Source organism: Lepisma saccharinum, chromosome 18 (assembly GCF_977018435.1).
Source record: "Lepisma saccharinum chromosome 18, izLepSacc3.1, whole genome shotgun sequence".
Taxonomy (NCBI): Eukaryota; Metazoa; Arthropoda; class Insecta; order Zygentoma; family Lepismatidae; genus Lepisma; species Lepisma saccharinum.
The window spans coordinates 28002452-28074540 of NC_139246.1; the positions used below are offsets into that span (position 1 = coordinate 28002452).

Sequence of the window (72089 nt, forward strand, 5' to 3'; positions counted from 1 at the left end):
AGATGTTTATCAAGATATGTCCCAGCCTGAATTGTTTAAATACTTTGATAGCAGTGAACATTCAAAAATTCAACACCACAACAAAAAGGTGCCTGGCAAGTTAAAAGATGAGACACTTGGTGATGTTATTGTAGCATTTGCTGGGTTAAGTGCCAAGATGTACAGTTTTGAAACATGTAGTGGTGTTGTTGCCAAAAAAGCCAAGGGCATTGGCAGAGTGACTGTAGACAAAGAGCTTGAATTTGAAGATTACAAAAATTGCCTCAAATCATGTAGCACAATCAGAACATCAGAATCCAGAATTCAGATTGTGGATCACTTGTTGACTAGCAATATTGTAAGAAAAGTGGCTCTGGACCCACATGATGATAAGAGATGCATTTTATCATGTGGCATACATACTTTACCATGGGGTCATTGTGATTTGAAAAATGGTAATCAATGCCCAATTACAGAGCATGATTTGAAATAAATAAACATGCCTATAAACTTATTTGGGTTTAAAAAACAGGCTATTATGGACCTGCCAACACCACAACCCTCTTCTGATATAATATCTAAACTAAGTGCTTTGTTAATTATTCATCTGAACAGCATACTTACAGATGTTGATGATGAAACAGGTAAAACATTGTACATATTTAACAATAATTTAAATCATTACCAATTGCCTGTAGGTGGTCAATTACAATTTATTACAACCCCTGAGGGTAATGTCAAGATTTCAATAGGGAGAAATATTTACAGGATGAAGCACTCAAACATGATTTCTGTCACTGTTTATACTGTTTCTGCTGGTGACTGCTTATATATTGAGGTCCCTGGATCCTATGACAAGCTTATATCTTTTTTTATAGAATTAAGAATCAGGTATTCAATAATAAATAACCACTAAAACAAAATGCCTAATGATATATTTGGCCATACAAGGCATGAAGATCACAGTGATGAGTTTCTGATGCTTGATGTCAGAGTCAAGAAATTAAGAAGTGATTTACAAGCTTTACAAACCACACTCAATGCCAGTCTTCAATTAGAAATTACAAATTTACAATCACAAAGCATGGACCCTCTTCTTAAAATTGACTCAGAACTCAAATTATTGCTTCAAAAATATACTGATTTGGCCACATTGGATAATTTTCAAAGTTTAGATGAGGCTGTAGCAGCTCTTCAAGCCAAATTTAAGACCCAGGCCACGAACTCTGAGCAATTGAAACAACAATTGGAAGAGCAGATAAATAATGTCCAGGCACAGCTCCAAACAATTGTCAAAAGCATAAAATCACAAGAAGATTTTGATCTAGTGATTTCCACTCTAAAAAAACAGATTCAGTCACTCCAGATACCAAATCTGGGCCCTCTGAACAATGCCATAGCCGAGGATAAAGAAAAAATTGAGACACTTGAAAATTTTATGAACAACTTGCCATCTTCTGATGCTTTGAGTGCAATAACTCGGAGTGTTGCCAATATTAAGCTGCAACTTGAAACATATGAAGATTTTGGAAAAATTCAAAGTACCATAACCCATCTTGAAGGTACAATGGCAGCAGTGCAAAGTGATTTGACAAATGTACAAGAATCTCTAGAATCCCGCCTGCCTGGTATTGTAGATACCCTTGCCAGTGTCCAGCAACAGATCACAAAGCTTGAAAACCTCAACACTGAATCTGAGCTATCTCATTTTCATCACTTGATCGATGATATCCAAACAAAGCTTGAAATTTTACAACAATCAACACCTACTCAGGCAGATATAGCCCTGCTCCAAGATGCTATGCGTGGTGTGGTTGATGCTTCTGAATTAAATGATGTGAAATTGGCACTTGAATCTTTGCAGAATACTGTGTCAAATCTGCCTACATCACAGGAACTTAAAAATATTAAGAGAGCTGTGAATCGCATATTGAAATCAGAAGATATCAAGAATATCCAGACAGAGATCAAACAACTTACTCAGACAGTGGCCACTTTACCAACCAATCAACATATTAATGAACTGCATGCCCTGTTTGAGGATATCAGAAGACAGGTCCATGATCTTACTGCTCAAAATTCAAAATTGGCAATTGTTGAAAATTTACAGCAAATTGTAGCTAATATCAAGCAACAGCTAGGGACCATGGAATCCAATCAAGCAAATGCTTTGTCTGTTTTTGCCACCCAGCTACAAGAGATTGTGCAACAATACAAGAAACTTGTTGTGGACATAAAAATCAAGCCAGGCCATGATGATGTTGTTAGGACTATCAATGAGCACCTTGAATCTGTAACAAGTAGATTGGTCACAGCAGAAAAAGAAATAACCGGCATAATTGAAAATCCCAAACATACAGTAATTCTTGAATTGTACAGCATCCCCAACAAAGAATATGATTCACCATTTACACCAGGTGGCAAAATATATATGCTGTCCCCTGCACAATTTTATTACCAGTTTTTTGTTGGGGGCACACTTAGACCAATCAAGATCAAATATTGGCTACAACCACAGGCACACCACCACCCTACCTTATCAATAACAAATGCTGATAACAAAGTGAAAATCACCAGTGTAGAGTTAGAGGATTTTACAGATCCCAATACATTAGAAACATCTTATGCTGAAGATGATGGCTCTCTGGAATTTAATATACAAATAGGAGACAAATTATATTTAGAAAATCCTGTAGTATCAGCTGCTGAACACCCTATAGTTGCAATATTCTTGTTTACATATTATGTCTAGACAAATTATTGTTGATGAATTACACAGACAAGCCAGACATAATTATAAGAGACTGCCAGTAGTCACAAAAGTCATAGACGATTTATGGCAGAGCGACTTGGTGGAAATGGCAAGTGGACAGCTGAAAAACTTAGACAAGATCAACAGGGGGTATAAATATCTACTTACTGTCATAGATACATTTTCAAAATTTGCCTGGGCTTTGCCACTCAAATCCAAGACTGGAACATGTGTTACAGAAGCCTTCAGGACAATCATCAATCAGAGTGGAAGATCACCGCGCTATTTGCAAACAGATAACGGCAAAGAATTTTATAATTCTGTGTTCCAACAATTTATTAAAAGCCAGTCAATACAACATTACTCGAGTTACAGTGATCTAAGGCCTCAATTGTAGAGAGATTCAACAAAACCCTAAAAAATCATATGTATAAACAATTCACACTTCAAGGTAATTATAAATGGCTTAATATTCTTCCAGAACTTCTACATAAATATAACAACTCGGTCCATTCCACAATCAACATGAAACCCTCTGAGGTAACTTCATCTGATGAGCAAAAATTGATCAGCACTGTTTATTATCCTAGATACCAGCCAACAACAAGAAAAGCCAAATACAAGGTGGGTGATCAAGTAAGAATCAGCAAATATTAGCACTTATTCAAAAGAGGCTTTACAAGAAACTGGAGCACTGAATTATTTACAGTGGTTCAAATTAAACCTGGGACCCGATACACATATATAATAAAAGATCACCGAGGAGAAATTCTCAAAGGCAGGTTCTATGAAGAAGAACTCAGCAAAACTAAGCAGCCTGACACATATCTCATAGAAAAAATCATTCGCAGAAAAGGCAACAAGTTATTTGTCAAATGGTTAGGACTTCCAGAACACAGCTGGATCGATGCAGACGACGTGATAATATGAGCACCTGGGATGTTATAAAAAGGCTGCCAGAACCTGAGCAGCAGATTAAGAGAAATGGCAAGTTGCTACCTGATAATATTAGATGTCTTATTGTTGGGCCATCGGCTTGTGGTAAAAGTACACTAATGATTGATAATTTTTTATTGGCACCCAACTGATTAGACTGGAAAAACAGGCACTTGTATGTCTTCTCTAAGAGCTTAGAACAATTAAAATATCAGCAGCTGATGAAGCTATATGATGGACTGGATATAGCCACTTTTGAACCAGATGTTAAGCCACTCCATGAATGTCTTGATAACTCTGTTGTTGTGTTTGATGACATTATACTGGATAATCAAAACAAGGTTAGAATTTTTTTTACACAGGGGCGACACAAAAACATTGATTGCTTCTACCTGGCACAGACGTTTTCTAAAATACCCAAGCAACTGATCCGAGACAACAGCAATTTTATATGTGTGTTTCATCAAGACCATACCAACCTCAAACACATACATGATGAATATGTAGGTGGGGACTTGAGCTACAATGATTTTTCCAAGTTTTGCAGTGGATGCTGGAACCAGGACAGTTATGGGTTTGTCACAATTGATATGACAAGAAAACCCAATAGTAGCAAATACAGAAATAAAATCAACAATTTTCTAGATATTGAAACATATATATATAAACATGAAAAGGCCAATCATTGATGATCTTAAATTAAGAGATTATCTTGTAAAAAGATTTAAGGGATGGAAATCAGAGAACCGAGGTTTTTATGAGCAACACAAGCGCACAGAACAGCCTATTATTGATGCTATTAGTGAATTAGGTAAAAATATCAAAACTGTTACAGAGCAAAATCAAAATTTGATCACAGAGCTTGTACCTGTAGCTGCTAGGAACATATTAGATTATCCAATCACCCCACTTTCTAGTATTCATACACCTAGTCCTGTTGGTCCTCGAAGAATTGAAGCTACTCAGGATCCTATTGAATTGGGTCTTCTTGCTCAAAAATATTTAAGCACACCTAAAGACAACAAAGATGAGGTTTTTGGCTTATATGCTGACACAGAGCGTGATGGTAGCATCATACATAGAATTGGCAATTTCAGAGTAACATTTATGGGAGATGATCTGATTGTATATTCAGAATCTCATCTTGGAGAAAAAGGTGGTTTTGTTAAATATCCTGGAACACCTGGATTGTGGGAACTGATGACTAGGAAAAGGCCTGGCAGCTATACAGATCAAGATTATGAGGATTACAAAGAAATATTAATAAAATCAGATGCTCTATACCAGAACAATGATCCCACACAAAAAAGAGTCAAGTCTAGCAGTGGAGCAAAATACAACAACTTAATCAAGCCCATATGGTCACAGATCAAGACAGGTAGTGGGATCAAACAATACAACACCCTGCCTAAAGAATTTGTGTGGGTTGATGATTTCAGGAAACTTGTAGATAGGTTGCTGGTGATAGCTGGGGAGGAAAATGCTGGCCACCACAATTTTTACAATGAAAAGGTTGGAATTATGGACATGATAAGCACCAAATTGTCTAATTTTATAGTAAATGACACTAAGGGCATTGGATATCTTATAAAAATTATTAATACCCTACCACCTAAATTTTGGAATATCTCTGAGGGTCGGGGGTTGGTTAATGACATTATAAACAAGCTGCCATTTGAACTACACATTCCAGGCTATCAGTATTGTGGTCCCGGTACAAAATTGAATCATAGATTAAACAGAGGTGATCCTGGTGTTAATCCCCTAGATGCTGCTTGTAGAGACCATGACATAGCATACAACACACATTCTGATCTTGACAAGAGACATGTTGCAGACAAGAAATTAGAAGAGGCTGCATTTGGTAGATTTGTAAGCAAAGATGCTTCTTTAAGTGAAAGAATAGCAGCATTGGGGACCACCATAGCTATGAACACCAAACAAAAACTGGGGTGGGGGTGGTGAATATATATATAATAAACCTAGGATGAAGGCCAAGGGTGTTATGTATCAGATACCTTATGCAGGTCTTAAATCTCTTAAAACTATTGATAGTCTTTTAACCAAAAAGCAGCGCAAGAAAAAAAATTCTTGTATTGCCAAGGGCCATGGTATGAAATTGTTACTTAGTACCCCTCAATTAAAAAAATTACAGCAATCTAGAAAAAAATGCATACAGGGGGCTTCATATTTACTATCCCGGCCATCTTAGCAGCACTTGGGGCTGTTGGGAGCTTGGCTGGGGGATCAGCTGCCATAGCAAAAACAGTAATAGATGCCAAGAAGAATAGGGCAGAATTAGATGAATTGAAGCGCCATAACCTGGCCATTGAGAAACAAGGGAAAGGTGTTAAGAGAGCCATGAATAAGTTTAAGAAAAACAAGAGCCGCTTACAAACCAAGATATTGAAGCTTTAATCAAGCCACTGGGCATCAAAAATTTTAGAGGTGTGTACATGTCTGATTCTTTACCAGAACAACCACTCAACAAAGAGTGTGGCATAGTTAATTTGTATAAGTACAAAAATCAGGGCACTCACTGGATCTGTTATCTTAAATATTTAAAAGATGAGGCATTTGTGTTTGATTCATTTGGAGGTGTTCCACCTGAAAATTTAGTAAAATATCTAAAATCAACTAATCTTTATTACAATAATGCCCGTGTTCAAAATTTCAAAGATGTTAATTGTGGACATTTGTGTTTATCTGTTCTTAGATATATGTCTCAAATAAATAAACCATCAATTGATAATTTTCAAAAGGCCCTGTGGTATCTGAAACATCATTGGGGTATTCCATCTCACCAGCCAAAATTCAATATTGAAACTCAAATTACATGATGAGATAGTGTATCCCAAAACAATAGCTCTCAGAGCATTTTATGGCATGTACTTGATCCCTAATATTACACACCACAACAACACAATTGCAGTTGGGGATCAAAAAATTGTCATCACTCCAGGGCAATATAATCTATCTACTCTAAATGCTCAGTTACCCAGAGGTGTAGTGTTAACTCAAAATTCTGTCACTCACAGAGTAGAGATTGTATCTGCTACAGAAACAGTGGATCTGGGTACTATAGGAGAGCTGTTAGGCTTTGAGAACAACACAAAACTTGAACCAGCCATCAAACACACTGCTATTAATATACCTAAATTCTTAGCCATAGAGACTCTAAATATTCACTGCAATGTGGCCGAGGGTATGATTACCAAATCAAATGGCATAGGCACTCACAAACAAACTGGCATCATTGCAACATTCAAACCTAATTCTGAATTTATGGAGCCAATCATCTACAATACATCCCCAACATTATATTTTCCTGTGTGCCATAACAGAATAGATTACATTGAGTTGATGGTCACTAATGAAAAAGAAGAATTAGTTGATTTTGCTGGAGCCACAACAACTGCAATCATAGAGATTAATATTTAAATAAAAATACATACAAAAAAATGGAAAATATTGAGAGTTACGAGCTACAATCATTCCCCCAAACAGGAGGACCTTTGCAAATTTAAATCAACCCAACACAGAAATTGAGGTTGATCTTGATGTAGGGGATGGCTTTATACACCCCCACAGAGCAGATCTATACATCAAATTTGATGTTGTAAAGCTCGATGGTACAGATTATCCGGCAAATTCAAATATAAGATTGGTAGATAATTTTGTGCCACATCTGTTCTCTGAAATTGAGATCAGAAAACATGGTGTTGTTATAAACAGAGTAGATTAACCCGGCATTACCTCCACAGCTTTGGCCACACTAAAATTATCCAAAACCGAGGCTTCTTACTACAAAATAGGTGGATTTGAGGCTGGTGATAAAATAATATCTAAGAGCCACACAGTGCTGTTCCCCATGCGCCTGTTGCCAGGATTCTTCTCAGATTACAAAGATATTATGTGGAAGGGTGGTTTAAGAATTACATTTAGAAGAGCTGCCAATGATAATAATGCTTTGATGAGGTACAGTGCATTAAACTCTACAGGGGAAGCTCTGCCTAATACCCTACCTGATGAAGGCAAATGCATTATTCAGACTATGGAGCTAAGAATCCCGGTTGTTGAATATGAGGCCAGTTATGCTCTTAAATACAAAGCAGATATAATAAAAAATCCACAGATTCCTTTACAATTTTATACATATCAATGTGTACAGAAACCTGCCACTGGTACCTATTATGAGTTTGATGCTACAAATTCATTCTCCAGTATACAATATGACATGCCAGATTTTGTGGTGGTACTGTTTCAGACTGGAAGACACAATAATCAGGAAAAAAAATCAAGTAAATTTGATAACTGCAACATCAAGAACATATATCTTAAAAATGGCAGAAATGAGGTATTTCCTAGAGAAAATTATAATTTAGACATGTCCAAGGATGATTTCCTTAAATTATATGAAGCATTTACAGCATATAAAAGGGTCACTACTGGCAATACTGACATGTATTACACACCAGATGAATTCAAAGCACAGAGACCCATGTTTGTCATCAATACTTCAAAAAGGAAACAAGTTGTGGTTAATGACAGGACAAACATTAAAATTATCTGTGAATTCCATGATACACTCCCTGATGACACCATATGTAGTGTTATTCATATAGGTGAAAAATCATATGTTTATGATGTAAGAAATGAGAGAGTCACAGAGCAATTCTAGAAAATCTCTGCATATTACATTGTCTTAGTACTAGATATGCAAGTTGAGCCTGGTGTATAATTAAACTTAAACCGGAAGTAAATATGGGTGGGTGTGGGTGGGTGTGGGTGGGTGTGTGTGTGTGTGTGTGTGGCTTTTTAGCTTAATTTTAAGTGTAGCAAAAACAATATCAAAAGGAGCATATTTTTGACAGGATTATGGACAAAAATCTCGCAGGTGTGGCTTTTGTAAGTGTAGCCAAATCAATCTGAGGGGGCTCATCATTTCACGGGAAATTCCCGAGGGCATTTTTACAAAAATCTTGGATTAGACAGAGTACCACACTTGAGAAAAAAGCTCATATGGGCATGTTGAGCTAGTTTTAAGTGTAGGCAAATCTGCCTGAGGGGGGCCCATCATTTCTCGAGTTTATAATATGGCCTTTTACACTACTAGTTGCCCCCTCTTTTTGCCACTTTCACCCCCGCCCTATAGCCTATTAACGCTAATCCTTGTCTGCAAGAGGAAGTAAATTGTCCTTGTACCCCAGTCTTGGTACCCAACCGCCGACACTGTCGCTGAATAAAGGTATTTTACCTATCAAGATGTTCTAATTTGCAATTCGTGTTTGTTACAATTAAGGTTGTGAACATAAAACTTATCATCGGATATATTTTTTGTAAACTGTGTTTAATAATAACTTCTTTTCAGGGATGCCTTGGTTTCCATTCTGGGGATAAGTACAATGAATGTATAATCCTGAGGAGAAGATCATAGGACAAAGCAGAGCTTCTTCATCTTTGTAAATTATAAAATGATTTTTAAACGAAGTAGAATAAATAACACAGAGCTATGTATGTAATTTTCGTGCACATATAAATCACCATGCAATTTATGTATGTTATTTTATTTGTTTGAAATCTATATTTGACCTTGGTAACATAAATGTCACAGTGGTCTATAGTTGGTAAGGCTTCTGGCTAAATTACGCGTAACACTGAGTCGTTCCGTTTTCTTTTCTGCTTTTCTGCTTTTCGAATAACGTATGTGAGTCAAAGGTAGCAGTGTTCCCAAGGTGTCCCATTTTACGAAAAGCATATTAGAATTTAACACTAACGTGCTGACAAGCTTCTCAGCTATGCGAAGTATACGCATACATTTGTATTTACTTCTGTAGCACCTCAGTTCTCATTTCATAGCTCTCACTATCATCGTAGTTACATGACTCTAAGCCGGCACCCGTGGCGGAGTGGTTAGCATATCGCGCTTTCACGCCAGGGATCCCGGGTTCGAATCCTGGTCTGAGCATGGATGTTAGTGTGTGTCCATTCATTCATCAATTTCGTGCTGTGGTAGCTTTGTCGTCTTGAAATCAAGCGGTCCGGGGTTGATACCCGGTGGATGCACATAGTGGTTCGGATCCCACTTTAAACTGTAGGTTCAGTCCCAAATAGCCTTACTGTGCATAAAGTGGACTTAAAACACCAACACAATCAATCCATCTAGGAGGGTAAGTTATCTACTGCGTGGAAAGACTTTACCACGTAACTTGCCTCCCACATAGACAAGGGTGTATTTAAAGACGTTCCAAGGGGAACACTAAGTACAAATATTAAATAATGAAAATAACGAAATAATAAATTGAACTAAAATTAAATAACAAACATATAGTTGTTTAATCGAGGTTATTTATTTGCTTTAAACTTATTGGAAGGCAAGGATTATATTGTGATCATACAACTTTGCTTGACAGTGGAAAGTATATGTATGCAACATTTATTACTACTTACAACTTAACACTCATGAAATATCACCAGGAACTTTACTTTTCGTTAACTGGATCTAACATCCTTTTTAATATTCAATTTTTTATCTATTTGATATTAATTTCCTTGCCAGAGAATATTTTTTTGTTGCAAATTTTGCCTTCCTTAACTATACTTTACCAAGATAATGAATGCGTAACGCAACTCCCATGCTGCGTTTGGGATCGAACCAAGAACCTCTAGATTGAATTGGGTGCTGTAGTTATTTGTCATTCATCTCTCAGATGGTTATCACTCGCTTGGCCTAAATGTGATAAATGCAAGAGGTTACTTTTTAAAGGAATGGCGATAGAAATTAACTTAGATTAGATATGGGTTTTATACTCTCCATGACTGAACCGTTATGGATTGGTTAAGAAAAGGATATTACTTGCCTTACAAATATATGAAGATTGTTTCCACGCTTGTCCTCTCGACTATCACTTCTCTGACCTCACTGTCAGACATCGAATCTATCACACACCATCGTCCAATAATCGTTCTCCACTTTGCTTCTCTCTCACCATCCGCAGACCTTACTCTCTCTCCTATACTCGCCAACTGCTCACACCTCCTGAGTCACTCCCCTAACGTTTGCCTAATTACTTATTCTGCATTCCTTTCTCTGCTTCCTGCTATGCTAAGACTTTATACTTCTTACCCAATACCTTGCGTACGATACGCTCCTTTACCCCCTAATGAAAATCTTTTGATTTTCACCTAAAGATGAAAGATTTAAAGTTTTATTCCATATCGATCCTTTCTATGGAGAGATTTTTTTATTATAGTCCCAAAATTATTGAATTAACATACCATAACGGAATGCGTGTCGTTATATCACCATTTTCATACCGTTCTTTTACCTATTCATGTAATAAAATTAAAACATCAATTAATTTAAACACATTAATTAATACTATTTTAATTAATGTAGTACAAATATTTTAGTTTAAACATCGGTAACTTACGTGTGCAAGTTACAAGATTTCGTGCTAAATTATCGTTGCCATTGAAATAACTAAATTCTTTCGTTTGTATTTGTGTGAGGGGGGAAGGTGCACGATGGTATAAAGATTTACTCATAATTAGAGCCTGGACTTTTAGGTGCTGCACCTGCAAAAAAATAATGTTGGGTGCTTTTACATATGGAGTCTCGCATCATATATATAGCCATATAGACCCATTTCGTGCTACAATATTCCCCCTAATTTTCACCTAAAACACTTCTCTGCACATAAACATGCATCTTGCACCTATTCTGCCCTTAAAATATGGTTGCAGTGAGCGAATTAAGGAAATAATGTACGATTCTATATGACGTTCTGTAAATCGAGTGAATTTTGTGTTCACTCCTTTAAACTAATTTGTGATCCATAAAGCAACTGGAGGAAGGAGGACTTCCAGTCTCTGAACAGTGGTGGATCTTCACAGAAACCAAGGAGAGTCTTCAAAGACTTGCTCTTCACAAACTGGAAGAGAGTGTGGACAAAATTCCTAACATATTACGAGTTGTAAGTGGTAACGGATTATCATTACAGGACAGGATTTTACTGAAGTTTTATACGTACATCAAACCAAATAATGCCTCGCGCATTGATAGAATTTATGTATTTAATAATATTAAGCACCATGTTTCCAATGTGCAAACTTTCCCAATTTGCTTTCACACGATTTTGCATATATCGTTAGGATCAAAATAGATTCAGATAATATTTGTAGAGGACCAGGTTTCTGGTAGTTAAATAATGCATTGATTCAAGACAAGGATTTCGTAGTACGTTTTCAAGAAAAATGGATTACTTGCTCAACAAAAACTACTTATAAGACAAATCTTGTTCAGTGGTGAGATAGTTGCTTTAAAGTAGAATTCCAAGAACTTTGTAAAAATTATAGAAAACAAAAATATCAAGACAGAAATAGTATGTACAATTTTTACTATAGTTTTTGCATGAATTAAAATATCAGGTATTGCAAGGTAAGTCAGTACAAGATAAAATTAAGCATGTTCAGGCGATATTTTTAGGATTCCATAGAAATAAAATAAGAGGTATTCAAATAAGAAATAAGTTACAGCCCTTTGATCACGGAGAAACAACCACATTATATCATATAAAACAAGAACAAAATAGAGGTCAGAAAAAAATATAAACAAAATTAAAAACAAACATGAAAAAGAAATTAGAATGCAATCTGAAATTCAACAACTAATAAAGGAACATTTTCAACAAAAAATTGAAACCGAAACGATCGACATCGCAACATAATAATAAATCATGTACCCACAATACTTCAGGATGAAGGTTATAAAAAGATATGGCCTATTATAGGACCCACAGTAACTAAGTGGGTTCAAGAGATAGTTCACAAAATTAAGATAGGAGGAAATTGTAGTACTGGAGTGATTTTTTTAATACCTAAGGTAAAGAAACCGCTAACAATTAATGACTACAAACTAATTAATCTAATGAATGTTGAGTATAAAACCTTAACAAAAATAATATCAAATAGGTTAAAACCATATATGTCATTGTTAGTAGGTAACACACAATATGGAATGCCAAGTGTTGGCACCATACACCAAGCATTAATGATAACTAGAGATATCATAGCAGCATATGAAGAGAAGAATGACACTGGCACAGCTAATTTCACGCTTGACTTTGCATCTGCATATGATTAAGTTAGCCATAAATACTTAAAATTAGTTTTACAAGAACATGGGTTTGGTGACAAATTTATTAGTTGGGTACAACTATTAACTAGACATATATATATTAAGGTACTTGTTAACAGGTTCCTAACCGACAATACAGGTGAAAAGAGGAGTCTTACAAGGATCCCTGTTAAGTTCATATCTGTTCGTGTTATCGTTATCACCTTTTCTGAACGTGGTTCAAACAAAATTGTCATCTCTGAGATATTGTGACAGTAGCTTACATGTATGTGAGTATATTTATGGACGATGTAACAGCCTTCATTAACTCGAAGACTGATTATGAGGAAGTTATAGTCTGTCTAAATGAATACATGCAAATATCAGGTGCAAATTAATTATAAAAATCGTATTTGTTGCCACTGGGAATGCAAACAAACTTAACACATGGACATAAAATTGTAACTAAAGATAAAGTAAGAATATTGGGTATAGTTTTTCAGGATAAATTACAATCGACGATAAATGTAAATTTTGAAACAATTATAAAAAACATACAAGGTTTGATTAAAACCAATGTGCTACGAAATTTATCGCTTATATCAAGAGTGCATTATTTAAACAGATACATATTCACAAAATTTTTGTTTATTGCAGCACTGTTCCCTTTGTCAAGAATTTTTGCAACACGTTTATGATCGCTAGCTACGTATTTCTTGAGGCAAGGTCAGGTTTTCAGAGTTCCTTATAACACTGCAGTGCAACACCGAACGGCAGGTTGTTTGGGACTAATGCACGTGGAATGGAAAGCAGCGGCATTGTTCAACACCCGTAATCTACAAGATGCTTATACAACAACCAGAAAGCTACACAGCTATAGTGCTACGATCGATCCACAATATAATTCCCTTTACATTGCCAATGCACACAGTAGCTATCACGAAAAATTTTGCTTATCTTTTACCATCTATTGCAAAATGGGTGTACAGACTGGGAGCAGGTAGTACGATAAAGAACTACAAGTCAATGACTTGTATCGCCAGGAACTTGACCTAAATACGCAGTTAACGAAAGTAGAGCAACAAACTCCCAATAAGGAATGGAAACTAGTATGGACGAATGTTTGGGCGAAACATTTAACTAACAAGCTTCAATCCTTATGGTACTTATTAGTACATGATAAATATGATACCAAAAGTAAAAGACATCGACTTCAATTCAGTGACACGTCATTATGTAATGTGTGCAATGAAGAAGTTACAATAGAACACAGCATATCTAAATGTCGTCACGCAAGTACCATGTGATAACAATTACGAAACATGTTAAGTAGAATATGTCGTACATAAACAGCTAATTATACGACACAGACTGTAATAGTACCAGATTTTAAGTATTATCCTAAAACCAAATGTAATGCAGTACAATGGCTTATTAACAATTCTATTTACTATACATTAAACTACACAAATATTAAGTACGCACGTAATTTTAAAGATTTCTTACAACAAGAATTAATTCACAACACTATTGTTTTGTAACAGAAACAATTATGCAAATTTCCTAAAGGTTGCAAATGAATAAGAAAAAAGAAGGTATCATATTTTTAACAATGTTCATATAAAATGTAATTTGTAATAATAGTAATAATTTTTTTTAAAAAAAAAGTCGATAACGCGTCTGACTATCATGCTAAAGGTCCCGGGTTCGATGCCCGGCCGGTTCAAATCCGGGAATTTTTCTAACGTTGGAAGCTGCCCCGAACCCCACCCAGCGTCGAATGACAAGGGTACCTGGGGGAAACCTTAGGGGGTAAAGGCGGTAAGGGGAGTGGTGCTGATCACATCACCCCCACTCACGACCGGATCAAGAATGTGGGGGCCGTTACCCCCACACACCCTATAAACCTTCATGGCGTAGTGCTAAGCACAGGGGATCACTTTACTTTATTATGGTATCCATAAAACTTCACAAAGTATAATCATTTTTATACATCAATTCGGACTTTCTTGTGATCTAGAAATTCGGAAAGTAATTTCTGAAATGGGATTGGAAATTTTTGGATTGAATTTTTTTTTCAAAAATCCAGTAGCAACCTTTGTTTTTAGCATACTTCTCCAAGGAACCACGTTAGCTCAAACTTCCTTCAGATTTTCTGTTTCTCCATCTAATTTGAAGTTATGTCATGCCCAAAATATAAACATTTGTCATTTCTTTCAAATTATTTCCGGAACCCGGACACAACTCTAAAATGTAGGACACGTCCGGAAATAAGAATGCCTCTTATAGTCCTTTTCTATTTTCTTATTTAGCGTCGTTTTCGTGTCACTTTTTGCTAATCGCGACGATGAGGATCAGTGATATAATGAAATTTTGATGGGGTACTAACAAACAACACCCATACCCACGACTGGATTCGAACCCAGAACATCAGACATCGTAGCGCACTGGGCTAACATGTTCCTTCACGGCCGGAATTCTTATATCCCTAATCATTCTACAAGAATATTTCCTATCTTTAACAACACACGAAACACGAACAAAGATCTAAATAAAACAGGTGCAAGTTCACACTCTCACCGTAAAAAAACATGAGCATGTGAATATACAATATAATGTTTATCTTTAGTTAGTTGTGATTTATTATTGTATATTAATGAAATACATTAGTGATAAAATGACCTTATGGAGAATTTTCATTTCTCTCCGAACAAGGTTCCGAGTTTGAGTCCCGACCGAAATGGGTTCATTGTGTATGTTGATTTATGTGTTTAATATGATCATAAATCGTAGTCATGAATAACTTACCTACACAGGATGAAAATTTGGGCAATTACAATAAAAACAAAAACAAAACAAAATTTGATCTTAAAGCCCTGGCTTTGCGACATATATTCCATCACGGGGAGACGGGCATTTTACGTAGGTGTAGACACGCTCCGTACAATTTGATGATATCGCGATTACATAATAGATGTGCATGAATCATGCAGCCACTTAACTGGATTCCAAAACCCATTCTTTTATTACTAAATTTTAAATTAGCATAATATCACAGTTTACTTTTTGGATTGTTTCGTTAGTTGGTTCTTTTTATTAACTTGCATTAATCAACATCAGGTTAATCACGGCAGTGAAAGTGGCTGGAAAATGACAATGAAAGAGAACGAGGGGCCCTTGATTCTCTATTATAGAAACTCCTTTTACGTGCAATTCAGTCGCTGCGTAAAATCGCTGAAAATGTCATTTCCATCTTACCTTGCTTATTTTATATTCCTCTTCAACTAAGGCAATGAGGATGATTAATGAAGTTACGAAATGGATGATAGGACATGATGATTCATGCCTTACACAAAATTCTAAGTTGGGACTAATGAATATCGATTCGTCTTATGATTTGTCAAGTAGTTGTTTTTAACTCTAATCTTTTTCAAGAAGTTCTGGGTTGACCAAATGTGTGTTGTGCAATGATGATTGTATGAAAACCACCATTGCAGTAAACTTTCTTGACAATGATTCTAGTATCAGATAACATTTCCTTACGAGCAGCTTTTGTTAAGAAACTAATTCCTGAAACTTTTTCTGAAGGTCTCACGACACCCAGCAGTTCTTTGTTGTTGCTGGGGGTATGACTCACGATGCTGTCAATACTCAATTGTTTTCGAGAATCCTTGTCCATCAGGCAAACTTAAGCGAATATTTTGTTATTTTGGTTGCATTATAAACAACAGGCTTTAAAACGTTACGAAATTCTAGGCCACGTGGCTCAGGTAATTCTTTCTCTGACTGTACATAAACTGTAGGAATGGAACATATATCGATCCATATTAGTGTTGCCCACGAGACGAGACTTTGGCCTGTTTCGTCTCGTGGAGTCTCGTGGAAATGCTGTCTCGTCTCGAAAATATTCGTTTGTCTTATGACACATGGTCAATCTCGTCTCGTCTCGAATTTTTAAAAGCCTGTCCCGTCTCGTCCCGTGGGCAACACTAATCTATATACACAAGCATAATTTATTAATTACCCAGAACATAACCTTGAAAGTTCATATAAACACTATACGCTACCGCCTTATGCTCTCAGTACATCCCAGCTAGAACCTAACAATAAATATTCAATAAATAGAGCGATCGCCGCCTTGACGTCATCTTATGTTCATAGTAGGTGGCAACTAGAAAATAGTTCATCATCACACGCCTCGAAGGTGAACAATCCCCTGCTACTTGTTGCCATAAAGTCTCCCCTGTGAACGAGCGCATTTAACGGTCGACCTCCAGACCAAAAGTTGCAGATCGAACCCCGACCTGGGCATGACTGCTCCTTTCCATCGTGAATGATGAGCAATTTTTGATATACGCAATAAAACTTTTCTCCTATTTGACGTTGTAACAGATCACTTTATATATTTTCTCTTTTGAATAAATAATGTATAATAGGCTATACAGGGTGATTCTAAAGGTAGGGTACAAACGAAAACCACAGATACCTCCCATGAAATAGATACGAAAGTTCCCCTTCCACTTTGCCGACAGATGTCTCCGTGAGGAGCTAGACAACGCCGAAAACGTGTGAAAATGAACTTCACACCGCTGTACAACCAGTACCAGTGAAGATAGAAAGGCGGAACAAACGAAGTCAAAAGGAACACCAAAGTCGCCCATCCGAAAAACACTAGGCGGCAGCTGCGCAACGCATGCGCATGGGGTTCCACAAAGGAAATAGGAGTGTCCCGCAAGACAAGTGAAGGGAAAGGGTAGCGATCGACAACGCTAGGGACAAAAGAAGCAATGAACCATGAAGTAACAATTGCACAGCGGGAAACAAACACCATGACTGAAGCCGTGCAATCCAGAAAAGTAGTGCGGGGTTGCAGAACCACGGGAGGACGACGTAGGATGTAGAAACACACCGAGAATGCAAGCAAAGTTGTCGGTGACACTCGACAGGCAACAGATGCGTACATGGTTCGGGGCAAAAATGACACCGCAGCAAGAACAAAGCACGGTGGAAGAAAAGAGAAAGAGGACCGGACGGGGAATGGTACCTGCCAAGGAGACAACAAATGCGGGACGAGGGATTCCCCGTAGCAGCACCGAGGGGATGTCACACAGAGGTCGTGCGCCAGCAGGACAAACACAGCAACTACGGACACAGGAGGTTTATTGCCACGCAAATGCGCAAGTACAGATAGGACCACGTACCCCGTACAGACGTTGTTACAAAGGTCGTGATGGGGCCCAATCAGCCTCTTAGAAATGAAGCCGGAGACACATGGCTGGGTGGGAGGGGGCGAAAGGATGCTGGAATGTCGTAAGGACCCCACCACTCCGTACGGTGGACGACACCAATGGACGAGGTCGGAAAGTGTCCAGCCCGATCACCAGGTAGACCGTCCCCAGACCTGACGCGGCTGCTTGCTTCCGAGCCCAACTTCAGACTAACAACTCGAGTCCCTCCTCGGCCGCAGCCTCCCGCTCCGAAACCAACAGACAAACTGAGTGGGACAACCGTGGAATGAAGCTACGTGGGGGTATGCACGTCTGTTCAACTGTTGGGTCACCCCACATTGGTGTACACAAACACCACACGATCATACGTAGTGCTCCCCCTCGGCTCGAGCAAGACGGACGAAGTACGTTTTTTGGGTGAATGGGGCAAGAATTAAGGACGCTACATGTGTTCCACGATGACAAGCCCCCAGAGTACATGGCCCCACCTGACGGCAGTGGTCAAGTAGTGAAGAGCACAGGCACGGGTGGCTCGGGAACGTCAGCTGATTGTGCCACAGCGCCGCGCGGACGTGTTGGCTGCAGGTTTCTGTTCTGCGTACACAGTGCCAGATTGGAACTGCAGCGTCAGGGAGCGTGTCAGTGAAAGAGCCGGTGCGGTGGTGGGGTGTTTGACGTACGACAGTTGAGTACGTTGTTTCGAAGCCGTTGTGACCTGCGTGTGTGTGTGTGCCACCTGTGCACTGGAGTACAGTATTCGTCACTGTCCTCACCGTACCATGGAACGCTACACATTTGTAGAACTGAGGGACATGCATTTTGTCTACAGCCTTGCAGATGGCAATGGTAGAGCAGCTGCACGCCTGTATAGCGAACTGTATCCGGACAGGCAACACCCCGACAGTAGGTTGTTTTCGAACGTGCACCGTACCCTTGGTGAATCGGGTGTGAGCCATCATGTCGGTCACCCAAGACATGTGCGCACCGCGGCGGTCGAAAGGACGTACTTGCTCGCGTGGACGACACACCGTCCACTAGCACCCGTAGCATTGCCCATGCAGTGGGAGTATCACAGTCGACAGTGTGGCGTGTCCTTCATGATGATCTGCTGTATCCCTATCATCCACAGCGAGTCCACGCGTTGCTGGCTGGGGATTACCCACGACGTATGGAATTCTGTCAACGACTGTTGCAGTTTTGTACCGACGATCCCAGTTTTTTGCGCCATGTGCTTTTCACGGACGAGGCATCATTCACCCATGAGGGCATCTTCAATTGCCGAAACAGCCATGTGGGGGATTATGAAAATCCACATGCAGCAGTCGAGGTTCACCATCAGACCCAGTGTGCAGTGAATATCTGGGTAGGTATCATCGATGAACAGATATCGGTCCATTCCTGCTGCCACCACTTTTAAATGGCCGCCTCTATCGCACCTTTCTTGCATCAGTCCTTCCAGAGCTGCTAGAAGATGTACCCCTCAACGTGCGACATCGCATGTGGTTTCAATTGGATGGAGCGCCTGCACATTTTGATGGCACATTGCAAACCCTTTTGCACCGTACCTACCCACAGCGCTGGATCGGCAGAGCGGGCCCCGTCCCCTGGCCCGCCCGTTCGCCTAACCTCACACCAATGGATTTCTTCTTTTGTGGCCATGTGAAAACACTCGTCTACGAGACCCCGGTGCCTAACCAGGAAACATTGGTAGCGCGGATACTTGCAGCATCGGCCGAGGTGTGTACTATGCCAGGGATTTTTGACAGGGTTCTCTAGAATTTCCTGCGACGCTGCAATGCCTGCATTGAATGTGGTGGTCGTCAATTTGAGCAACTTTTGTAACAACGTCAGTCCGGGGTACGACTACGTACTACGTACTATTCCTATCTGTAAGTGCACCTTTGCGTGGTAATAAACCTCCTGTGCCCGAAGTTGCTGTGTTTGTCCTGCTGGCGCACGACCTTTGTGTAACATCCCCTCGGTGCTGCTACGGGGAATCCCTCGTCCCGCATTTGTTGTCTCCCTGGCAGGTACCATTCCCCGTCCGGTCCTCTTTCTATTTTCTTCCACCGTGCTTTGTTCTTGCTGCGGTGTCTCCCCACTGTGTTTGGAGACTCCCCTTGCGCTGCACCGCCAGCGCCGCCATTTCTGCCCCGAACCATGTACTCATCTGTTGCCTGTCGAGTGTCACCGACAACTTTGCTTGCATTCTCGGTGTGTTTCTACATCCTACGTCGTCCTCCCGTGGTTCTGCAACCCCGCACTACTTTTCTGGATTGCACGGCTTCAGTCATGGTGTTTGTTTCCCGCTGTGCAATTGTTACTTCATGGTTCATTGCTTCTTTTGCCCCTACCGTTGTCGATCGCTACCCTTTCCCTTCACTTGTCTTGCGGGACACTCCTATTTCCTTTGTGGAACCCCATGCGCATGCGTTGCGCAGCTGCCGCCTAGTGTTTTTCGGATGGGCGACTTTGGTGTTCCTTTTGACTTTGTTTGTTCCGCCTTTCTATCTTCACTGGTACTGGTTGTACAGCGGTGTGAAGTTCATTTTCACACGTTTTCGGCGTTGTCTAGCTCCTCACGGAGACATCTGTCGGCAAAGTGGAAGGGGAACTTTCGTCTTTATTTCATGGGAGATATCTGTGGTTTTCGTTTGTACCCTACCTTTAGAATCACCCTGTATATATTATAATACTGTTTCCGGTAAATAAAAATTGTATAATTATTATCCAATCCTCTACATAGATTATGATATTACAGCAGTTAGTATTCATGGAAGTGTTGTAATCAATGGGTCCCGGGTTCGATACTCGGTGAAATCATTTTACACAGCAATTCGCATCCCATTTAGACTTAGTCACGAGTAGCCTATCTGTGCATAAAGTGGACTCAAAGCAACAATTAAAATTCAAATGAATGGATATTGAAAGTGAATGAATGTAAAAGTTTCTGGTTATGACTGAATTGTGTGAATGCGTATTACTATTTACAATAATGAAAGTGAGTAAATGTAAAAATTTCTGGTAATGACTGAATTGTGTGAATGCTTATTAATAAAGAGTTAGTACAGCAGTTGATTTAATGAACCTAGCTAATTTGTACCATTGAGTTACTCGGACTTGGGAAGTAGGACGACGTATGGGACGGAACTATATGTTCAAGGTGGCGAAATGGAGTGTCCTGAATTTGGTTAAGGGTTCCATAGCAGCAAGTGCCCGCAAATATTGACGGAAACGTCCTGAAGACCTCTCAAGTGGATTCAGAACCAATCTGCAACCTGATGTAATCCCAATAAAACCATTAGAAAGAGTCACTTAATGAAAAAGCTTTTCACCTAAAATACTCCATATATATAAACACTATTCCAACCTGTATTTTTTACTCTTAATGAATCATTAAAATAAGAACAAAATGTTTGCTGATTCGAGTCATTTATTTCATTCAAATACGCGTAAAGGTTACAAATTATTTCATACAACGTAGTTGGAAAGTTTTATTTGAACTCGTCATAAGCAAGAGAATGTGCAAATTCGTGACCTAGCGTGGGGAAGATTGTAGTGTCAGTGATTTTTCCCTTTGGTCACATATTCTTTTCATTTCCTGACTTTTGTGTCTATAGATTTCCTAGCCCCAGAAGTAGGGAAAACCTGCAAAAATAGATGAGTATAATTATTTATCTTAGAAACGTTAACCTGGCTGCGATTGCTGATTGACTTATTACAGACTTATGTGTTCTTATTACAGAACACATAGACAAACTACATAGAGATACAAATTTGTATTAATAGTATGAACATTATGTCGTTGAAAAGTTAGTGTAGAACGAGACATATCATTAGAAAGATGTACACAAGCTTCTTTAGTAAATTTACGTACACGTTTTAAAAACTTAGTGATTACTTGATGGGAAATAATCCTAAAAAGTAATTCTTGAGATCTAGTGAATGCTCTTAATGCCATCGAAGTGAAATCAAAAAATTCACTTTTATTCTAAATGGCATATATACATATATCACTGGCTTGGATTTAATTTCAAATTCTTGTCATTAACCTATCTGTGAACAATGTTTGTCGTAATGTTTATTTGTAAATTAAGTATATTCCTAGTTACAAACACTTCAACATCATTTTGTAACATTCTGGACATTTCATACAATATCACATGTTTTGAAAAAGAACTCACCCCACATGAAGTTGGCTGTCTTCATGTCCTCTCCCTTCTGCTGCAGAGGAACTGGGACTCTCTGAGGATATGGCATTGGATAAGGTACAGCCACTGCTACGCAGACAAGCAGTGCGAGGAATACAATCACCTGAAATGGATGAATTCAATTAAATATTAGTTTCATACAACCATTACTATTATTTCTTAACAGTACTAACACTATAATACCAGAGAATAACTAATCTGCAAGTAATATGTTAATCATGAAAAGGAGAGCGATTTTTCGTTAAGCACAAATTTTATTACACCAATTATATAACATGATCTATATGTTTATTTCAAAGTTTTACATTTCGAGAAATTCGCATGATATTATTTTGAGAAACTGTGTTCTTCTTACGTTCGAGTTTAGATTAATGCATAAGGTTACATGTGTCTGTATACATATAATTATATATTTAATAACAAGAGTAATAATCTCTTTCAGTTCTTACCTTGGAGAACATGGTTGCTTTTGGAAGTAGTATTTCTTTGAAATTGTAGGTTGTATTTGTGATTGTTGTCGACGCACAGACTTTTTATATTCCAACATTGACCCTGGCGTCACTCGTAACTGACCAAAGGCAATCAGTTGGACCGAATCATTTAGTACGCATAGCGTGCACTTGTGATTTCTCCCCTTTGCGTGCATAAGTCCATGGTCCGTAACTGTAGACATGACGCATAAAACCGTGAAAACAAAGTGAATGTTTCCGGAATTAAGCTTCGATTTGTTAAATGTCCATGTATGCTCAAAGCGTGTAACCGTTGCAAGATTCAATTATTGCTGATGTTCTGATAAAATATTGATTAGCCTAAATTTAAGTAATATGTTAGAAAACAACAATTATTTTTCTAAATTGTTCTGAAAATGTGAATAATTTAGAAGTGAATAATTTATTTTATAATTATTTTTAAATTATTAGATTTTAATCAATCTGCCACCTCAGTGACACAACACACCGAGTGGTAAACTTACTACCTCGACACCTAAGAGTTTGGAAGCATATTAATTGAAAACAAAAGTGGTAATTATCAACATAAGATGACGTATCCATGTTAATGGTAAAATTATTTTTCGTAGTATTCTACTTTCCACTTACGACTATTTAAGAAAATGAAAATCTATCTTGAAACATTGCAAAATTCACCTCGAGAATGAGAGGTCCGCCGATGGCGCAGTGGTAGCGTCGTCGCCTTGTAATCAAGGGGTCCCGGGTTCGACTCCCGGTGGAGACACATGGTGGCTTGTATTCTCCTTTAAATTGTAGGTCCAGTCCGGTCTCGATTAGCCTTGCTGTGCATAAAGTGAACTTAAAACCTCAAATATATCAACTCGAAAGTGAGGTTTTCATTGCACTAGTTAGGTTCTTCAATTTATATAAAAAATACTAACATCTAATTTCCCGCAGACAATTCTATGAAAAATAAGAATGGTAAGGTAGTTCTTTTTAATTATTGACCATAGTTTTCGTGTCGTTTTCAAACAATACATCTTGTAATGGATTATTAGGATCAATATGAGGCAGAAGGTAGAAAACGTATATAACTGTCAATATACTGATAATAATTACTGATAAAGAATATTTTGATGCTTGAGAGAAATTGAAACCTAAGAGAGCTAGTGGTCCTGATAAAATGACACGCTATTTACTAAAGGCATGTGCAGAGATACAAAAGAAGCCACTCTGTTTTATATACAATTTACTTCTAAAATATCAAACATTTCCGAATATGTGGAAAAGAACTCGAGTTTGCCCAATTTTTAAGTCAGGAGACAACTGTAAATTAGAAAATAATAGACCTGTAGTAATTCTCTGTGCGCCCGCCAAATATTGGAGCAAGTATTGTACACAAGAATATGGAATAAAAGTAAATGTTACATAAATGAAAATCAACATGGTTTCATTCCTGAAAGGTCAACAACAACAATTGTTTTTTTTTAAATTTTCTTCAAGATGTTCATGCAGCATTTCAAAATCGATTACCTATACATACGATGTATCTTGATTTTTCTAAGGTTTTTGATTAAGTTAATCACAATATTTTATTACGCATACTTTCAAGTTTCGGGTTGACTAGTGATTCTCTTGCTCTCATGGCCTCATATTTTAATGGTCGAAAACAATATGTAACCTATAGACAATATATTGTGAAGTCAAGTGTACCACAAGGATCGAATCTTGGACCACTAATTTTTGTATTGTTTATAAATGATCTACCATTACAAATTGAATATTCTAAATGTCTCATGTATGCTGATGACATAAAGATTTATAAACAAATTAATAATGATGGAGACATTAGTAAACTTCAAAGAGATTTAGATATGGTGTATGAGTGGAGTATAAACAATGACCTTAATTTTAATATTAAGAAGTGTTCTTTTATGGAGTTATCAAGTAAAATAAATACCTCTAAAATCTCTTATTTTATGTGTGGAGAAGAGCTTGAAAGAATACATTTTATTAAGGACCTAGGCATTATTATGGATCGTAATATGATGTTTAACAAACATGTATTATACATGGTAAACAATGCATTTAGATCATTAGGTTTTCTTATAAGAAATACGAGGAATCTAACTAATGTAGACAGTATTTCTCTCTTGTATAATGCATTAGATTGAAGTAAGCTTGAATATGGTTCTAATGTTTGGTTTACATATTATAAATCCCAGGAGTTGGTAATTGAAAGAATTCAAAAACGATTTTTAAGATATTTGTATTGCAAAAAGTTAATGTACGATCATATTATAATAACTTATCATACTATGACTTACTTAATGAGTTTAATTATGAAAGTCTTATTAATAGAAGGAAAATAACACAACAAATATTTCTGTACAAAACAATGACTGGTATCATAGATAACCCTACTTTTTTGCAAAAGATATGTTTCAATGCAAAGAAATGTGGCTTAATTCTGCGGCAATTGATGTCTTCTGATCTTCCTAAAACAGAAAGATTCAAGAATTCACCATTATTTAGAATGTCCTTTGCGTACAACAAAATATCTATATTGCAATCTAATCTTGATTTTAGTATCTCAATCAGTGAGTACAAAAACATATTAAGACAAGTATTTACAACATAAATTATCAGATTTAGTGTTATACTTAGAAATATATCACTGCATATGAATAAAAATGACATCTGTTCTTTTTTGTATTATTCTGTATTGTTTTGGGTGAAGCGCTTCTAAATTGCTAATTTTGTGTTATATTATTATATACTATAGTTTAGCAATATATATTACATTATAGTTGTGTATGTGTTCTACCTGTGTTATGTCACACTGTATTATATTATGTGTTTCATTTGTTATTTGTTTTCTTTATTGGCAACCTTCTGTAAAAGAAGATAATTTCTTTGTTGAAGGAAATAAATAAATAAATAAATATATGTTAAGCTATAACCACAGGTTAGTGAAGATTTATCGTGTAGATTTCTATATTTTCAAGTTTATTATGACGCCACTTATTAATTAGAGAAATGAACATTGTTGTTTGCTGTGTGTAATGAGTCTTTAATCGTTCGACATGAGTCAGTATGGCCTTCTGATTTTGTGTGTATCAAAACGTTAAGACATATGTGTAATGTAGTGTATAAATAATTACTTCCCATGAACTCAAACATTACTAATTCATATTTGTCTCGAATGGCTAACGTGGTAATTTTGAAAGCATGAAGGTTAAATGTAGATATATAAGGGAAGAATGCATCAAAGAGTCACATTTCTATTCCACTACAACACAACCTCAAGTTAACTATGTTTTCCAAGGTAAGTGGACAAGAGTATTATTTCAATAATTCATTATGAATCTAGTGAACATTTTTCTTATGTATTTGCGAGAGTACTCCATCGGCAATAGTTTGGAGCTTCTTAACTTGAAAATTCAATTCAAATTCTCCTTATCTTTGATAAACAATGGGCTGCTAAGGGACACTTAGAAAACTTACTAACAAGAAACACTAGCACAAAGGATTATTCTGGATATCAGTGTGGGCGACAAAGTCCCATTAGCGTGCAAGTTAACAGTTGTTGTTTACACAATACAGTTTGTGATGAGTTGCTCTTTGGAGTCTACTTGATGCACAGATAGGACAATCGGGATTGGAAATTCAGTTCAAAGTGGGATCCGAATCACTATGCCTTTACCGGGGCCACTTATATACGATAGTACCCCTACGCCTTCGGGGAATGCAATTTACTTTGTGTACTACATGGAAGAGAAATTGATATTTTAGTGCTTTCAAAAAATATAATCCTTACAACCATTTTATAATTGTTATTTATAATGATTCAGATATTGCTAACACATTTAACTGGTAGTTTTAACTGGATTTGTTCTAAGTAATGTCAGGAAAAACATAAATGTTAAAATCGAAACACTGAAGAAAAATAATATTTCTTGTATGTACGTATTGCTTGCATTCTAGAATTATTTCTCTTGTAGTCTATGGTTATTACAAGCATAATGTAATGTTTCAGGAGAACACACGCTCCCTTCATCAGACATTTAAATTTAGTTTGACTAAAGATACAGTTATAACAATGGTAAAGAATTTTTTAAATAAAAAGAGAATGCGATATACAATGGATGTTGCCAATATTACATTGTTGAAATATACAGAGTAGCAACATTGACAACATCCATGGTATAACGGATTCTCTATTTATTTAAAAAATCTTAACCATTGTTATAACTGTCTCTTTAGTCATACTAAAAATAAATGTCTGATGAAGAGAGCGTGTGTTCTCCTGAAACTTCACAACGAAAGAATGTGTTTGTATGCTTGTAATAACCGTACAAGACAAATAACTGAAGAAAAAACAATAAAATAATTTTTTGAAAATAACAGTAAAGTTCAGTGTACTTTCCACACAAAAAATCTTGAAATATGAAGAAATGAATATGACGTTTATATATTTTTTAGTGTTACGGTCATATGTTCAATATTTAGTTTATGGAGATCAAATGGTAAAGAATCATAAATTTTCATCTAAATCTCTAGAGCATGTTTTGTACATTTTCTTTCTTTCTTTATACTGAATATCCTAAGTTACACTCTAATCCATCTAATCGTCACGCATTCTCGTTGTAATATAAAACTTCTTTCCTTTCTTTAAGGTCATTGTATTCCTCGCACTGCTTGTTTGCGTAGCAGTGGCTGTACCTTATCCAATGCCATATCCTCAGAGAGCCCCAGTTCCTATGCAGCAGAAGGGAGAGGACATGAAGACAGCCAACTTTATGTGGGGTGAGTAGAGATTGCAGTTATTTAATTTATTTATGTGAGAATGTTGAGAAGAAATATTTATTTATTAATACAATGTCTCACGTGTAATCAAAAGATCTATAAAGATGTTCTCCGCTTCTTCCATGCAAATATATTTCGAAATATATATATAAATTATAGTAATTCACTAATTGCATGTAGAGTTGAGCAGTTTCTGAAGTTTCTATTTCTTGACATTTCGATTAAATTATTATAAATACTTACCTTGATTCAGCAATTGTAAGTTATTTAACATACAACGGTGAGTAGTAGATAATAATTTATTCAATTCTTCAAATTTGAGATAATTACAATTTTTTGCGGTATTCCCTTATTTCTGGGGTTAAGTGTTTAAGGAGGAAATAGTTTATTGACAAAAGGCAATAGCAACTGAAAAGGCGAAGAATAGGCTTGAATGGCGATATGTGTCATGAAATTACCGTAGTTTTTTCTTAGTAAATTTAACTTTCTACTAAACTGTATTTGCACATTTAAAATAAATTACTTTATCTCTAAATATTACTTGTTTCTCTGATATTTGGATACGAATTCAATCAAGACTGTTACACATGTGACGTATCATAAAATTTTATTAGCATTTCCTCTTGGAAAGCGTACTATCACACGCGTCTCTTTACAATCCAGTGATGCCAGAATTTGATTTCCTTTGAAGGTCCATTTCGGTATTAGTCCAAAACTGGATTTATTCTCTCATAGTTTGATAAGGTCCAACCCTTTGCTTTATCGAGTGAAAATGTCATAAACGTCATTTTCCATATTTGCCGGATCTGGGTCAATCCACACAGTTACAGTTGCATTGTGGGAAAACTTTTGTATTTTAAAAGTTACATAGAAACACAGAATGTAATACGTTTGAGTTGCTGATGAGATATTTCAAAGAATGTTGATGAAATTTATTCTCGAACAGTTAGAGCAATTGCAATGATTTCTGGAGTAATGGAAACACTTCAGGGCAAAGCATTTTAGAAAATAGTGAAGGAACAATGTTTTCCAGGTTGTTTTAATATATTCACGTGTGAAATCCTTATTACACGAAGGAAAGCATTTATTATGTGAAACAAAGACTGCTGTCTATTATCTGGAGAGTATTACGATAGATTTCGTTATTGGGACATGTTTTTGTGTACTTTAGCAGCCTTTCTTAGACACACAACTTGAGACAACAATCGGGACGTCCATGTACGCAGTGTAAGAGAGTGCTTACCACATTTCTTTGCATTTGATAGAATTATGTATGTTGGTGTAGTTCATATTACAATGATTGATTGAAACTCAAAGAGGAGCACACTCTGATATATGAAAATATCAAGACTTTATTGTTCAATCCAACAAAATATTCGGCAGTATTACCTTAGATAAAGCATTAGAGAAGCATGTGAATAAATCACCAAAGAGACCAGGAGGCATAATTGGTATTACGAGGCGATGGCGAGAAATGTGCAGAGCAATTCATTGCAATGATGCTTGTCTCATTTTAATGAACTTGAGACGTGTGGTTCGAACAATACTACGAAGCAAAATATGTCAACTTAGTAAAACTGTCCCCTGTCTTCTAGTCTTTGTCTTCACACAAAGTGTGCATTCATTGATATGGATGGATGTACTAGAAACAACCCAGGGCTGGCCCCTTTACATTCCAGTAAATTATATAGTAAGCGACGGTACTTAACCAGCTTATAATAACAGAACATTTAATACCTCCTTTTTTTCTTACACCCTGTGCCTGTTAGAAGTGCCTACTAGCTTCGATAAGTTTGAAACATTAGTTGATGCACATTTTTCAAGTGCAAAAGAAACAATTTATGTTTAAATGTTTGGTGGATAATAAAAATAAAACATATGAAACATTAAAAAAAATCAGTGTTAATGTTTCCCCTTCCAAATATAATGGTCATATAGCATTTATTCTTATTTCTAGAACACTTTCAAGGCATTTTTTGTATTCAGCGTGCTTGAAAACATATAAAATGATATACTACTCCCAACATTAATCAATAAATAAATAATTTTAAAAGAAATTGATCGAAAATTCAAGATGGCGGAAATTTCTAGAAAATGACCACAAGTGATATCATATGACAATTTTCTTTAAATGCTTACTTATAGTAGATACCATATAAGCAAACAGAATTTCTGGTTCTCAAAATTCCAACTTTCTTAGTTGCTAGATTAGACAGGTAAGCCGACATATATTGATATGTATAATATGCAGGATACAATTGGAAGCACTCTCGAGATATTTAATAAAACAAACACAACATTACTACATTACCGCTGGTGCAGTTCGTATAGATATGTAGGATTGTAGACAATTTATTCAACTAAATTTACTTTATTATTGTCGTATTTGTGGTAAAGATTATTGGAACAAATTTTCTTAAGTAAAAGACAAACATATTATCGTGCCATCTATATTAACCCTGGACACACATGTCACAAGCGTATACCTAACGTGATATATTTCATAGCAAAATTCTTCTACATGAGAAAATATAGTCATTGAACAGTGGCGGCGGCTAGAGGGTTGTGTGTGTGGTTTGGGGGCAGTTGTCCCCTCTTTTTGCCACTTTCACTCCCGCCCCATGGCCTATTAACGCTAATCCTTGTCTCCAAGAGGAAGTAAATTGTCCTTGTACCCCAGTCTTGGTACCCAACCGCCGACACTGTCGCTGAATAAAGGTATTTTACCTCTCAAGATGTTCTAATTTGCAATTCGTGTTTGTTACAATTAAGGTTGTGAACATAAAACTTATCATCGGATACATTTTTTTGTAAACTGTGTTTAATAATAACTTATTTTCAGGGATGCCTTGGTTTCCATTCTGGGGATAAGTACAATTAATGTATAATCCTGAGGACAAGATCATAGGACACAACAGAGCATCTTCATCTTTGTAAATTATAAAATGATTTTTAAACGACGGAGAATAAATAACACAGAGCTATGTATGTAATTTTCGTGCACATATAAATCACCATGCAATTTATGTATGTTATTTTATTTGTTTGAAACCTATATTTGACCTTGGTAACATAAATGTCACAGTGGTCTATAGTTGGTAAGGCTTCTGGCTAACTTACGTGTAACACTAAGTCGTTCAGTGATGTATTCCAATGAATTTCAAGGAATCTCAAACTGCCTCCTGTTAGATAGGTCCATAGTTTGGTCGCTGCACCGTTTCATCTTCGTGGCGTGATAAGATAAGCTTCAAAGTGGTTTAAATTATGTTTTTTGACATCACTTTTCTGCTTTTCGAATAACGTAGGTGAGTCAAAGGTAGCAGTGTTCCCAAGGTGGCCCATTTTACGAAAAGCATATTAGAATTTAACACTAACGTGCTGACAAGCCTCTGAGCTATGCGAAGTATACGCATAAATTTGTATTTACTTCTGTAGAACCTCATTTCTCATTTCATAGCTCTCACTATCATCGTACTTACTTTACTCTAAGCCGGCACCCGTGGCGGAGTGGTTAGCATATCGCGCTATCACGCCGGGGGTCCTGGGTTCGAATCCTGGTCTGAGCATCGATGTTAATGTGTGTCCATTCATCAATTTCGTGCTGTGGTAGCGTTGTCGCCTTGTAATCAAGGGGTCCGGGGTTGATACCCGGTGGATGCACATAGTGGTTCGGATCCCACTTTAAACTGTAGGTTCAGTCCCAATTACCCTTACTGTGCATCAAGTGGACTTAAAACACCAACTCAAACCATCAATCTAGGAGGGTAAGTTATCTACTGCGTGGAAAGACTTTACCACGTAACTTGCCTCCCACATAGACAAGGGCGTATTTAGAGGCGTTCCAAGGGGAACACTAAGTCCAAATATTAAATAATGAAAATAATGAAATAATAAATGAAACTAAAATTAAATAACAAACATATAGTTGTTTAATCGAGGTTATTTATTTGCTTAAACTAATTGGAAGGCAAGGATTATATTGTGATCATACAACTTTGCATGACAGTGGCAAAGTATATGTATGCAACATTTATTACTACTTACAACTTAACACTCATGAAATATCACCAGGAACTTTACTTTTCGTTACCTGGATCTAACATCCTTTTTAATATTCAATATTTTATCTATTTGATATTAATTTCCTTGCCAGAGAATATTTTCTTTTTTGCAAATTTTGCCTTCCTTAACTATACATAACCTAGATAATGAATGCGTGTTGTTATATCGCTATTTTCATACCGTTCTTTTACCTATTCATGTAATAAAATTAAAACATCAATTAATTTAAACATATTAATTAATTATATTTTAATTAATGTAGTATAATTATTTTAGTTTAAACATCGGTAACTTACGTGGGCAAGTTACAAGATTTCGTGCTAAATTATCGTTGCCATTGAAATAACTAAATTCTTTCGTTTGTATTTGTGCGTGTGCAGGGGGGGGGGGGGAGTGCACGATGGTATAAAGGTTTACTCATATTTAGAGCCCGGCCCTTTAGGTGCTGCACTTGCAAAAAAATAATGTTGGGTGCTTTCACATATCGTCGATGTTTTCACGAACTAGCGAATGTGTCAACTCCCCTGCATCACGAACCGGCGAATGTGCAAAATATTGATATTGAGAAAAACGATGTTGAAAGTAGTCAATTTTGCGTTACTTGCGAATCATTGAAAAAAATATTCGAGCTAAAGTATATTTCGAGATAACAATAAATGCTGTGTGAGAAAGTAGTTCACATGAGAAAGAACACCGTAGAAAGAATTTTAATGAACAATAAATGAACAAAGGATTTCATTGAATCTATTCGTCAGTTCGTGAAAACAAAAAAAACAAAAAACAATTGGAATATTTTTAGCTTGATTCGTCATTGTAATTTTCACTAAAACTGCGAATTCTACAGTTCAAGGCTAAAGCTTTCAACTTATTTATTGGATATTTATACAGAGTTAAATATTAGGCCAATCCTAAATACACTAATCATAACATACACCATAACAGTTTAATACGTATCAGTGAGAAATAGAGAAATTCACACAACACTAGACGTACCCGCAAATAAATTCCAAGAATAATAAAATTCAGGAAATAAAATGTAAGGAACAAAATAGTAATACATTGACCAACACTAGTCTGTTATCAAATACAAAGTTAATAGACGCAAAATAGTTGTACAATTAGTGAGGTAATCTAACATGTAAGTCTTTATAATCAGGATGAGATGGTATTACTCCTTGACATAATGACAGCAAGTCCTGGTATTTTTTCATATCCAGTTTTGGCTTTGAAGTAAAAGCCCTTGGTGGTAAATTGTCCTCTTTAGCACTGCGTGGATTAGGAAGTGATATACTTGAGCGTGTGTTTAGGTTATACGATGTTTTTATAAATATATTTTGACAACCCTTGCGCACTTGAATTTGCATGACTTTTGTCCAGTCCACGGGTTGACCCTCATTTGTTGTTCTAACTTTTAGGATATGCAGGCACTGCGAATATTGTTTCCAATCTAAGACGTCTTTAGTATGCAACTCGTGAACATCATATGGTTGTTTATTTCTTGCCATCCTGATTACCGGGATGAGTTGGGCAGGGATGAAGATATCTTCACTCCGTCGAAGTGCGTTTTCAATTGTACTGTGAATAGCATCACCTTCACTTTGTCCGTTACTCGTTTCGAAGAAGAAAACATGTATGGTGTTGATGTTTTGTGCTTCATTGTTTAAAAAATAAACGAACATAGAAGGCAGGATACTGTTTTTGTTCTGAGATGCACATCCATCGGCGAAGAACGCTACCTGTTTTATTTACACCTTGTTCATCTTTCATCAAAAGAAACTTCCTTACGTTTGTTGCAACTTCATTCGGACCTCTTTTCGCTAATCCTTCGTGCCGAACGTAGCAATGACCGCTTTTACTGGTTAATTCATAAATTGTAAAATTGTAGGCTGATAATTTTCTTTTGTAATGCAGTTCAGTTCGTTTGCTCTGTGGTAGATTTATGACTCGCTCCACGTCAAAGCAAGCAGCCACGAACTCCTGTGGATATTGTACAGCTGTATTTTTCATCCACCAATTTGTTATCTACTTCTTGTTGCTTCCTACTCTAGATGTTCCACACACTTGTTCAGCTGCAGATATTTTGCCTATTTCCATTTACTCCAGAGTTTTTCAAAGTCCTCTTCTCTTTCTTCTACTTGCTCATTCGCTAGTTCTTCTTTCACTTTCTTTCTAAATTCTTCTTGAACATTTTTCTCTTTCAACTTGTATACCTTTATCTTCTCTCTTATGTTGTAATTTATTGTTGTCATCCTTCTATTCATCCTTGATGTCGTACTTTTAACCCCTATGTTCATATCTAATATGAGAAGTTTATGATCAGTGTTTACTTCTGGCCCTCTTTTAACTCTTGCATCTCTTATGAACTTTTGCATCTCCCTCCGCACAATGATGTAATCTATTATAGATTTTTCATTTCTACTTGGTTCTTCTCTAGTATATTTGTGTGTCTTTATGTATATACATAGTGTTGGTGATAATCAGATCATTTATTATGCAGAGTTCCAATAGTCTCTCTCCATTGTTAACTTATTCTCCATACTTTCCTATTACTTTTCCCCATCGATCAGTTTTATTTCCCATACTGGCATTCATATCTCCTAGGATAATAACTTCTTTATCTATGTCTTCAATAGTTGTTTGTAGTATTTCATAAAACTGATCTTTGTTGTTTGAAGTTTCATTCTCGTTAGGGTCATATACAATCACTAGAGTTAATTCTTTCTGCTCTAAAATGTCTACTGTCATTATCCTCTCATTTATAAATGTCCGTCCCTTGATATTTTCCTTTCTATCTTTATGTATCATACATGCCACTCCTGATCTTGCTCTTTCTTGTTTTGGTACTCCACTGTAGAATAGAAGAAAGTTTTCATCAAGTTCTTAAATTTCATTACCTTTCTTCTTTGTTTCGGTAACTGCAAGGTATTTCACTTTTGTTTCCTTTATTATTACGCATTATTAACTTTCATTCTTGTGTTGTCATCAAAATCGTCGCACTTCAATCCTCTTGTTTGGCATGTCCGTGACTGACAACGTGGACGAAGCAATCTACGAGAAGGAAAAACTTGATGACTCTTTTCACTTACATACTCATAACCCAAAGAACGACAGGCTGTTACATTTTTTCTTACTTTTTTCCTTTTCGGAAACCCTTCGCTTTCCTGGAGTAACATCTTCCTTTTGAGAGCCATCTACTTTAAAATCTGTGTGGCTTGATCCCGGAGGGTTGTTTTTCTCTTGTACACTAATATGTCTGTTGTGCTCGGTGCAATCCAATATGAAGTGATTGTAACAAACCAAATCCTGACACGTTACGCATGCAGCAAATATTTCTTCTTCACAATGCAAGGAACTACATACAGCGTGCACATTCCTCGGTGAAGAATGTACGGACGATTCATTATCACTGGAAGATATAAGAAAATCAGGATCCTTGTCCTCATCATCCGCTAACGTTTCTGAAGAACTGTCAACGTCACTAACTACTGCACTCGAGTCATTGATCACACCACCTGAGCTCTTCTTTGGCACTGACAGAGGAAGTTCATCACCTGTATCACCACTTTCAGAATCTTCTTCCATCCCGATCACAACACCTTCATAATAAATTTTCTCAGGATTCCACCACATTTTCACTTTCACTCCATATTGCAACTTCTTCATTCCATGGGGGAGTGTAAGTTCTTGGCTTCTGACGATGTTAGTACTGCCATCAGCCCACTTCACAAGTACGTCCTTATTCATATCTTCTGAATAATTACACAACGAGCCACACCACTAGAAGGCTATTCTTTAAAATAATATCAAAGAAATATGGCATTTCATTTATAAACCATTCGAAATAATTTAGTTGCGAGAAGTAAACCAGATGATTGCCAATTTCATTAATGTCTCAAGATATAGACTGTACATTGTTTCAATAGAAACACAAACAACTGTGTCTTACATGTTTTCTGATATCTTACAAATGGCTTATATTTCTTATGAAAAAATGAAATATAAAACGTTTTATTACAGCGGCATCTGTTAGGCAAAATGTAGTCGAACTGACACATCCTGAATGGATTGTAAAATGATATCATGTTTTTCTCCACGAAGCGGCGAATTCCATATTCGTCGGTTCGTGAAATTATCACAATACTAGTTTCATATTCGTCAAAACGTTGTCCATCTATATCTCCTAAGTAATATTTAATAGAAACTTGAAACTTTGTGAGAGCAAAGTACAAGTTGTTCCAACATATAAAGCGTCAAAAACTCAAAATGTCAAATTTTGCACATTCGCCGGTTCGTGATGCAGGGGAGTTGACATATTCGCCAGTTCGTGAAAACATCGACGATATGGAGTCTCGCATCATATATATCGCCATATAGACCCATTCCGTGGTACACTATTCCCCCTAATTTGCACCTAAAACACTTCTCTGCACATAAACATGAATTTTGCACCTATCCTGCCTTTAAAACATGGTTGCAGTGAGCGAAGTAAAGAAAAAAAGTACGATTGTATGTGACGTTCTGTAAATCGAGTGAATTTTGTGTTCACTCCTTTAAAGTAATTTGTGTATCCATAAAGCAACTGGAGGAAGGAGGACTACCAGTCTCTGAACAGTGGTGGATCTTCACAGAAACCAAGGAGAGTCTTCAAAGACTTGCTCTTCACAAACTGGAAGAGAGTGTGGCCAAAATTCCTAACATATTACGAGTTGTAAGTGGTAACGGATTATCATTAGAAGACAGGATTTTACTGAAGTTTGTACTGCTTATTCTCTGTTGACGTGGAGAGGTCATTCTCCGCATACAAACACTTTCTGGCCGATAAACGATTAAGCTTTCAGTTCACCAAGATAGAAAGGTACAATATAATTCAGTACAACTCATTCCTTTTGTACTCAGAAACCAGTGCCAGGGATGAGTGAAGGTAAAGACTCAAGGATTCTCTACTGGTGAGTGCCTATGTGAATAGGAAGATCAACAACAGACCAGATTTACACATTAAGACAGATTACTAAGAGAAGCTGGGAATACAATGTGGATCTATATATAATTTTAATAGATTTTAGACAGGCATATGATAGTGTATTGAAAGGGCAATTGGAAAACATACTACGGACATTTAAAATACCAGAAGAACTCATTAAACTGATTAGTCAGGCAATGACAGGAACCAAAATCCAAATTAAAATACAGAACGAACTCGCAGAAGACATACCAGTGAACCAGGGATTGAAACAAGGTGACGGACTTGCTCCTTTACTTTTCAATATGGTTTTAGAATATATAATAAGACAAACTAACATAGACAGAAATGGCACTATAGTATATAAGATCACTCAGATAATGGCTTAAGCAGACGATGTAACTATCATTTCAAGAACAATGGCTGCAGCAGAAGAAACATATACTCAATTTTAAAAAAGCAGCTAAAACAGTTGCCCTACAAATAAACTTAAATGAAACAAAAATAATAATCCAGAGTCGAAAGACCAAGGCATATGATGCAAGAGAAACAATATCAGTAGGTAATGACGATCTTGACCTACGTAGTAGAAGAATTTGTATATTTGGGAGCAAAAATACATAAAGATGGAAATGAAAGCTATGAAATCAAAGTTTTTTTTTCCTATCTAATGCCGATATTAAAAACCAGCGAAGTACCCAGAGTAACTAACGTTAAACTATATAAATCTGTAAACAGACCAACATTGTACTATGGAAGCGAGAGCTGGACGTTCAATAAGAAATCCAAGATGGACCTAGATGTTTTTGAAAGGAAACTTATGAGAAGAATATGGAGACTAGTAAGAGACAGGGATGGATGAAGACTAAGATATATCAATGAATTGTACCATCTATACAAAGAATTATGTATATCCCATTTTATTAAATTTAAGAGACTAAAGTGTGTAGGACATGTCCAAAGAATGGATGAACATCGCATACCCAAGATAGTGGCTTATAGTACAAAAAAAGGTAGAAGATCTGTAAGGAAACCCAGAGAAGATGTGAAAGGAATGTTAGGAATGAGAAATTCGAGGAGGAAAGCTTTGGACAGAGAAGCATGGAGGGGCTCTATTATGGAGGCCAGGGCTCGATATCGGGCTGCAGCGCCATAGGAGAAGAGAAAATGAAGAGTGCATATGTAATTAAGGTATACCTTCATTTCTCAGAATACTTTCTCTAATGTTTAAAATGAAACATTATATGATACACATGAATGTACTTGAGGTTTTCTTCATTTTTTTGCACCTAAATATGCACCTTTTTTTAAGGTGCTTTGTCAATAGAAAGCAATTGAAATATTATTGATTTAAGTTAGATTAATCCTGTGTTTGAGGACGAATGGTGAATTGCTCAAAAGTGTAAAAAAGAGGCAGTATTCGAACCGAGGATTTCTGCCTTTGCAAGGCTAGCACGTGATTCCCTGTGTCAATATGTGCTAGGGATTTTTCTAAGAATTCTAATCATATGAAACCATCCATGGAAAAGTAACAATGCAAGAATATGTAACAATTTTACGAATGGGCATTTTTACGCTGAACACATTAATGATCGCTATCTCCATGACAACAATAAGACAACATAATTTCATTACAGTTTGAAATGTCGAATATTGCAGAAGTACCAGACCATCAGGATATAAAAGCTTGATGTGATTCATGAGTGCCAGAATTCAATGTAGAGGTAAGTTTATCGACAAAATAGTTTCCTTACTTCGTATCTTTAAGTGAAAAACAAGATTAAACTGCTTTTACCCTGTACGCTATATGCTCTGTCATAAGGCAAAGCGCAGGCGCCCGTGACGGAGTGGTCAGCTCATCGAGCCTTGCAGGGGTCACGGGTTCGAATCCCGACCTGGGCATGGATGTTTGTGAGTGTCCATTCATCAATTTCATCGTCTCATCACTCATCCCCATCTTCGCAATTAGTCAAAAGTGGCACAAAAGCAAAGTAAAATAAAGCAAATCAAACAATCAATCAATCAATATGGCAAAGCAAAAGGTGAGAAGCAAGTACTCTGATCCGAAGTTCCTGTCTGCCTGTCTGTACGCTCCTCGAAATCAACCATCAACATCCCGTAAAATTAGAAAGGTAAGGATGTCGAATCGACCCTTCTTAATAGAAATATGTATGATACATCGTCGGAAAGGGTATGAATCAAGGATTCCAGAAATGTAGGATTTAAGGTGAGGAAACAATTGGAAGTGGAAATAAGGCTAGATGCCTAATTTGTTATTTTATACTTGTTCGGTTTAGTTATCTTAGCACAAATAATACATTTACGCAGTGGCGGCGATTGGATTCCAAAACCGGGGGGCAAAGTGCAAAACTGGGGGAGGGGACAAAGTGCAAATCTTGGCTGGAGCGCAAAGTTAGTATATTTCCCTTTGTAGATAAGGTTTAGCATAGTGCGGGTGAAAAGTAGCGAAAATTTGGGGGCAACTGCCCCCCTTGCACACCTAATCGCCGCCACAGATTTACAGTGTATTTATGCTAAGAGAACGAAACCTAACAGAACTAACCTAACAAGTAGTCATTCCTCGAGTGACGTCACAACTCAAGGATGTCCTGACTTGTGCGATAAGGGAGACAAGTGAAGTCAGGCGCACAACGTTAGAAAAATTTTGAACAATAAAATCACCAAAAAACACTTACGTTTCTCGGTGGACGCCAGTGGTGCTGGACGTGCTGATATCGTTCTCTGGTAGTGCGTTCGCCGAGTGCAGCTAGTGAGTCAACTACATCTGAAAAATTGATAAACCAGTAAGTACTATAGCGGCAAGTAAGAATAACGAAATGAATAAGTTAAATACGATAAGATAAGCTCTCCAGTGAATGCTCCTAAACCGAGGGCAACGGATATAGTACATGAATTTATTCACGGACAATTCCGTCTGCATGTTGACGAATTGATGGGAATACAACTCCCAACAATTTTGCGTTGTGTGTATATTAAATTTGTGAGAGAAGCAACAATGAGAAAACTATTAGAACAACATGTGTCTGACATGGGGTTTCGTTACGCTGATGGCAATAGTGTGATATTGTCATTAGAAGATGCGGGAAGGGAAGTGAAATTTGTGTGTGCCTTTAATCTCCCATTGGAAATGGACGATGATAGTGTGAAAGAAAAACTGCGATAATTTGGAACTGTCGATAGTGTAGACAAAGAACAATGGTCGGGGAACTTTCGATACCCAGTGTATAATGGAGTGCGAGGGTGCGAGTGGCTAAAATGGAAGCCACAAAACCAATACCTTCATTTCTAGTAATCCGCTCGCCTCAATGTCACATTATCTATGATGGACAGCAACGGACATGCCAGATTTGTCACCAGCCTGGTTATGAACGTAGGATGTGTGACCTTCGTCAACTCACTGTCCTGAGAGTTCCGCTCCGCAACAACGAGAAGGCTACGTAGGAACCTCGGGACCATACCAAGAAGTTCCATCCAGTGAAACACCTTCTACTAACCTTCTACTACTAGATTTAGGCGCAGAGTAGGTGATTTAGGTAAATCAAAACAATAATTCAACAAACAGTTTGGCCTTGATAATTGGTGTGAAATATTGCATATATAGCCAGAATAAGATTAAGGTAGCACTGGAAAAGAGTATTCTACATATATTTATATATATATATATATATATATATATATATATATATATATATATATATATAGTAGTATAAGTCGTGTAGTAATATTAAGCAGGAAGCTTTAATAGACTTCCTTAAAAAAGCATATGTGGATATAGCCTTTTTGCAAGAAATTGGAACTCCATATTTAGAAGACGGTAACTTATATGATATGTATCATAATTTTACTCCACAAAATCATGGTAAAGCTCTCTATATTCGTAAAGGAATACCGATACAACAGGTAAAATGTTACTATTCAGGAAGAATAATAACAGCAATATTAAATGAAATAAAACTTTGTAATATTTACGCACCTTCTGGCTCAAAACAGAACACAGCTGAACCACATCTTTCTAGAAGACGTGGCGGCGGAATTAAGTGGTAATATTACATCTATCATCTTAGGAGATGATTTTAATTCAGTTATAATTCAGAAACCAGGTTACAACTACTCCCCAACTTTAAAAGCAGTAATAGATGGATTACAATTAGTTGATAGATGGGAATATGTTAAAGGAAATGAAGAAGGTTATACGTACATCAAACCAAATCATGCGTCGGGCATTGATAGAATAATCGCGGCAGTGAAAGTGGCGGGAAAATGACAATGAAAGAGAACGAGGGGCCCTTGATTCTCGATTAAAGAAACTCTTTCTACGTGCAATTCAGTCAGTGCGTAAAATCCCTGAAAATGTCATTTCCTACTTACTCTTCATTTTGCTTATTTTATATTCCTCTTCATCTATGGCAATGAGGATGATTAATGAAGTTACGAAATGGATGATTAGGACATGATGATCAATGCCTTACACAAAATTCTAAGTTGGAACTAATGAATATCGATTTGTCTTATGATTTGTGAAGTAGTTGTTTTTAACTCTAATCTTTTTCAAGGAGTTCTGGATTGACCGTATGTGTGTTGTGCAATGATGATTATATGAAAACCACCATTGCAGTAAACCTTGTTGACAATGATTCTAATATCAGAGAACATTTCCTTACGAGTAGCTCTTGTTAAGAAACCAATTCCTGAAACTTTTTCTGAAGGTCTCACGGCACCCAGCTGTTGATTGTTGGGGCTGGGGATATGACTCACGCTGCTGTCAATACTCAATCGTTCCCGAGAATCCAGGTCACTCAGACAAACGTAAGCGGATATTTTGTAATTTTTGTTGCATTATAAAAAAAGGCTTTATGACGTTACGAAATATTAGGCCACGTGGCTCAGGTAATTCTTTCTCTGACTATACATAAACTGTAGGAATGGAACATATATCGATCCATATACACAAGCATAATTTATTAATTACCCAGAACGTATCTTTGACAGGTCATATAAACACTACACGTTACTGCCTTATGCCCTCGACTACATCCCTGCTAGAGCCTAACAATAAATATTTAATAACAAGAGCGATCGCCGCCTTGACGGCATCTTATGTTCATTGTAGGTGGAAACTAGAAAATAGTTCATCCGCACACGCCTCGAAGGTGAACCATCCCTCGCTGCTTGTTGCCATAAAGTCGCCCCTCTGAACGAGCGTATTTAACGGTCGACCTCGATACCAAAATTTGCAGATCGAACCCCGACCTGGCCAATGATGAGCAATTGTTGACATATGCATTAAATCTTCTCTCCTATTTCACGTTGTAACAGATCACTTTATATTTTTTCTCTTTTGAACAAATAATGTATAATATGCTGTGTATATAATATAATATTGTTTCCGTTAAATAAAAACTGTATAATTATTATCCAATCCTCTACATAGATTATGATATTACAGCATTAATAATCATGAAAGTATTGTAATCAATGGGTCCCGGGTTCGATACTCGGTGAAACCATATTAAACAGGAATTCACATTCCATTTAGACTCAGTCCCGAGTAGCCTATCCTTGCATAAAATGGACTTAAAGCTACAATTAAAATTAAAATTAATTGATAATGAAAGTGAATGAATGCAAAAGTTTCTGGTTATGACTGAAATGTGCGAGTGCGTATTACTATTAACAATAATGAAAGTGAGTGAATGTAAAAGTTTCTGGTTATGACTGAATTGTGTGAATGTGTATGACTATTAACAATAATGAAAGTGGGCCTCCCCTATGGCGCAGTGGTAGCGTCATTGCCTTGTAATCGAGGGGTCCCGGGTTCGATACCCGGTGGAGGCACAAGTGGTTCGGATCCCACTTTAAACTGTAGGTCCAGTCCCGATTAGCCTTACTATGCATAAAGTGGACTTAAAACAGCAACTCAAACCAATAATGAAAGTGAGTGAATGTAAAAGTTTCTGGTTATGACTGAAATGTGCGAGTGCGTATTACTATTTACAATAATGAAAGTGGGTGAATGTAAAAGTTTCTTTTAATGACTGAATTGTGTGAATGCGTATTACTAAAGAATTAGTTTAGTAGTTAATTTAATGAACCTAGCTAATTTGTACAATTGAGTTACTCGGACTTGGGAAGTAGGACTACGTATGGGACGGAACTATAGGATCAAGGTGGCGAAAAGAAGTGTCGTTGTTGTTGTTGTTGTTGAGTTAAAATTTCTGGGTGCGTCGGCACTTAAGGCCATTTCGCACCCTTCTATGTATACGGGAAAATATCCCTTATCTAAAATTAGGACTGAGAACTTAAAAAAGGGGTGTAAAGAGCCCGTTGGGAAAAACTAAAAGTGCAAGGTTGTAAAAAGACCTGCACGAGACAAACACAACACATTAAAAAGTCAGAATAAACTAAAAACCTCCTTACAGACGGTGGAAGAGTCCAGCTCTTCGCAAAAAACTAAAAACATGTGATAAAATACTGCTGTCATCACCCAAGAGGGATGACAAACAGCCGGAAAGGTTAAAAGTCTGCCGGAGGTTAACAAGATCGACACATTCAACGAGAATGTGTCGGATGCTTAAAATAACATTACAAGTACGACACAACGGAGGGTCCAGCCCTTGCAGTAGGTGACCATGCGTGAGACGGCTGTGTCCTATACGCAGGCGGGTAAGAATAACGTCTTCTCGCCGAGAGGGACGAGACGAGGAACAGCGTGAAGCTTGTTCCCCGTTTCCACATCCCACTCGGTCTGCCAAGTGTCAAGAAGGCGACAACGGAACACATTCTGCAGGTCGCTAGCTGGCAAAAGGTGGACGAGAACGTCGCCATCTGCATCAGCAGACTTGGCGGCAGCATCAGCTGCTTCGTTCCCCTGGATGCCCACGTGGCTAGGGACCCAACAGAAGTGTACATCCGTGCTGGCAGATAAGGACACAAGCCGTCTGAATATGCGTTGCGCTACTGGATGCCGGGAATACGGCGAATCCACAGACTGCAACACGCTGGTCGAATCACAGCACACAAGGAACTTCTTCAGATCGTTGACATCTGCAAAATCCAGTGCCTTTAGAATGGCGTACAACTCTGCCGTATAGATCGAACAGGCAGGATGTAGTGAGTAACTGGAGCTCCTGAATATGGTTAAGGGTTCCGTAGCAGAAAGTGACTGCAAAAATTGACGGAAATATCCTGAAGACCTCTCAAGTGGATTCAGAATCAATCTGCAACCTGATGTAATCCCAATGCAGCCATTAGAAAGAGTCACTTAATGGAAAAGCTTTTCACCTAAAACACTACAGATACATACACACTATTCCAACCTGTATTTTTTACTCTTAATAAATCATTAAAATAAGAAAAAAAATATTTGCTGATTCGAGTAATTTATTTCATTTAAATAAACGTTACAAATAATTTCATAGAACGTAGTTGGAAAGTTTTATTTGAACTCGTCATAAGCAACAGAATCTGCAAATTCGTGATCTATGTGGTGAAGATTGTAGTGTCAGTGATTTTGCCGTTTGGTCACATATTCTTTTGATTTCCTGACTTTTGTGTCTGTAGATTTCCTAGCCCCAGAAGTAAGGAAAACCTGCAAAAATAGATGAGTATGATTATTTATCTTAGATATGTTAACCTTGCTGCGATTGCTGATTGACTCGTTCTTCTTATTACAGAACACATAGACAAACTACATAGAGATACAAATATGTATTAATATTATGATCATTATGTCCTTGAAAAGTTAGTTTAGAACTAGAAATATAATTAGAAAAATGCACACAAGCCTCATTATTAAATTTACGTACACGTTTTAAAAACTTAGTGATTACCTGATGGGAAATAATCAAGAAAAGTATTGAATGCTTTTAATGCCATCGAAGTGTTATCAAAAAATTCATTCTTATTCCAAATGGCAGATATACATATATCACTGGCTTGGAGTTCATTTCAAATTCTTCTCATTAACCTATCTGTGAACAAAGTTTGTCATAATGTTTATTTGTAAATTAAGTATATTCCTAGTTACAAACACTTCAACATCATTTCGTAACATTGTGGACATTTCATGGAATATCACGTGTTTTGAATAAGAACTCACCCCACATGAAGTTGGCTGTCTTCATGTCCTCTCCCTTCTGCTGCATAGGAACTGGGACTCTCTGAGGATATGGCATTGGATAAGGTACAGCCACTGCTACGCAGACAAGCAATGCGAGGAATACAATCACCTGAAAGGGATGAATTCAGTTAAATATTAGTTTCATACAACCATTACTATTATTTCTTAACAGTACTAACACTATAATACCAAAAAATATCTAATCTGCAAAAATATGTTAATCATGAAAAGGAGAGCGATTTTTTCGTTAAGCACAAATTTTATTACACAAATAGGAACAATTATGTAACATGATCTACATGTTTATTTCACAGTTTTACATTTCGAGAAATGTGCATGATATTATTTTGAGAAACTGTGTTGTTTTTGTGTTCGAGTTTAGATTAATGCATAAGGTTGCATGTGTCTGTATACATATAATAACATATAATAATATATTAAATCACAAGAGTAATAATTTCTCTCACTTCTTACCTTGGAGAACATGGTTGCTTTTAGAAGTGGTATTTCTTTGAAATTGTAGGTTGAATTTGTGATTGTTGTTGACGCACAGACTTTTTATATTCCAACATTGACCCTGGCGTCACTCGTAACTAACCAAATGGCAATCAGTTGAACCGAACCATTTAGTACGCATAGCGTGCAATTGTAATTTCTCCCCTTCGCGTGCATAAGGCCATGGTCCGTAACTGTAGACATGACGCATAAAAGCGTGAAAACAAAGTGAATGTTTCCGGAATTAAGCTTCGATTTGTTAAATGTCCATGTATGCTCAAAGCGTGTAACCGTTGAAAGATTCAATTATTGCTGATGTTCTGATAAAATATTGATTAGCCTAAATTTAACTAATATGTTAGAAAACAACAACTATTTTCTAAATTATTCTCAAAGTGTGAATAATTTATAAGTGAATAATTTATTTTATAATTATTTCTAAATTATTAGATTTTTATCAATCTGCCACCTCAGTGACACAACATACCGAGTGGTAAACTCACTACCTCGACACCTAAGAGTTTGGAAGAATTTAGGTCAGGTCATGAGCATTCCATTCAGTTTAATAAGATTTTTTATAATATTCATTGAAAACAAAAGTAGTAATTATGAACATGAGATGACGTATCCATGTTAATGGTAAAATTATTTTTCGTAGTATCCTACTGTCCATTTACGACTATTTAAGAAGATAAGAATCTATCTTGAAACATTGCAAAATTCAACTCCAGAGTGAGATGTCCCCCGATGGCGCAGTGGTACGTCGTCGCTTTGTAATCAAGTTACAAGTGTTCGACTCCCGGTGAAGGCACATAGTGGCTTATATTCCACTTTAAATTTTAGGTCCAGTCTTGATTAGCCTTACCGTGCATAAAGTGAACTTAAAACCTCAAATATATCAACTCGAGAGAGAGGTTTTTATTGCACTAGTTAGGTTCTTCAATTTATATAAGAAATACAAACATCTACTTTCGCACACACAATTCTAACAATAATTAAAAATGATAAGGTATTTCTTTTTAAAAAATAACCATAGTTTCCGTGTCTTTTTGAAAAGATACAATTTGTAATGGTTTATTAGGATCAATATGAGACAGAAGGTAAAAAACGTATATAACTGTCAATATTAAGCTGTAACAACAGGTTAGTGAAGATTTATCGTGTAGATTTCTATATTTTCAAGTTTATTATGACATCACTAATTAATTAGAGAAATGAACATTGTTGTTTGCTGTGTGTAATGAGTGTGTAATGAGTCTTTAATCGTTCGACATAATATGTGTCAGTATGGCCTTCTTATTTTGTGTGTATCAGAACGTTAAGTCATATGTGTAATGTAGTGTATACTTGATTACTTCCCATGAACTCGAACATTACTAATTGATATTTGTTTCGACTGGCTAACGTGGGAATTTTGAAAGCATGAAGGTTAAATGTACATATATAAGGGAAGAATGCATCAACCAGTCACATTTCTATTTCACTACAACACAACCACACGTTAACTATGTTTTCCAAGGTAAGTGGACAAGCACAAAGCACTAGCACAAAGGATTATTCTGGATATCAGTGTAGGCAACGAAGTCCTATTAGTGTGCAAGTTAACAGTTGTTGTTTACACAATACAGTTTGTGATGAGTTGCTCTTTGGAGTCCACATGATGCACAGATAGGACAATCGGGATTGGACCTTCAGTTCAAAGTGGGATCGGAATCACTATGCCTTTACCGGGTATTGAACCCGGGGCCACTTGCATACGATAGTACCCTTACGCCTGAAGGGAATACAATTTACTTTGTGTACTACATGCAAGAGAAATTTGTATTTTAGTGCTTTCAAAAAATGTAATCCTTACAACCCTTTTATAATTATTATTTATAATGATTCAGATATTCTAACACATTTATTAACTGGTAGTTTTAACTGGATTTGTTCTAAGTAAAGTCAAGAAAGTCATAAATGTTAAAATCGAAACACTGAAGAAAAATAGTTTTTCTTTATGTACGTATTGCTTGCATTCTAGAATTATTTATCTTGTAGTCTATGGTTATTATAAGCATTGTTGTAATATAGCAACATTGACAACATCCATTGTATAACGGATTCTCTTTATATTTAAAAATAATTAACCGTTGTAATAACTGTATCTTTAATCAAACTAAATTTAAATGTCTGATGAAGGGAGCGTGTGTTTTCCTGAAACGTCACAACGAAAGACTGTATTTTTATGCCTGTAATAGCCGTAGACTACAAGATAAATAACTGAAGAAAAAACAATAAAATATTTTTTTGAAAATAACAGTAAAGTTCAGTGTACTTTCCATACTGAATATCCTAAGTTCCACTCTAATCCATCTAATCGTCACGCATTCTCGTTGTAATATAAAATTTCCTTCCTTTTTTCAAGGTCGTTGTATTCCTAGCACTGCTTGTTTGCGTAGCAGTGGCTGTACCTTATCCAATGCCATATCCTCAGAGAGCCCCAGTTCCTATGCAGCAGAAGGGAGAGGACATGAAGACAGCCAACTTTATGTGGGGTGAGTAGAGATTGCAGTTATTTAATTTATTTATGTGAGGATGTTGGGAAGAAATATTTATTTAATAATACAATGTCTTACGCGTAATCAAAAGATCACTTCTTACATGCAAATATATTTCGAAATATATATATAAAAAAATAGAGTAATTTACTATTCACTAATTACATGTAGAGTTCAGCAGTTCTGAAGTTTCTATTTCTTGACATTTCGATTAAATTATTATAAATACTTCCTTGATTCAGCAATTGTAAGTTATTTAAAATACAATGGTGAGTAGTAGATAATAATTTATATAATGCTTACAATTTGAGATAATTACATTTTTTGCAGTATTCCCTTATTTCTGGGGTTAAATTTCTCAGCAGGAAATAGTTTATTGACAAAAGGCAATAACAACTGAAAGAACGAAGAATAGGCTCGAATGGCGATATGTGTCATGAAATTATCGTAGTTTTTTTTAGTAAATTTAACTTTCTACTAAACTGTATTTATTGTGTGAAACAAAGAGTGCTGTCTATAATCTGGAGAGTATCACGATAGATTTTAGGAAATTCCGACAAGTGACGCCAACTTCAACGAGACATTTCGTTATTGAGACATGATTTTGTGTAGATTAGCAGCCTTTCTTAGACACACAACTTGAGACATGTACGCAGTGTGAGAGTGTGCTTACCACTTTTCTTTGCATTTGATAGAATTATACATGTTGGTGTAGTTCATATTACAATGGTTGATTGAAACTCAAGGAGGAGCACCCTCTGATATATGAAGATATCAAGACTTTATTGTTCACTCCAACAAAATATTCGGCAGCATTACCTTAAATCAAGCATTAGAGAAGCATTTGAATAAATCACTAAAGAGACCAGGAGGCATAATTGGTATTTCGAGGCGATGGCGGCAAATGTGCATAGCAATTCATTGCAATGATACTTGTCTCATTTTAATGAACTTGAGACGTGTGGTTCGAACAATACTACGAAGCAAAATATGTCAACTTAGTAAAACTGTTCCCTGTCCTCTAATCTTTGTCTTCACACAAAGTGTTCATTCATTGATATGGATGGATGTACTAGAAACAACCCAGAACTGGGCCCTTTACATTCCAGTAAATTATATAGTAAGCGACGGTACTTAACCAGCTTATACGCGTAATAACAGAACATTTAATATATATTTTTTTGTTCCACCCTGTGCCTGTTAGAAGTGCCTACTACCTTTGATAAGTTTGAAACATCAGTTGCTGCACATTTTGCAAGTGCAAAAGAAACAATTTATGTTTAAATGTTTGGTGGATAATAAAAATAAAACATATGAAACATTAAAAAATTCAGTCTTAGTGTTTCCCCTTCCAAATATAAGGTCACATAGCATTTATTCTTATTTCTAGAACACTTTCAAAGCATTTTTCTATTCAGCGTGCTTGAAAACATATAAAATGATATACTACTCCCCGCATTAGGTACTAAATAAATAATAAAAAACAAATGGTCGAAAATTCAAGATGGCGGAAATTTCTAGAAAATGACCACAAGTGATATCATGTGACCATTTTTTAAAAAATACCTACTTATAGTAGATACCATACAAGCAAACCGAATTTCTGGTTCTCAAAATTCCAACTTTCTTAGTTGCTAGATTAGACAGGTAAGGCGACAGATATTGATATGTATAATATGCAGGATACAAATGTAAGTTCTCTCGAGATATTTAATAAAACAAACACGACATTAGTACATTACCGCTGGTGTAGTTCGTACAAATATGTAGGATTGTAGACAATTTATTCAACTAAGTTTGCGTTGTTATTGTCATATTTGTAGTAAAGCTTATTGGAACAAATTTTCCAAGTAAAAAGGCAAAGCTATTATCGTGCCATCTATTAACCCTGGAAACACATGTCACAAGAGTATACCTAACGTGATATATTTCATAACAAAATTCATTTACATGATAAAACATAGTCGTTGAACAGTGGGGGCGGCAAGAGTGTTGTGTGTGTGTGGTTTCGGAGACAGGTGTCCCCTCTTTTGCAACTTTCACCCCCGCCCTATGGCCTCTTATCGCTTATCCTTGAGTACCAAGAGGAGGTAAATTGTCCTTGTACCCCAGTTATGGTACCTAACCGACGACACTGTCGCTCAATAAAGGTATTTAACCTACAAGATGTTCTAATTTGCAATTCGTTTTTGTTACAATTGTGGTTGTGAACATAAAACTTATCATCGGATATATTTTTTTGTAAATTGTGTTTAATAATAACTTATTTTCAGGGATGCCTTGGTTTCCATTCTGGGGATAAGTACAATTAATGTATAATCCTGAGGACAAGATCATAGGACACAACAGAGCTTCTTCATCTTTGTAAATAAGAAAATGATTTTTAAACGACGTAGAATAAATAACACAGAGCTATGTATGTAATTTTCGTGCACATATAAATCACCATGCAATTTATGTATGTTGTTTTATTTGTTTTAAATCTATATTTGACCTTGGTAACATAAATGTCACAGTGGTCTATAGTTGGTAAGGCTTCTGGACTTACGTGTAACACTGAGTCGATCCGTGACCTATTCCAATGATTTTCAAGGAACCTCAAACTGCCTCCTGTTAGATAGGTCCATAGTTTGGTCGCTGCACCATTTCATCTTCGTGGCGTGATAGTATAAGCTTCAATGTGGCTTAATTTATGTTCTTTGACATCACTTTTCTGCTTTTCGAATAAGGTAGGTGAGTCAAAGGTAGCAGTGTTCCCAAGGTGGCCCATTTTACGAAAAGCATATTAGAATTTAACACTAACGTGCTGACAAGCCTCTCAGCTATGCAAAGTATACGCATAAATTTGTATTTACTTCTGTAGAACCTCATTTCTCATTTCATTGCTCTTTACGTGACTCTAAGCCGGCACCCGTGTCGGAGTGGTTAGCATATCGCGCTATCACGCCAGGGGTCCCGGGTTCGAATCCTGGCCTGAGCATGGATGTTAGTGTGTGTCCATTCATCAATTTCATGGTGCAGTGGTAGCGTTGTCGCCTTGTAATCAAGGGGTCAGGTGTTGATAGCCGGTGGATGCACATAGTGGTTCGGATCCCACTTTAAACTGTAGGGTCAGTCCCAATTAGCCTTGCTGTGAATAAAGTGGACTTAAAACACCAACTCAATCAATCAATCTAGGAGGGTAAGTTATCTACTGCGTGGAAAGACTTTAACACGTAACTTGCCTCCCACACAGACAAGCACGTGTTTCGTAGTGGTCTAGGGGGTGGGGACCCTCGGAAGAATTCACGAAGTACAAGAATTAAAACAATGAAAATAATGAAATAATAAACGAAACTAAAATTAAATATCAAACATATAGTTGCTTAATCGATGTTATTTATTTTCTCCAAACTTATTAAAAGGCAAGGATTATATTCTGATCATACGACTTTGATTGACAGTGGCAAAGTATATGTATTCAATATTTATTACTATTTACAACTTAACACTCGTAAAATATCAGCAGGAACTTTACTTTACGTTAACTGGATCTAACATCCTTTTTAATATTCAATTTTTTATCTATTTGATATTAATTTCCTTGCCAGAGAATATTTTTTTGTTGCAAATTTTGCCTTCCTTAACTATACATAAGTTAGATAATGAATGCGTGTTGTTATATCACTATTTTTATACCGTTCTTTTACCTATTCATGTAATAAAATTAAAATATCAATTAATTTAAATATTTTAATTAATACTGTTTTAATTAATTTTATATAATTATTTTAGTTTAAACATCGGTAACTTACGTGGGCAAGTTACAAGGTTTCGTGCTAACTAAATTATCGTTGCCATTGAAATAACTAAATTCTTTCCTTTACATTTGTGTGTGTTGGGGGGGGCTGGAGTGCACGATCGTATAAAGATTTACTCATAATTAGAGCCCGGCCCTTTAGGTGCTGCACCTGCAAAAATATAATGTTGGGTGCTTTCACATATGGAGTCTCGCATCAGATATATCGCCATATAGACCCATTCCGTGGTACACTATTCCCCTTAATTTGCACCTAAAACACTTCTCTGCACATAAACATGCATCTTGCACCTATCCTGCCCTTAAAACATGATTGCAGTGAGCGAATTAAGGAAATAATGTATGATTGTATGTGACGTTCTGTAATTCGAGTGAATTTTGTGTTCACTCCTTTAAACTAATTTGTGTATAAATAAAGCAACTGGAGGAAGGAGGACTACCAGTCTCTGAACAGTGGTCGGTCTTCATAGAAACCAAGGAGAGTCTTGAAAGACTTTCTTTTCACAAGCTGGGACAGAGTGTGGACAAAATTTTTAACATATTACGAGGTTGTAAGTGGTAACGGATTATCATTAGAAGAACAGGATTTTACTGACGTTTGCACCCTTAGTGTCTGTTGAGGTGGCCGATAAACGATTTAGCTTTGAGTTCACCAACATAGAAAGGTACAACATAATTCAATACAACTCAATCATTTTGTACTCAGAAACCAGTGTCATTGATGACTGAAGGTAAAGACTCTAGGATTCTCTACTAGTGAGTGCATATGTAATCAAACATAATACGTATCATATGTATTCCTCAGAATACTTTCTTTCTAAAGTTTAAAATGAAAAATTATATGATACACATGAATGTACTTGAGGTTTTCTTCATTTTTTTGCACCTAAATATGCACCTTTTTTTGCATCTAAACGGTGAAAAATTTGTATCTAAAGACCTGGGCTCTACTCATAATCAGTTGCTACCCTAAGTGCTGAGGTCACCGCAAGTCACTGTCAACAGGACAGGACAGGACAGCAGTAATAATGCCGGTTTTTTTTTTTTGTTGAAGTTTCGGCAACATTAATTGCCCTGCCTTCTAGGTTTATTATGTGTGGCCTTTTTTTACCTTTCTTGGTTTGCTTTTTTTAATTTTTTTCCCGTTTGACCCTACTGTCGTGCTAATAGGGCATTTAACTTTGTATTACATTGCAGGAGTTACACTAGAATTAGGGTAAATAGCTAGACCTGATCATTTCTTTCTATTACATATATTTACCTTTATATTTCTTCTGCCCTTGTCCTAAGTGGTTTACTCAATTTATTTGTTGTATATTGAACCTGTTATTGCGACAGCCACCCGTCTGAATACGGTCCAGCTAAGACGCTGTGTGATTCATGTTACATTAAGCCGGTTGCGGTATGGTTATTTTTATGTGACTTTCTGCTTTGTATATTTGTTAATTTTAAGTTAATGTAGTCTCGGCATTTTGTAAATCCGCCTTCTAGGATCCGTTTGACCGATGTTATTGATGGTTGGGTTCATATGATGTGGCAGTTTCGTCCAAAACGCTTTTCTTTCGCGTTGCATGTAGTCGTACAACGTTTCTTGGTCCAGTATTTCGCGAATTTGTGTGTTGGGGACAAATCGATCGGCACCAGATATTATTCTTAGTGCTTTATTTTGTACACTTTGTAGTGATCTTTGGTATGAAGGTGCTTTGTCAACAGAGAACAATTGAATTATTATTGCTTTACGTTAGATTAATCCCGTGTTTGAGGACGAATGGTGAATTGCTCAAAAGTGTAAAAAACAGGCAGGATTCGAACCGAGGATTTCTGCCTTCACAAGGCTAGCTCGTGATATCCTGTGTCAATATGTGCTAAAGTGTAAATCACCAACCCTGAGACCTTCTGTAAACAAACCGTCTCACCGATTCGATGTATCACTCCGCGTCAGCTGATTCATGACCGCAATCATCAGCTGTTACACTCATAGTTCGTCGCACCTATTCATTTTATATAAGAGCTTCTGAATGTGAAAACCCGCTCTCAAAACATCAGATGAATATGCAGCCGCATACATTGTTACTTTCCCGGTCATTCTCTCTTTCATAACCCTTAAAACTGATATTATGATATTTTTCTAAGGACAAGTCAGGCAATGTTACTAAGTGGCACTATTTCCTTGCTGTCCACATGATTATTTTTAGAAAATAACCAATGTTATAAAATATCATTATGTACACAAATCTCTAAGCTCATTGAAAGTTACAATGCATATTCCTACAAAATGTTCACACTTATCTTGTCTTACCATGTCACCAAGTTATCTTACGAATTGCACTATATTTGTCTGAACAAAAATCGTTTTTAGGATGCTTGTCAAAGTTTCCAACCTAAATAAATTTATGAACTTTTCTTGTCTTGTTTTGATCACCATCATCAATATACACCGTGTCCATAAATATACTGTCATACTTTAAAGTGGTATTACGTCACTTTGGATAATCGTATTTAAATGAAATTGGTGACATTTGAAAGAACGTAGTTGGTGTGTTTTAGAATATTATTCCACGCAGAGTTTGGTGAAGGTTCAGTGTGCTTATAGGCGAAGGTTTCAAAATCAGGCTCCTTATGTCATCAAAGGAAAAGCCATTCAGGGAGACCATATGTCAATGCGGGAATTGTGGAACAAATGCGGGAGGCAGTTGTTCGTAGTCCAAAGAAGTCTGTACGTATAGCTAGTCAGCAGTTGAACATCCCCAAATCCACCTTATCTAAGATCCTGCGTACGCGACTGAAGTTTCACCCCTACAAACTGTAATTAGTGCACAAGTTGAAACCTGATGACCCTGTAAAACGGTTAGATTTCTCTGAACATTTTATGTTACTAATGGAGGATAACGTAAATCTGTCAGGAAAAATAATTTTCAGTGATGAGGCAACATTCCACGTTGGTGGAAAATTGAACAGACATAATGTAAGGATTTGGGCGAGTGAGAATCCACATGCAATTTTGGAAGTTGAAAGAGACTCCCCTAAAGTGAATGTCTTTTGTGCCGTATCGAAACGTCAAGTCTATGGCCCATTTTTCTTTCGAGAGGCCACTGTGAAAGGTGCAGCTTATCTTGACATACTCACTGAATGGTTATTTCACAACTGGAAGAAAATGAAGGCAATGAATTTATTTTTCAACAAGATGGAGCACCTCCTCACTGGCATTTACATGTTCGGAAACATCTGAATGAGCGGCTTCCAGGAAGATGGATTGGACGTGCCGGAAATGATGATAATGTCTCTTACAATTGGCCGAGGTCACCTGACTTGACGGTCTGTGACTTTTTTTTATGGGGTTACATAAAATATTGTGTCTATGTGCCCCCATTGCCTCAAAACCTGCAAGAACTGCAAATTCGCATCACTTCTGCAATCCAGTCCATTCCTGTGGATATGATGGAGCGTGTGTGGCATAATTGGGAATATCGCCTTGATGTCTGCAGGGCCACTCGTGGGGGCCACATTCAATGTCTATGAGTTGTAAAATAAAATATTTGAGTTTTTCTTTCAAATGTCACCAATTTCATTTAAATACGATTATCCAAAGCGACGTAATACCACTTTAAAGTATGACAGTATATTTATGGACACGCTGTATTTATTGGACTTACAGCGTTGCATAAGGCTGTTTATGCCCAGTATATATTTTATTTACCTAAGATACAATTTACATAAAATCTACAAACAAATTTCAAATACACTCCTATCTATATCAAACCTTAGAAATATACATTGCCATGTTATATCATTTTGTCTAAAAAATACGCAAGTAAAATATATTTAATTCGCATGCAAGAAAGAAGCCAAATTTATGGGAAATGATTACTGGTGCAAAGAGTTAACCATAAAGGTGAAGCAATAAGTACAAAAGAATGAGTATCGGGTTTAAAGTGAGACGTCATTTGCGGCAGCGTATCCCATACTACAAAGTGGCCGTTGTTTTAGCTTACTTAATGAATCCTATAACAACGCTGGATTTTCGTGTGGATTATTTTACTTCTATGAGTTTGCAATGCTTTCTACATGCACGTGGTTTTGTTTACAGAAGGTCTCAGGGTTGGTGATTTGAACTTTAGGTATTATTCTAAGAATTCTATTCACAAGTAACCATCCTTGGAAAAGTAACAATGCAATGATATGTAACAATTTTACGAATGGGCATTTTTACGTTGAACACATTAATAATCGATATCTCCATGGCAACAACAAGACTACATAACTGCATTAGAGTTTGAAATGTCGAATATTGCAGAAGTACCAGACCATCAGGGTATAAAAGCTTGATGTGATTCACGAGTGCCAGAATTCAATGTAGAGGTAAGTTTATCGACAAAATAGTTTCCTTACTTCGTATTTTTAAGTGGAAAACTAGATTAAATTGCTTTTACACTGTGCTCTGTCATAAGGCAAAGCGCCAGCCCCCGTGGCGGAGTGGTTGGCTCATCGAGCCTTGAAGGGGTCACGGGTTCGAATCCAGACCTGGGCATGGATGTTTATGAGTGTCCATTAATCGATTTCATCATGTCATCATTCATCGCCATCTTCGCAATTAGCCAAAAGTGGCACAAAAAGTAATGTAAAATATAGCAAATCAATCAATCAATCAATATAGCAAAACAAAAGGTGAGAAACAAGTACTCTGATCCGAAGTTTCTGTCTGTGTGTCTGTACGCTTCTCGAAATCAACCATCAAAATACCGGAAATTAGAAAGATAAGGATATCGATTCGACCCTTCTTAATAGAAATATGTGTGATACATCGTTGGAAAGGGTATGAATCAAGGATTCCAGAAATGTAGGAAATAAGGTGAGGAAACAATTGGAAGTGGAAAAAAAGTAGTATTAAGTTTGAAGAACCTCCATTATAAATGCGTGCAGATGTAAGGCTAGATTGTTATTTTATGCTGGTTGGGTTTAGTTATCTTACAAATAATACGTTTAGAGTGTATTTATGCTAAAAGAAACAAACCTAACAGACCTAACGTAACAACGTAGGCATTCATCGAGTGACGCCACAATTCAAGGATGTCCTTACTTTGTTCGATAAGGGAGACAAGTGAAGTCAGGGTCTCCCTTATCGCACAATGCTAGAACAACTTTGAACAATTAAATCACCAAAATTCACTTATTTCCCAAACAAATTGAAGGAAAACAATTTAAAATAACGAAAATAATTTACAGCTACTAAAAAATACAAAATTCCATATCCAAAAATAAAACGAAAATGATAAATACGGATGTAGAAACGAAGTAAGGAAAGTTAAATCCTAGTGGAAATTCGCAAACAATACAGGTTAAAAACCAAAGTTCGGCCTGACAATAGTGTGTGTTTAGCTCATGGATTTCGATAAAGGAAAGCTCCTATGGTAAGTAATGTAAGAAAGTTTATATTATTTCACAGAACAGGAACTTCTAATTGAAAAATGCACAGTGTCAAATCGATGCACGAATTAAGTACTATGAGTAAACATATTTTTCTTTTACGCCGAAACGGTAAAACACAAGGGTCTATTGTGCAGTTTAGCCATTAGAGAACCTATAAAAACAATTTGGTGAACTCTAGCCTAGTTAAAGAAGGGCAAGGAACGTAGAAGTAATTCCGTAAAAGCTAAATTTTGGCCAGTTGCGAGAACACTAATTAGCAGTGCAAAATTCCAAAATTCCCTGTCTCTCCCCGATGTGCTTCCCCACAGCAACCACCAAGATACATCAATGTCGCAGACACTCAGTTATTGACCTTTATCTCCATAACCAACGGTCACAGGTAGATGATCTTTTTTAGTCTTAATTCTCATTAGATGGCTACAAAATAGATTCTGTTTAATTTTACAATAATGTTAGTGGTTTTGCCGTATTTTAAAAAATAATCTTTAAGAAGTGAAATTTTCTTAGTACCTTTTTGAAGTGTTTGCCTTGTAAATTTTGAACAAATTAAATGACAGGAAATAGTTTGGAATAAACGTTGTAGCCTAATTTATAAGCATTGAATGAAACATGCACAATAAAAAAGTGTCTCCAAATGGAGGATAGTGCCAAAAAAGTGTTTCCTTATCATAGTGTGGCGGTTAAGTCCGGAATCGTTGACTTTTTGATAAAAGCAAGAGACTTGGTAGAATTACATTGTTATATCATTTAAGATACGTTAAGTCGAGTAGCCAATAGCCATCTGCGTAGTGACGGCTGCCATCTTGAAAAGTGTCCGACATATTGAATATTTCTTATTTTATAGCTACATGTCGAGAACGGTGGCACCTATCAACTGCTTCCGGTTTCTTCAAAAAATTCTCAAAATTGTGTGAACTTTTATAATATATCAATAAATCTATATTTGAAAAATGAAAAATAGTAGTCCCGGCCGGTTCAAATCCGGGAACTTTTCTAACGGTGGAAGCGGCCCCGGCGCCTACCCAGCGTCGAATAACATGGGTGCCTGGGGGAAACCCTGGGGGGTAAAGGCGGTCAGGGGCGTGATGCTGATCACATCACCCCTACTCACGACCGGATCAAGAAAGTGTGGGGCGTTACCCCCACACCCCCTATACGCCTTCATGGCGTGGTGATTGGCACAGGGGAACACTTTACCTTTTTTACCTTTTGTATATAAACTCACTATTTATAATATTTTATGTGAATAACGGCAAGTTAAAAGTCTTAATAATTCTCGAACCGAACAATAGAATTTTATATTTTGTAAAGTTACGAAATTAGAAGACTTTACTATGTTAGAAAACTTTAGACGAACTGAACCCTTAAAATATTATTTTTTTGTATTTATAAATGTACTTTAAATAACATTTGTAAGAGAAATACAATTTTCTCGGTATTGTAAATGGAACGCGAGACTCCCGACTGACATGTATCCAGGAGTATTTCGGGTTGGTGGGCTAACCTATATCTTTATACGGGTATACATAGAACAGCACAAGTGTATATTATAGCAAACATTTTTTTACAGAACGTGAAATCGCAACCCTTGTACCATTGGACTACCCTCTTGCAATGCATGAGCACGTGTATGTGTGTATATCGAGCCCATATTGGACACACAAACACAGAGAGAGAGAGGGGGGGGGAAGATAGATAAGGAATGAATGAGATCTAATGATTTGAAAATGAAGAGGTCTATTAACACATTTTTCAACAAAGGACCGAAGTCTAGTACCACTTCCAGTTCCGGTCCAGAACCGAAGAGATCTAAGATCTCTAAAGTGAATATTTTAACAGTACCGGATGTCGGAGTGGTACCACAAGATGTTCATAAGGTTCGGAAACTACATACAATAGAACAATGCTGTTCATTGCAAGATGAGGTACAACTCTCCACGTTTAGGTATATGCCATACTCCTCAATGTGCGCCCCTTTAGTTGTTCTCAGAACATCAAGGCGGTAATCCACTTCAGCCCATACACAACGGTCTCTTCGTCTATTGATTGCAGCATGGCACTGGCGAAACCATAACGCAAAGGACGGTCATTTGGTTGCAAAGCCTGAGTGATTTGCACTTTGTACGCATGAAGCTGTAGTCTCTTATGCAACACTTTATGGATGGTTGTTGGTGGCACCAGTAATTCCCGTGAGGATCGTCGAATTGACTTCTGGGGGCTGCGTTGAAATGCAGTTTGGATTTTGTCGACAGTTTCGTCCATTTATTTGGCACTTCAGTCAAAGTACCTCGGATCTGCAGCAAACAGACCAAAATAAATAACTCTAGACTGTTCGGTTGGTGGATTTGCTTTATTTTACTTCACTTCTTGTGCCACTTCTGGCTAATTTGCAAAGATGGGGATGAGTGATGATATGATGAAATTGATGAATGGACACTCAAACATCCATGCCGAGGCTAGGATTCGAACCCGCGACCCCTAGCTTCCTAGCGCGATCCGCTGAACACTCCGCCCCGGAGGTTCACTAGGCTGTTCGGGAAAAATCACTAAATTATAAAAATGGAATTTTGCAGCATACGATTATTTGTGTTTATTCTTTAGACAAACATTACAAACATGTTACATCATCACTGTATACAATGTTTACATATAGTAAATGTAAGCTTATACATATAATATTTTATTTACACTTAAATAGAAGCAACAAAATATCGCAGTTTGTAACTCAGGTGCTATTTTCACAAACACCCTAGAATTATCCCCATTAGTCGGTTGAGAAATACCGGGTGTTCACTCGCTCTCGTGCACCCGATTTCTCCTAGTAGAGGTAGTGGGGGAGTTCACGGACCTCTATTGGGGCTCGGTGGGGCTCGCCTTAATGGACTTGTCTCGTAAGGCATGAGCCCCCTGAAGCTGGCAGTGTTGCCAGCTGCTTACTCGAAAAAATCACCAAGGTTTTTTTTGGGTCTAACGTAGCCTCAAGCAAGGAGCTGGCAATCTTGCTTGAGGCTCGCCTTAATGGATTTTTCTCGTAAGGCATAAACTCTATTTTCTCGCAGTGTTGCTAATATTTTACTCGAAAAAAATCACCAAGGTTTTTTTTTGGGGGGTAAACCTAGCCTAAAGCAAGGTAGCTGGCAATCTTGCTTGAGGCTCGTTTTAATAGTTTGTTTTTGTAAGGCATAAGTCTTATTTTCTTGCAGTGTGGCCAACATCTTACCTGAAAAAAAATCACCAAGATTTTTTTGGTCTAATCTAACCTAAAGCAAGAAGCTGGCAATCTTGTGTGCTCGCAGTATTGCCAACATCTTAGTCGAAAAGTCACCAAGGTTTATTTTGGTCTAACCTAACCTAAAGCAAGGAGCTGGCAACCTTGCTTGAGGTTTGCTTTACAGTGCATAAAGCAATTTGCCAACCTACTGGTATTTTTGCCATAGCCTTTTACAAAAAAAAAGAGAGAGGAGAGAGAGGGGGAAGAGTTAAACAACCGACAATGTCGCTAATATTTACCTACAGTTTTTTTTTACTTGGCAAGGGGGTTTAGCTAATTTATATACTGGCGTAACATACATACACTGGGCAAGGAGAGCCGGCAACAAACATATATACTGCCGTAAAAGAGAAAGAGATGGATGGATGGATGGCAACACAGTATGCGTGTGCGTGTGTGTGTGTATAATATGTAGCATTATTAACTAGAGTGTGTTGGCAATTTACTTACAACTAAAAAAAATAGAGATACCAATCTTGCTGTAAGATAAAGAGAGAGACCTATCGTGATTTTTGTAAACCTCTCTCGGGGGAAACACGATGTGCTATACACACGTGCGCGCGCGTATGTATTGTGACGCAAACAAACAAACAAAATAATAATTGTTGTTTTTTAAGATTCCTGGCCCCTAACCCCGCCAGGGTGCGTGGTGCCCAACCCAAAAAGGTTCTAACGGCTACGGCTCTAGATAACCGCACCTCTGTAGGGTTTCACGTGTTTTTTTTTTCCCCCCAAACTTCCATGAAACCCTACAGAGGACCTCCGTAATGCATGCAACGTGTACTAACGACTCTAGTGTTATTTGATGTTGTGATATTTTTGGATATAGAGTTTTATTGTGAGATATAGATAAAAATAATTATGATTATTATAATATTTTCTTGATGGAGATGGAGAATATGTGTGTGTTACAAATAAAGTTGCATGCTTTTTTTTTCTAGTGTGTGTGTATGTGTTTTTGATGTTCGACAGCATCTGAAACGATAAAAAAGAAATTTTATTGTTAATTTTCACGTGTAAAAACAACAACAAATTTTTTTGTGCAAGTTTTCTGATTGTCTCTCGTGCTATAGTGCAAAAAAGATATTGTAACTGATAACTAATGAAATTGACATTTGTAACTGATCTGAACTAGTGAAATTCGTATTGTGCTATTGTAACTGATTGTGCTAGTACAAAAAATTTCTTATTTGTGCAAGAAAAGATGTTAAAAAACTTGTTAAAACTGCTCTCTGACCCTCTCGTTCTTCACGTCGTAGGCGAAGGACTTCTCTGCAATCAGGATGACACTGCATAGGGTATCCTCGGGCAAGGCATCGTGGAACTCGCAGACGACCTTGATGTTGGTTCGATCGTTGACCACAACCTTCTTTCTCTTAGATGTGTTGATGACGGTCATGGGTCTCCGTGCTTTGAACTCGCTGGGCGTGTAGTACATGTCCACGCTTCCCTCGGTCACGCGTTTGTAAGCCAAGAACGCTTCGTAAAGTTTGAGGTAATCGTTTTTTGTCACGTCGAGGTTGTAATTCTCGCGCGGGAACACTTCGTTGCGTCCATTTTTGAGATAAACGTTCTTGATCTTGCAGTCGTCGAACTTGCTCGAATCTTTTTCCTGATTCTTGTCCCTCCCGGTCTGAAAAAGCACTACGACGAAATCTGGCATGTCGAACTGTATGTTGTTGAACTGCGTCGTCACGTCGAATTCCATGTGACTTCCCGATGCCACCTTCTGTACGCACTGGTAACCGTGAAAGTGAATCGGTACCTGTGGACTTTTCAAGATCTCCGCTTTGTACTTGAGGGCGTAATTTGTTTCGTATTCCACCACCGGCATTCTCAATTCCATGCTCCGGATAACGCACTTGGCTGCTTCGGGTAAAGTGTTGGCTATCGGCGTGGTGCCGTCCGGACCCAAAGTAGCGTATCGCATCAGTGCGTCGTTGTCGTTGGCCGCTCTTCGAAACGTGATCCTCAGTCCCCCCTTCCACATGATCTCCTTGTAGTCCGAGAAGAAACCAGGCAGCAGACGCATGGGAAAGAGCACCGTGTGACTTCTCGTCGATATTTTGGTCCCGGCTTCGAATCCCCCGGCCTGGTAGTACGCTGCGTCCGTTTTGGATAATTTCAACGTTCCCACCGCCGTCGACGTGATGCCTGGATAATCTATTCTGTCGATGACGGTGTTGTGTTTCCTCACCTCCACCTGCGAGAACAGGTGAGGCACGAAGTTGTCCACGAGTATCAAGTTTGCTGCTGCGGGAAACGCGTCTCCGCTTTCTTTCTTCACCACGTCGAATTGAAGGTAGAGGTCCGCTCTGTGAGGATGAATGAACCCGTCGCCTACGTCCACGTCGTATTCGATCTCCCTGTTCGCTTCGTTCAGATTGGCGAACGTGCGACGGTTGGGAGGGAAAGATTGCAATTCGTAACTTTCGATTTGCTCCATTTTACATGTATGGTTATTTATTATACGTTGATCTCCACGATGGCCGTCGTAGTGGCACCTGCGAAATCCACCACGTCTCCTTTCTCGTTCGTCACCACCAACTCTATGTCGTCTATGCGGTTGCGACATACTGGAAAATAGATCGGCGAAGAGGGCGTGTAGATGATCGGTTCCATGAACTCGGAACTTGGTTTGAAAGTGGCTATGATTCCCGTCTGCTTGTGACTTCCTAATAATCCGTCCGAAGATTTCGTGATCATGCCTTCCGCCACGTTGCAGTGTACGTTCAGAGTCTCTATGGCCAAGAATTTAGGAATGTTGGTTGCCGTGTGCTTGATGCCAGCTTCGAGTTTTGTGTCATTCTCGAAACCTAAAAGTTCTCCCATGGTGCCCAGGTCCACGGTCTCCGTCGCGGATAGGATTTCCACTCTGTGCGTGACCGAATTTTGAGAAAAGTACGTGCCTTTGGGTAATTGAGCTTGCAAAGTGGAAAGATTGTATTGTCCTGGCGTGACGACGATGTGTTCGCTTCCGACGCTAATTTTGTTGTTGTGCTGCGTGACGTTAGGTATGAGGTACATGCTGTAGAATGCACGCAGAGCCACGGATTTAGGATAGACGATGTCGTCGTGCAGCGTGAGTTTCAAGATTGAAGATTCGCTCGTGAGATGGAACACGCCCATTCTAGTGATTCTGTTTGAGGTTCCACAATGCTTTCTGGAAATCCTCGATCGTAGGGTTATTTATTTTAGAGAGAAACGCGAGCACGGAGAGGCAGAGATGGCCGCAGTTCACGTCTCCGAAATTTTGAATGCGTTCGTCGTTGTAGTATATAGAGGTTTTGTTCGTTTTCAGATAATGAATTAAATTTGTAGGTGGAACACCTCCGAAAGAATCGAAAACGAATGCTTTATCATCGTTTTTGTGGTAACATATCCAATGCGTGCCTGGATTTTCTTGACCGTCCAAGTTGACTACTCCGCATTCTCTTCTTTTAACGCTTGAAGGTAGCGAGTCGGACATGAAAACTCCTCTGAAGTATTTGATTTGTAACGGTTCGATCAGAGATTCAATGTCTCGGTTGGTGAGTGCTTCTGTTTCTTTTTTTTAAACTTTCTCATCACGCCTTTTCCTCCTTTCTTCTCCATGGCCAGGTTGTGACGTTTCTGTTCTTCCAACTCGGCCTTGTTCTTCTTCGAGTCGATGACGGTTTTCGCGATGGCGGCACTTCCGCCGGCCAAACTTCCAACAGCCCCCCAATGCTGCTAGGATGGCCGGGATGCTGAATATGAAACCTCCGACCTTTTGCTGTTTCCGCGAACGCTGCAATTTTTTCAATTGAGGTGTGCTGAGAAGTAATTTCATTCCGTGTCCTTTCGACAAGCAAGAACGTTTCTTCTCGCGTTGTTTCTTGGTGAGTAACCCATCGAGAGCACCTAGATTTTTAAGATTGGAGTATGGTATCTGGTACACGACACCCTTGGGCTTCATGTTGATGCTCTATGTGTTATTTTCACGGTATGTTATTTATATATATATTCTGATATTTTTTCTTGTGTAGTTTTTTTACGGTATGTTATTTATATACCCCACCCCAATTTTTGTTTCGTGTTCATGGCGATGGTGGTACCCAGTGCGGCGACCCGTTCACCCAGCGATGCGTCTCTGCTTACGAACCTTTCGAAAGCTGCATGTTCCAATTTTTTGTCTGCTTCGTGACGTGCGTCCAGATCCGTCTGCGTGGTGTTGTAGGCGATGTCGTGATCTTTGCATGCGGCATCCAACGGATTCACACCCTTGTCTCCTCTCTCCAATCTTTTCTCGAGTTTGGTACCCGGTCCGCAGTACTGGTAGCCAGGTAGATGCATCTCGAAAGGTAACTTGTTGATGATGTCGTTCACGAGTCCCTTTCCTTCGGCCACGTTCCAAAATTTCGGAGGCAGCGTGTTGATGATTTTGATCAGGTAACCTATGCCCTTGTCGTCGTTCACGATGAAGTTGGAAAGTTTCGTGCTGATCATGTCCACGATGCCAACCTTCTCGTTGTAGAAATTACGGTTGCCTGCATTCTCTTCGCCGGCTATCACCAACAATCGGTCCACGAGTTTCCTAACGTCGTCCACCCAAACGAATTCTTTGGGTAGCGTGTTGTAGCGTTTGACGCCGCTGCCTGTTTTCACCTGGTTCCAAATCGGTTTGATGAGATTCCTGTACTTCTCTCCGCTGCTCGATTTCACCCTATTCTGCGAGGCGTCGTTGTTCTGGTACAAGGCATCCGTCATGATCAGAATTTCCTTGTAACTCTGGTAATCTTCGTCGGTGTAATCTTTCGGCTGCTTTTTGGCGACGAGTTCCCACAGTCCCACCGTACCCGGATACCTGTTCCAACTATCCTTGTCGCCTAAATTAATTTTAATGTCGTTGCCTTCGAAGGTCACCTTCGATTTCCCAATCTTCCACACCACACCGCCGCCTTCGCTGGTTTCCATGCTGGGATACAATCCGAACACTTCATCCTTGTCGAATTTCCCCGTGCTCAGGTAGTCTCGTGCCAAAGGTCCCAACTCGATTTTATCCGAAGACGTGCTACCTATAGCTCGACGTCGTGCCGGTGCATCCTTCAGTTCGAACGGTGTCGAAGGAATGCTCGAAATAGGTGTGGGTACGGCGTAACTTTTAGCTGCGAGCGGTACGAGTTCGTTGATCAAATTTTTATTTTGTTCCGTGACACTTTTAATTTCTTTACCTAGACTGCTGATGGCATCGATCACGGGTTGATCCTGACGTTTCTTCTCTTCGTAGAATCCGCGATTCTCGGATTTCCAACCTTTGAAGCGTTTCGCGAGGTATTTTCGCAACTTGAGATTTTCGTCCTCGATTTTTCGTTTCGTCATGACGTTATTTATATACGTCGTTTCTCACAACGTTGCAACGTTTAGAAAGTCGTTGATTTTGTTTCTGTATTTTCCGTCGTTGGGTTTCCTCGTCATGTCGATCGTAGCGAATCCGAAATCGTCACCGTTCCAGCAAATAGAGCAGCAACGTTCCGAAAATTGATTGTAGTTCATGTCTCCGCCTACGTAGTCATCGTACGCGTGCTTGAGGTTGGTGTGATCTTGACGAAACAAACATATGAAATTAGCGTTGTCGCGTACTAACTGTTTTGGAATTTTGGAAAACGTTTGAGCTAGGTAGAAGCAATCCATTCCTTTGTGACGACCTTGCGTGAAAAAATTGCGAATTTCATTTTGATTTTCCAGGATGGCGTCGTCGAACACAACGACTGAATTTTCACGACAATCGTCGAGTGGTTTTATTTCCGAGGCGAATGTTGCAATGTCCAGACCATCGTACAGTTTCATCAGTTGCTGGTATTTGGATTGCTCCAAACTTTTCGAGAACACGTACAGGTGCCTGTTCTTCCAATCTAACCAATTCGGTGCGAGGAGAAAATTGTCCACGAGCAGTGTCGTTTTCCCACACCCCGAAGGACCTACGATCAGACAGCGGATGCTGTCGGGAAGCAACTCACCGTTCTTTTTCTTCGTTTGACTTTCCGGATCCGGTAGACGCTTCACCACGTTCCACGTACTCACAAGATCACTTCGTTCGCGTCGATCCAACTCTTTTCCGGAAGTCCCAGCCATTTGACAAACAGATTGTCACCTTTCCTACGCAATACTTTCTCGATGAGGTACGTGTCGGGGTGTTTTGTTTTAGAGAGTTCCTCTTCGTAAAATCTTCCTTTCAAAATCTCGCCGCTACTATCTTTTATTATATACGTGTGTCGGTTTCCGGGTAAAACTCGAACCACCGTAAAAAGTTCCGTGCTCCAATTTTTTGTGAATCCCTTCTCGAAGGTGCGTTTGAATTTGCTGATCCTCACCCGGTCTCCAATTTTGTATTTAGCTTTTTTTGTCGCGGGTGTGTACTTTGGACAGTAAACTGTAGAAATTAAACGCTGCTCGTCAGACTTGGTAACGTCAACTGGCTTCATGCCTATCGTTCTGTGTACCGTATCATTATAGGTGTCGACGAGTTCCGGCAGGATGTCGACCCATTTGTAATTTCCCCGAAGCGTGAATCGTTTCCACATGTGTGTTTTCAAGGTTCGATTAAATCTTTCCACGATGCTGGCTTTGATGTGACTGAAGGTCGAATAATGTCGAATCTTGTGTTTTTGAATAAACTTTTGGAATACAGCGTTGTAAAATTCCTTCCCCTTGTCCGTTTGCAGAAACCGTGGTCGTCTGCCACCGTGGTCGTCTTGAATGCTTCCGTGACGCATGTTCCCGTTTTGGCTTTCAAAGGCAGAGCCCATGCGAATTTCGAAAACGTGTCTATGACGGTGAGAAGATACTTGTTGCCCTTGTTCAATTTATGTACGTTTTTCAAATTGCCGCTACTCATCTCCACGAGGTCACTTTGCCACAGGTCGTCGATGCCCTTGGTTACCACAGCCAAACGTTCGTAGTTGCGGCGTGCAGGTTTATGCAATTCTTCGACGATGGCTTGCCTAGACATTTTTTTGTTTAGAGATTACGTTTCAAGAGAAGCACAAGCGTGATGGGATTCAAAGAGGGTGGCACTTCGCTCGTGTTTTGAATGATCAGCTTATCGCCGGCACTCACGTCGAAAACGGTAAGATCTTCGTCTTCGTGTATTTCATATATGTTGCGCGTTTCGTTCCAACGTGCCAGAGGAATGTTTCCTGCTTTCTGGACACCACGATTCGATATCAAGGTCATGGTGGGAACGCTAGCTTTTCTACCGTGAGACCAGTACGAAAATTCGTTTATCTGAATCGTGCCATCGAGGAGAAACTTGTAGTACGGATGATAAGGATGCAACATGTACAGTTTGTTACCTTCGACGAACGTGGAGATTCTCTGTTGATTGGGTACGCTGTTGATTTCGATGGCTTGCAGAGAATGCAGTTTAGCGAATTTAGTGTCGACGCCGAGCAGATTACTGTGAACTTGTCCGAGTTTATTTTCGATGGGCAGCAAATGCTCGACTATGGTATCCGTTACGGCAGAAAACGACGGTTTGATTTTCACTTCCACGTTCAACTGCTTGTAGTTTTCGTTGAGTTCTTGCAACTTGGCACCGAAAGAGGCCAGCGTCGATTCCTGCGTGGATTCCAGCACTCCAACTTGATCTCTGATGTTGACGACAATGTTCTGAAGGTTCTCGACTTGATTCAATTTCGAGCTCTTCTCGGTAAGATCGTTCACGATGCTTCGCATCTCTGTAAACTGCGTGTGAAGGTCGGCGACGCTCTGCGAAGTGGGCAGCGTCGACACCAGCGAACTAATTTCGTCTCGAATCTGTTCCACGTTCGCCGTTTCCGTTTCCAGTCGTTTCAGCATACGTGATATGTTCCTTTTCAAAGCGTGTAATTCTTTGGAGGTGGGGAGATTGGCCACCCTACTCTCGAGTTCGCTCAACGAACTTTTGATGTCGCTCGAATCGGATAGTGCCGTCACCGCCGTTTTCAATTTTTCCAAATCTTCGCTCGAAGGCACGCTCGTCCGTAACGATTCCAAGTCACCCTGTATGTTGTCGAGTACGTGATGAAAATGAGCGAGATTCGTTTCGACGTTCAAATTTTCTTAATATTCGATCTTCTGCTGAACCGTGCTTAACGTGTCTTGAATGCTCGTCAACGCTCTTGCTTCAGCGTGAATATTTTTAATTTCTTCGTTGATCAATTCCAAGGACGCCTGAAGCGTAGCGATGGTGGTTTGAATGTGTTCGAAATCTTGATAGGCCTCCAATTGAATTTTTATGTTCGCGACGCTTTTACCGATGACCTGCAGTTCGTCCGACGATGGTAGGTTCGTCATGGTATCTTCCAAAGTCTGTAACTTGGATTTAATTTCTTCCAACGTGCCGGTGAATTCTTCTTGTAATTTGGAAACGACGACATGCAAGCGTTCTGCATCAATATCGTTCACCACGGTTTGAAGTTCGGAGAAATTCTTTTCTATTGCGGAAGTTCGTTCTTCGATTTCGAGTTTCAATTTTTCCAAATCTTCATTTTTCGATTGAAATTGCTGTAATTTGGCCAAATCATTTTGAAGCGAATCCACGCTCAACTGTATATTTTGAACGCTGTCTTAAGAAGGTACGTCGACATAATTTTTTATCAGCGTCTTCAGTTCGGAATCGATTTTCAGAATGGGGTCGAGACATTGCGTTTGGAGCGTGGCGATTTCCGACTCTAAACTTTTGTTTAAGGTCTCCTGCAAAGCGATCAAATCGGTCCTCAACTTCTTAACTCGAATGTCCAACATGAGAATCTCTTCTGCATGGTCTACACGCTTGGTGTTGCCGAAAATGTCGTTAGGCATTTTTGGTTAACGGTTATTTATAATAGGATAGACGATTCGTAATTCTACGAAGAGAGGAATAAGTTTGTCGTAATCTCCGAGGAGTTCCATGTAAAGATAATCTCCTGCGGAAACATCGTACGTAATGTTAGAAAGCATCTTGTCGTGCTTAATTCGAAAAATATTCTTGCCGGTAGAAATTTTGATTTCGCCTGCGTTTTCCGGATTCACGGTGATTTGAAGTTTCCCGTCGATCGGAATTTCGTAGAAATGTAAATTGTTATTAAAAACATAAAACATCTTGCCCACGTCCTCATCCAATTTCGTCCAAATGCTGTTGAGGTGAATAATCAACAGACCGTTGAGTTTAGTTAACGCGGAAGGTAGAAATTCATGATCTGTCGTCGTGCGGTGTACAGTCTCCATTGTTTGCTTTCGGAAACCAAAAAGATTCATGTTGGTTATTTAAGAAAAAAATTGAGATCGTATCTAATATAAATAACACCACAAAAAAATGTGTGCAATTTAGTAACTTCATCTTTTTTTTCTTAGCACAAAAAATGGAGAAGAAGGAAGCGAAACGTGCATGCGACCAATGTGGGAAATATATATCCATTTCTAACTTGAGTAGACATCGGAAGGATATGCATGGCGAAGGATCAAGTAAGAGAGAGCTCGATGTTGACGATCAAGCGCCACGAAAAAAGCAGAAAAGTGCCGGCGAAAATATTAAAAATATTTTAACCGAGGAGACTTTCCGATCTGAAGAAACATCTGATCTAAACAACTTTTTTCGCTCGGTCAAAAGCAAGTTAATTTCGTCTATCACCGAAGTTTTGTTGCAATGCTCGTTGAAAATCCACCTCATCGTTTCCGTCATTTACGAAAACATGAAAAAAGAGCGAGAAACTTTCCATCATTACACTGGTGTAAAGAGCCTCCACGCCGCCGACGTCGATGAGGTGGATGCCATTTGCAACCAGATGTTTGACGCTTTGTTGAACAAGCACGAGACTTTCCAAAAACGTGGATCGGGTTGGACACTTTGCGGTTCGCCTCACACTTTAACTTTGAAGGTGGCACGATACAACCCGATGGGAGCATCCAGCTACATCAATTTGCCTCGGGAAATAGCCGCTAAGAAAGCCATAATCAACATACAAAATGAGGATAACAGATGCTTTTTGTGGTGCATCATTGCCGATCATCACCCAGTCAATGATCACAAACATCGTTTATACCACTACAACAAGCCAGAATATCTCTCAGAATTTGAAAAACCTATGGCTGGCATTAATTACCCTGTAAATCTACGAGACATTAGTAAATTTGAGACACAGTACAAGACAGATAAAAACGAAAGTATAGCAGTACACATCTTCGGATTAGACAAAAACAACACCATCTACGTTCTCAGACACAGCAACATTAAAAGTAATCGTGTCATCAGATTACTCCTGATCGAAGATGATGATAATTATCATTACTGTCTAATTCAGAATCTTCCAAAATTAACAAGAAGTCAAATTACCACACATCAACATAAAATTCGAGTATGCGACAGATGTCTGAGTATATTCTACGGTCGAGGAAAAAAGAATGCTGATGAAGAACTCCAAGATCATCATGAAATGTGTAGTAAACATCCGGCTACGGCTATCAAAATGCCTTCTCATGACATGACATTTTCCAACTACAAGGCGTTACTCTGGCATCCCATGGTGATATGCGCCGACTTTGAAAGTTTCCAACTTCCACTCGCCATCTGCGAACCGAATCCCAGCGTATCGAGCACCACCGAAATTCTACATCACGAAGCCTGCGCTTTTGGATTGATGGTCAACAACACAGGCAATGTTATTTTACATCGTGGCAATAATGCTCCACAAAAATTCGTTCAAACCTTGAAACAGATGGCCATACAATTCGCTCCTCTACTAAGAGAAGACAAAGCAATGGAGTCTCTTACCCAGGAAGAGAAGGAAGCATACGACCTTGCCTCTCAGTGTGGTGTGTGCGAAAGTAACTTCACCCTCGAAAATGTCAAAGTTCGCCACCACAATCATCACACGGGAAAATATGTGGCCCCCGTGTGTAACAACTGTAATCTTCAAATCAAAAAACCAAATTTTATTCCTGTATTCATTCACAATTTGGAGGGCTACGACGCCAAAATCTTCATAAAGGAGATGGGATGCGACGCTCAACCCATTAGCGTCATACCTCGCACCAACGAGAAATTCATTTCATTCAGCAAGAAGGTGGACGTTGGAAATCGCAATCACGTAGAAATTCGCTTCTTGGACTCCTACAACTTTCTGTCTTCGAGTTTGGCGACACTCGCGTCTCAACTCACCGACGATGATTTGGTCGCCACCAGGAAATGTTTCGGCGACCAACATTTAGCACTGTTGAGACGCAAGGGTGTTTACCCGTACGAATACATGACGGATGCTTCCAAATTCTCAGAAACATCGTTACCACCGAGAGAAGCATTCTACAGTCGCCTTAGCGACACCTGTTGCACCGAAGAGGACTACCATCATGCTCAGCTCGTGTGGTCTACATTCTCTTGTCAAACCATGGCCGACTATCACGATCTGTATCTGAAACTGGATGTTACGCTATTGAGCGACCGTTTTCATCTCCATCGCTCGAGAGGAATGGCAGCATATGGTTTGGACCCCACTTTCAGCTACACCACACCGGGTTATTCTTGGCAGGCGATGTTAAAATCCACGAAGGTGGAGATAGAACTCATCAAAGACGTCAATCAACTTTTGTTTGTCGAAGAGGCAAAACGTGGTGGAATCGTCCAGTGTCCCCTTCGATACGTCAAGGCCAACAATCCATATGTCGCTGATTTTGATGCAAAGAAACCGACAAACTTCTTGGCATACTGGGACATGAACAATCTCTATGGTTATGCCATGTCCGAGCCTCTGCCCATCGGAGAATACGAATGGATGAGCGAGCAGGAACTTCAAGATTGTTTGGAATGGAGCGAAGATCATGAAAATGGATGTTTTCTGAAAGTAGATTTGGAATATCCTGCATCGCTTCATCGAAAACATCATGGATTTGCGATGGCACCTGTGATGGAATCGGCTCCGGAGAAGAAGCTGATGCTCA

The 72089-nt window shown here is 38.1% G+C and overlaps 1 long non-coding RNA gene across 1 annotated transcript; it reads left to right on the forward strand.

The window, feature by feature from the left end:
• The first annotated feature begins 38118 nt into the window (after positions 1 to 38118).
• On the forward strand, positions 38119 to 50120 carry LOC146001935 (uncharacterized). The gene is made up of 3 exons (XR_014443631.1): positions 38119 to 38228; positions 47547 to 47676; positions 49953 to 50120. It is a non-coding gene; the product is annotated as an uncharacterized LOC146001935 (long non-coding RNA).
• The last annotated feature ends 21969 nt before the right edge of the window (positions 50121 to 72089 follow it).